This window comes from Zosterops lateralis (assembly GCF_965231275.1).
Source record: "Zosterops lateralis genome assembly, chromosome: 2".
Lineage (NCBI taxonomy): Eukaryota > Metazoa > Chordata > Aves > Passeriformes > Zosteropidae > Zosterops > Zosterops lateralis.
In genome coordinates this window covers 18,725,924-18,797,935 of record NC_139763.1, presented here as the reverse complement: position 1 = coordinate 18,797,935, position 72,012 = coordinate 18,725,924, and the positions used below count along the sequence as shown (strand labels likewise).

The window sequence follows — 72,012 nt, the reverse complement described above, 5'->3', positions numbered from 1 at the left end:
ACATAGCAAAGCCCCCTCTGCATTGCATTCCTCGCATTCGCTTATGCAAAACTTTGGCTCAATGTAACTGTTATCAGCTTTAGTACCTAATAACTTCACTGGCCGGAGAGCAGGCAGTAACAGACAATGTACTGGATTCTGTTACATTCCCTTGACGTGCCATGACAAATATCTCAGAGATTTCAAGGCTTTTGTACCTGTGCCCATGACAGAGCGTGAGCAGATGTTACATAAAGTGTTCTTGTTTTTACACCTTGCAAGTCGTGGGTTCTTGACAGATGTGCTGGAGCAGATCTCTGTGCTTGCACCAAAAGAACTCCAAATACTCCCACTAGACATCTCTGTTTCCTCATAACTTTTTTTTTTTTTTTTTTTAATGCATGCCTAAACAGCTCAAGAAAAGCATTTAATTTCCCACAAGGGAAGTTCCATGTGGCAAACTTATTTTCAGCTGTGTGCTTAACAAATAGAAAAACTCATTTTATGCTTTTGTTTGGGAAAGTGCATGACATTTATGTCAACACAGTTTTGGTAACAAAAGCCTAAGTTTAGACACAAGTAGCAATCTCTTAAAATCATCCAAAAGTTATGCCTTCGAAAAATAAAACAAACAACAAAAAAGAAAACTACAAATATAAGATGCAGAAAACATAGAGAACAAGAAAACTAGAACATCTTTAGTAAAGAATTTACAAAAAGGTATTGAAGATTCAGCCAGTGCTCTGCTCTAGTTCAGAGCTGCATGGTGTGTGCCAAGGACTCCATTCCAGAAAATTCTTAAAGAAATTTGCAGAACTTTGAACTTAAGAAATTTTAAGAAGTCTTAAGTTGATGAAAGCAGTCTTATGCCATGAAACATTTGTGTTTAATCAGAAAGCACAAATAAACCCACAGAATTAAGAGGAAAAAAAAAAAGGTGTGAAATCTCTCTTGAAGGGATAGCTAAGACCCAACAGCAGCCACACACCCAAGTGGGCTCCCAAAGGGTGTCAGCAGGTGACTGCAGGCAAACAACGCTCACCTGCACCCAGCAGCTTCACTGATACACACTCAGCATCAGCACTGAGAAGCCTCGATGGATTTGTTAGCATGCAAGCTGGCAAAAACAGAGACTAAAGGATAAACCCAGACACTGGAGAGTCCCAGTCAGATGTGCCTTGCTGGCAGCAAGAGGGAGTCAGATTCCTCCCCAGTTAGCCATCAGTGGCAGGCTCCACTGCTCCAGCTCAGCAAAACAACCAACAAGCCCAAGTATATGTTTCCAATATTAAGAAAACCAGTGCACTGCTCAAAACATAATCCTCCTCTGGCTGAACTCCCATCATTTACTCTGGGTTTGGACCTCCTGACCAGCTTCATTCTTAACACAAGGTGTCCTTTCTGTCTGTTTATCCACAAACCAGCACCTGGAAGGCAAAACAGCTGCTTCCTTACTCCTTCCTGCACAACTTTTGCCCTGTTTGCCTTCAGTGCAATCCACCTCTGATTTATGTGTGGCTTACACCAGGGCAATTCTTGTATTTCCATTTGCATTGAATGAGTGCATTCAAAGACAAGAGCTTTGGGCTGCAATACGCAGTGATTGCTCTATGCACTTAACAGACATTAAAAAAAAACACAAACAAAATTATGAAGGCTGTATCTTACACTGGATATTTCAAATCAATTCAAGAAGTCCAGTCTTGCTCACGACCCAGGTCACAGCTACCTTTGAACCACAGTCCTTTTCAACATCTCCCCCACAGGCAAAAAAAAACAAAAACAAAAAAAACAAAACCCAAACCAAAACCAAAGAGCCCCCCAAAACAACAAATAAACCAAAAACCCAACCCAACAACCCAAACATTAAAGTACAAACTCATTTCTGAAAGCCCTTTTCTGTACACATAACTTTAGGCTAAAATTTCCAAGTATGACATGCATACAACTATCAAAGCATAAAACAAACACACCCGGAAGTGATGAAGAGAAAGGCAGTGAGGTTTGTATCTATCAATAGCTCTGCAGCTGACACACGTTAATGAAACATAAGCTCCATTCACATTTTGAAATTTGCTGTTAGTCAAAGAGCTCCAAAACCAGGGAGAACAAAAGATGTTGAATTCTCACAGTTCTTCATGTTGCTTGTAAATGTTTCCCAAGCCACAACTCCCCATGCACGCTTTTGAGCCTAAAACCCAAGAGACAGATAATTATGGAGAGGAAGACTGCCAACGCACCAAGACAGAGCAGCAATAGAAAGCAACAAACAGCTAAGAATAAAGTGGTGCATAGGATCATATCTATTTGTTACACTGAATGGTGACATCTCCACTGATGCCCGCTGTGTTTACAGGGGAGGGGTGGCAGGATTTTGACTGGCACAGCCATCCCTGCACCAAGGCTCTCTCAGGTTCATGCCTGCCTGCAGAATGAAGGCTGGGAAGGGATCAGGAGATGTGGATTCCTCTCTGGGTACTGCCAAGCCAAGTTTGCTTCCTTTTGGCCACAGGCTACATTGCACATGACCTGAAGAAGACAACTTATGAGATGAATGTGATGGGCTCTATTTTGCCCTTTGACCGCTGTGGGTATTGACCCAGTAATCCTCCCCACACAGGATTCTGCACCTGTACAGAGAGAGGCTTGCAGGCTCAGCCAGAACTCATCCCTGTAATACAACCATCTCTGATGTCCCACATGGAAACTAAACTATCTTTCCTTACATTTGCTCACACCAATGCAAACTCAGAGGCATTTGTACATAAATGGGTTTTAAGGAACCAGCCAGAAGAACAGAAAGAATCTTGATTTCTCTCAAATCAATGCAGCCACAAGCGTGCTTAGGCGAACCCTGGAAAATGACCTCCCAAATGTCTCACCACACACCTCACCAGACTGGAACTCCAGTGAGATGCCATGTGCTCCATCATCTTCCACAACATTAACACTGGGAGGCCATGAAGAGATTCAGTTTTTTACAGGTGGGCTCGAGGAAGGCAGCTCCCATGTCTCTGTGCAAGCTCTGGGCACCTCAGTGGGAATGGTGTGAGGAGCTGCACAAAGCAGCGGCAGGGCAGGCACTCGTAGAGACCAGGTGTGTGTGTGCATGTCTGAGGAAAGGCAAAGGGCACACACAGCTGGGGGACATCAAACAGAAGAGAAATCCATCAGTGGGAAGAGCAGTCATTGTGAGGAGTGAGGTAATGCAAGGACACACGGCAATTCCCTCAGAAAATGCTCTACTTCAGTGAAATTTCACCAGATATAATGTTCTCCCACTTCTGAAAAGACACAACACTTTTCTATCCAAAAACTATCAGTGGAAATACAGTAAGAGGAGTTATTTTGCATCTGGCTTCAACAACTGTGTATCTCAGAGTAAAGAAAATCCTCACTAATGAAAGCATGCACCACTCAGACAACGTGATACCACTGTATGAGGGGAAAAAAGAGATACCAGAAAGTGCTTCACTGGGTTTGGTTCCAAATTTTTTTTTACTTTACCCTGAAATGTATGCTGGACTTGGTTTTTTAGAGTAAGGACTTTAGATATTACTAAATATTGTTCACAGAAGTTGTAGATGCCCAGTCCCTGGATGCTCCTTCCCTGGAAGTGTTCAAGGTCAGGCTAGGCAGGGCTTTGAGCAAGTGAAAAGATGTCCCTGCACACAGCAGAGGGGTTGTATTAATTCACCTTTAAAGGTCAAACCAAAATATTCTACGATTAGAATATACCTGGAGACTTCAACTGTCTTCAACTTCAATTTTTAAAAATTCTATAAACACTCTGCAATCAGGCACTGACAGTTCAGACCTCCCAGGGATGCAATTTATCATTCAGTATGTTCTTCCGAAATGTAACAATTCAAGATCTATCAAACAGAATTAACACACAGGATGGTAGATAACCTTGTATTACACAACCACATACTTAAAAACAGAGGATGAGGAAGAACCTGTAAACATAGTGAAAACACAAATTGTTTAAGATACTAGGAATATCTGAAATGCGCAACATTTTCTCCTCCACTTCCTTCTCAGACAAGAAGGATTATAGTGAGAAGGCAAATTAAGTACCTTTTGCCAGCATAAACAGGTGTTGTGGAGATAGAGGAAGGGCAACAGTATAAAATTTTGTATTTCACAGGTTTTATGAGAAGATAAATTGAATATTATTTTTTTGTTGTTTTTTTGGGGGTTTTTTTTGGTTTTTTTTTTTTAATAAGAATAAGGTTTAATATGTTAAAGAGGTGTATGATTTAAGAAAATATGGACTACACCACTTGGCAATTGAAATCCAGACACCTTTAACGACCAAGGCTAATCAGATTTTACTATTAATTGTAGACACAAAAGATTCCAGCTCCTACCTAAATGAAGTGTATAGCTGAATAGAAAGAAAGAAGACTGATTCTCTTTCAGGATTTTCCCCCAGCTGTTTATAAAAAAAAGAGCCTGATTTAGGGAATATTTGAACCTACTTCAGACACTTTTCTTCCAAAACAAGCACCATCTCTCTGGGTGGCAATAGCCCCTAAGCTGGAACTCCTGAAGATAATGCCTACAAGAAAGGGATGGTCCACTCTGGGATGCAGGGAGGAACTCCAGGGACACAGGAGGAAGTTCTGTTGACAGAGATGGATGTGCTGGAGGAGGTCTGAAGGACAGAAGGTGGCTCCAAGCGTGATACCTCTGGGAATTCCCAGGCCTTTAGGCTCCACAAGGCAGCAGTTCCTGCACTGGGGCTTCAGAGAAATGGGACAAGAATCCACATAAAGACAGGCATCATTTTATCCTCTGTTTGCAGACAGTGTCCTCTTCCAAAACTCTTTTCAAAAAATCCAACCAACCCAAATATAATATATGTACCCACAGTGCTCCAATCACTTTTCTTAAGTAAAAAGCAAGTTTGGAGAGTACAAAGAAGAAAAAGTGCAAAATTACAAAAACACTTACTTCCCAAGAAATTACATTGTATCATCCTTTGCAAACTTTTGAGAACCAAAATTTTTGCTTTTTTTTTGTTCATTTTGTAAAATAAGAGCCCCCTTCCCCACCTTCTAAGTGAAACACTATGTTTTAGAGAGTGTGTGCCACGCTGTAAGATGCCTACGGGTGAGACTTCTCACAGGAGATGCACAGAGCAATGCACTGGTCATTACTGAGGACCCTCCATCCAGCCAGTGCAAACCCTGTCTGGGGCTGAAAATAGGTGCCCAAGTTTCAAAAGTGCTGAGGGAGCCAAAAGAAAACAACGGCTGCAGAGGGCTCTCAGACTCCAAAAATGAAAACAAAAACTAGTCTGGGTAAGCCAGCCCTACACAAAAGTTTTGTGTGAGCAAGGACAACTCAAACTGTCCTAATGAGAAGCAGCCCAACACATCCCTGCCATCGGATCAGGAAGCTCAATAACAGCACTGGGGCTCCACACAAGGCCTGGTGAGACAATCACATCAGCCTCAGTCTACCTAATGCCAAGGCAACAGTTATGCAATGACAGAAACAAAACGTTGTATTCATGGGGGACTGGATCACCAGCTGACAAAGGCTTCTTTTTGTGACTTCTTTTTGAAGTACTTCTTATGAAATTTCTGCTCCAAGTCCCCTCTCCTGACTGACCAAACTGCCATTAACTCAGGCGCAGCTTGGTCATCCAACAATGCTTCTAAGCAAAGAACTCGGCAGACCTTGGAATTTTGTGTTGTTATTATCATCATTATGAGCAAAACGTTCAAGAAAAGTTTTCTTGTCTTCACTCTCCTTTTCCCAACTGCTACATTCAGGACAACACATTCCACATGGGCATAAATTGTATACTTGACACACTGTTGCAGACCCACAATGTGCAAGACTAACTTCAGTGTTTTTCTAAGATTTTAGGACTGAAATAAGGATGGGTTTCTCCTTAAGGTGAATCACTCATGAAGATTTAAAACAGCATTTTGATTTCAAACTGATAGCAACTTAATTCACTGAACGAAAACCAATTTCATACACTTAGCAGCAAAGACATTTAAGAACGATTTTATACGGAAATCAATACTCTTCTCTTAATAAGACAGTAAAAACGTTCCTTTATTTCTATCCCTCTTCCCTCCCCATTCCAAGATTTACTAGACATCAACCCATGCCAGTGAAAGTGTAAGTTAAGAAGATAGTAAGATATAGACAAAAGGAGAGGCTGCACACTTTGCAGTTTCATTTAATATCAAAAGTTCACACAGGAAAAAAATAGTCTAAAAAATTAATATCAGAATATGGACACAAAAAATAAGCTTTTTGATGCTGCTAATACAGCTGGTTGGTTTGTTTCAACCATCAGAGCTGCTGAGGTTACAGGAATTGGTACTTTACCATGCATTAAATGGGGTGTAGAAAAAAAACTTATAAAAAGCTTAGTAAAAAGACATTAATACTAGAGGAGTCTGATCTTCACTAAGCTAGAGAACAAACCAGTTAATAAGCATTTAGAAATTAGGGAATTAGGTGATGCGAATTAATTTAACAAAGTAGCAACCACAGGAATTCTGTCAGCTTCCTTTAGCTTTGGCTGAGTAATTAATTTTTTTTCTTCTTAATTAAAACCAGAGACAGTGCCAGCATCAGTATGTGCATATTGACACTGGGGCACGCACTGATAGCTCTGCTTTAGCAGTTGCAACCTCTAAGCAATAATATGCCAGTGGCAAACCAGACCAAAGATACAGCCGTATTTTTCTATCTTGTCTTTTTCCAAACCTCCTAACTTTCATTACTGCTTAATTAATGTGGATGTATTGTTGGTAGAAGGCGATCTCGCGGGAAGCAGCCCATACACCGAGAGTCCCACACTGAAAGGATGGGGATGCTGAGGGTGAGCGCTGACTGCCCACAGACCCTGGGCACTGCAAATCTTCTCCTCCCTGGGGCCCCATTTCTGGTCTTGTTAACTCACTCCCGCAAGCACTACCCTCCCCATAAGTTTGGGAACAGAAGTCGCGGCTTCCCACCCACACCCAGCTCCCCCCACGCTGCAGAGGGAGCGGCGCCCCGCGTTATCCCAGCGCCCGCAGGATTCCCCAATGCTCACAGCGAAGTGCCCCACGCCCGGCACACGGAGCACCAGCGCTGCCCATCGCCAGAGGCAGCTCCACTCTCCTCCCCGTGTCCCGGGCTATCCCCCCGCTCCCGAACAAACTTCTCCCCCCGGCAAAACCTGACCCGCACTCTGGGGCTGCGGCTCCGGCCGGAGGGGCCGCGGGGCTCCGCCGCACCCCGAGGGGAACCCGAGAGACCGACCGCCCCAGCGCCGGGACCGGGACCCGCAGAGACCCGGGGCCGCTCGGGCCCCCCGGCTGCCCCTGGCCCCGAGAGCGCCCCTTCCCCGGCTTTTGTGGGATGAACCGCGGGATGGAGGAGCTCCGGGCCGGCTGCGTACAGCCCCTCCGAAACTACAGACCCGCGTTCTGCATTGTGACTATTATCATCCCCATCCACATCCATGGTTTATTTTCAGAGCAGGGGAGCGCTCTGCAGCTCTCCCGATCCCGCTGTCCCGCCGGACAGGCTGTCCCCGCTCCCGCTCCCCGCGCGGAGTTCCCGAGCCGGCGGCGCCGAGCGGGGCGGGCGGAGGGGCGGCCGCTGCCCTGCCCGCGCTGCCGGGGCCATCAACAGGCGGCCGCTGCTGCTGCTGCCCCGCACCTGCCCCTGCCCTGCCCTGCCCTGCCCTGCCGCAGCCGCGCTGCCCCGCGGGCCCGGGGCTCGGGCTCTGCCGCAGCCGCGCTCGCTTACCCATGGCGGGCTGGCTCGGGTGGTCCGGGCGGCGCGGGGGGCGCAGGGCAGGGGCTCTCCGGGCTGTGCTGTGCCGGGCTGTGCTGTGCCGGGCTGTGCCGGGTGAGCGGGAAGCAGGAGGGCAGCAGCCGCAGCTCTCGCAGTGGCGGGCTCAGCTCGGCTGGGCTGTGCTGGGCTGGGCTGGGCCGGCCTGCGGCGGGAGCGGGGGGCGGGAGGGGCGGGGCGGCCCCGCCTGCAGCCCCCGGGCACCGGGACCGGCCCGGCCCCAGGCGGGGCAGCGCGCACAGCGCCCCCCCGCGGCCGCCGCCGCCCCCGGGCACCGCGCTCGGCTCGGCCCGGCCCCTGTCCCCGTGGGATCCCTGGTGGGACACCCATCGCTCGGGGCAGCGCTGCCGGGGACCTGCCCCCGCGCCCCGGCGGGACCCCGACCCTCTCGCCTGGGACGCCTTGGGGACCCGAGCTGCCGGCACCCTTGACCTTCAGAGGCACCTGGCCCGTAATGCTTCTCTGTGGCGATGGCAAGGGCACTGCGCTCTCAATGCTCTCAAACACAACATCGTTTCATTGCTGTCTGTACCTGTCCTCAGCAATGTGCTTCTTACCCTCACAGCCCCTTCGGAAGCGCCTCACGCCGCTTTCCAGCGTCACAGAGCGCTGCGGGAGCTGCCGCCTGAGCCGCGTTCCTGCCACAGCCGTGCGTGACCGTGCTCGCAGGGACTTGGTCATCCTTTAATCCCTGTGAGGGATGTGTCTCGGCTTTGGGAAAATGCGGTGAAAAGGACCCTGGAAATAACAGGCTGGGTAGTTCAGGGGCATACAGGTGGGTTCTCCCTTGGGAGATTGCCAGCAGCCCCTTCCCCATACCTGGACATGTTGGAGGTAAAAGTGACAGTGTGACACAGGAGTGATCCTTCACAGACACTGAGATAGGGATGGAAGAGAGTGGCTAAGTCAGCTTTTTCAGTTTAGTTGCTTTCCTGAATTGGACTTTTACCATTAGAGCAATTTGATTGCTTCAGTTACGAAGGCCAGTGCTTTAGACAGAATAAGTGCATCTCCAGTGACTAATATCAATCAGATTGTGCTGATTTACATGAACTGGGTACTTGGCATGCATTTCCTTTGTCTTTGCCACAATAATAACACATTAATTTTCTGTTATTTATGTGCAATGTAAGGACATATTTCATTTCCTCCTATGATCATTAACACAGTAATCTATTCAATTACGTAACTATATTTTTCACCTCAAATTGAGATCGATTGCTTAAGAACATATTAATAACGTTCAAAGGCAAAAGAGTGACGGAAGTGTGAACACTAATTTTTAGGGAAATAAGTTTGTACTTCGGAAATTCAGGCCCCTGCTCCCAAAATAGAGTGTGCACTCATCATTGGAGTTGCAATGTTAATGTGTGGTTTCTTTCCCATTAACATAAAAATCACAGTCTCCTGGGCCAAAATGATCTTTTGCATTGATTAATGAACATATATGTTTTTCTAGTAAGGTCTGTGGGCTCAACACCATGCAAGCACCCATGGGATCAGGAAGTAAATGCCTCTCTTCTAACAGGCAATAAGTGGATTGATGGAGTAAGCCATTTTATAAAGACAGGAAAAAAAGTCACAGCTAAGCTGATCACTAGCATGCTGCTTCCAGACTCCACTGGGAATTAAAGTAGATGAGCTATGCACCTTTGAAAAATTAGATTAATTATGGAAGTAGCACATGACCCTTAACTAGACTGGCACTAAATAGCACTGAAATATGGCAAGAACAAGAGGAAAATGGTAAGAGCATCCCTCTGTGTGCAGCACTATGTGCTGGTGAAGGTATAAGTTAATTTTCTTTTTTTTTTAATAAAAGTTAGTTGAAATTTATATTCTTTGAAGTTCCTACAGCATATTGCTTGATTTATAATAGAATCAGCTGAAAAATGTCCCTTAATTCTGACTGTACTTGCACTTATGGGTAACTTTGCATCACTGGAATCCATAGGCTGAGTTCCTCAAGGGAAGTTGGTCATTGCTGTCCAGGCTGGGTTCACACACTTACACTGAAGTAGGAGGCAGATGTTCCTAAGGGAGTGCAGAAGAAGTTGTCCATATCATCACATTTGTGGTGAGAGGAAGGATTCACTTTCTACCATTCTCAGAAGTGTTGGTCATTTTTCTTTCCAAAGGGTAAAGCAAAGAACAGCTGTCCAAATACTGGTTATGGCTCAGCAGTCAGTGGGGATTTCCACTCACAGAGGTACTAAGTCTCTAAAAAGTGAAGAGAGAAGTTGACAGAAATTTTGGTTCCTTAAGCAAAACTACATTGTAATATTCAATTGAGGTCGAGGAGACAGGAATACTTGAAATTTCTTCTAGGAATAGAAGAAACTAATGGATTTCATTTCAGAATCAAGCTCTCTGGAGAAACAGGTGTTTCCCTGTTTGGGAAAGGCTTATGACTGGATTCTGGTCCATGCTCTTTCTCTTGTGTCTAGCACACAATGTAGAGGAGAAAGGCTGAAGTGTGCAGCATTTCAGCAAGTCTCCGTATTTGAATGGCTCCTTGGGTGCTAAAGCTGGTGGCTGTAAGGAAGGGCTAAAGGCCTGGTGTAAATGGTGCTGGAAGCCAGACCAACCCAAACAATCTCTTAATTGAGGGATTATAAAATCACTGTTGCAGATTTGATCTGTGAAATAGAAAGCAAAGGTTAGAATTCTGCATTGATTAATGTCATTGTCTACCTTGGGTGCTTAAAACCTTTTCCATAGTTTAGGTGACAACTTGCAAACATTTTTCTATATGCAGTTACCCTAATACTAACATCCTGATACCAGATGTTTCAAGAGACACCTTCACTCCCTGTAGCAATATGCTTGGATTACCTCCTAATCTATTCTAGAGCAGTATGTTCCTCTCTGGAGATGTTTTAAGGAGACCATTTGATATTCAGAAGAAATTTTAATTTCAAGATAAATCGAGAAGAGGCGAGATGGAATGTAGGGGTCTCACTAGTAACCGAGGGCATAGCATCAGTATGAAATATCATATTTTACTGTATTTGACCATTTCCAGCAATTAGTGGTGAAACTGATTTCTAGATTAAGAGAAGGCTCATTGCATATATTTTTTTGTTGTTTTAGTTTACCAGACTCCATCTGTTTCTCTACTTCTCCACTGCAGAACATCCTAGTTCTAAAGCAAATTCCTTTTTTGTGGATGGAATGGTGTGATAGCTGCTGCTACCTGTTTGTCTCTGCTTTCCACTCCCACTCTTTCCTCAGGCCGTCTAACTAGACAGATTGCCCTAGGTAGGAAACCTTCTCAATTAAAAACAGAATCAAAGACAGTGTGTTTCCACTTAATGTTTTAGCTTTGACTAAACATTCTGGTGCATTAAAGACAGTGGTTTAATAAAAATATATGCTAATGGGTTGTGTGTTTCAGTGGGTTCTCAGCTCCCACATCAGTTGTACATGAGGCTCTATCCCATGGCTCCCTCTGCTAACAGTGGAGCTAATGGTTAATCATGATATTCCTTCATCTGACTATGACATAGGCAATGTCTGTGGGTAGCAGTCATGGCCACTTTCCAGAGGATTAAAGTGAGTGTATGGAGTTCTACTCTGCTTTTGCAAAAATCCTGCAAATTTCCAAAACCCTATAAAATCAGGGACCCGTAAAACAGCCTCCTTTTGAATGTTAACATGAGTGTATTTTAGCTTTAAGGAAATCAGAAGCGATAAAAACTGGTTTTAGTTGCAGTGAGTGTTCTCTGAGGCCTTTCTCAAGGGGAGAGTTCAGCCACCCTCTCTGTATTGAGGTGCTGTGATTCCATGTACAGTTGAGGAATACTGTGGTTTTTCTGTGGTCTCCCATGTGATCTTCTGTTCACAAAGGCTGTGGATGTTAAAGAGAAGTAAGGTGACAACTGGATCCCTTTGTACACTTTGTACACTTTGTATCTGTGTGTAAAGAAAAGGTGACCTGTGTGGTCATCTCTCAGCATCTCGAGGTAGATCAAGGGGAATGACTCATGCTCTCCTAAGTCTTTTGTACCTGTTATGTGAAGCTGATCCACTTTAGACTCCAACTGCTACTACCAAAACCACTCTTTAGTGCTCACTGCAGAGAGCTGTTTGCAAAGCTCATCCAGCAAAATGCTGAACAAAATGGTTCAGATCTTTGGCATTGTTTAGTCTGCAGGAAAAGAGAGAAAAGGAAAGATAAAAAATGAGAAGTAATTTGATACAGTTTAGCCAACATGTAGATACTCCTCCAGGAATTTAACATTCAGGTGTGATAGTATAAGAAATAGTCTTGAAAGTGAAAACTGCTTCTTATTACCAAGTAGGTCACATTTCCAACAACTGTTTCCCAATATGTAAATATAAGCAGTGATTGCTTTGAAAAATATATAATTATATATTCAACAAAATATTTTTTCCCAATGCAGCACAGTTAATTTTATCTGAAAATTAGTGATTACCATTTTAGTGTTAATTATGGAGTACTAAATACATCTTCAGTGTTAAAAGACAGACTCATCTCTATTTCATTTACCCCTTGTGGAACTCACTTGTGGAATTAACAGTGTTGCTTTGTGATTTTAGAAGCACAAAAAAAAATTAGGATATATCATTGGAAACACAGGATTAATATATTGATTAGGACCTCTGCTTTTACTTAGGGCTACATGAGGAATCTTACCCTAAGCACAGAATTTTTCATTTACTTGCATGGATATTCTGTGAGTGTCCCTGAGAGATCCAGGTCTGGGGGGAATCAGAGGGAAGGTCACAGTATAAGCTGTTTTTATTCTGGATACACACACTTGCTTCTGTGCCTTTCTCTGTCTGCATGCCACAGATATGACCCACACCTGGTCAGGAACCATGTAGGAAATAATATGTGGTCTGAGAGAGCACAAGTGGTTTCAGTAAAGCATTACATAGAGCAGAAAGCTTGCAAGTGAAAGAGTACCCCAACAATCTGAAAACAGATGAGTGTTATACACAAAAAACCACAAGTGGAAACAACCTTTCCTTTCATGTGCAGCCCATCTCATTTCATCCTCCTGAATGGATCTGTGAAATGTAGAAATGCTGACAACCCTTTATCCAAGTGAGAGAGAGAAAAGTCTTACCTCCTGCTATGTGAATCATGACACAATAATCCTATGAAGGCATTCTTCCACATACCTCATTCTAAAACATTTGGGCTCAGAAATTCACTTGAGATTGATCAGAGATGATGAGTTCAGTCTAGGAGGCTTGGATATAAACACTTACTGAAATGCTTTACTAAGTTCCTATTGTGAGGTATGATCATGTGGGCTGGAGAGGCCAGCCTAGGGTCTTTAGGAGGAGCTGACTCAAATGTATGGATTATCCAACATTTTCATTAGTGCCGCTGGGGAGATTTGAATGTGGAATAATTTGTGAATGAAGAAACCAGAGAGGGACAAAATGTATACCCAAGAAACATTAGTGTTCAACTTCAGAGCAACCTCTGTGTGAGCATATATGCACTCATTGCAATATTCTGAAAATAATTGCATACATATGTATGTTAGCCCCACCCTCCAGTGGCATCAATAGGTTTAACCTCAGTTTTCTGTTGCACTGCAAATTAAGGGAAAAGACTTTATTTTGAGAGTGTTGAACACATGGCTGCCATCCAACAACTTCAGCATGGCAACCTCCCAAGAAAGAGCTCCAAGGCAGCCTAATCAGGACAGAATTCCTGGCAAAGTACGCTTTGAGACAAGGCTCTCTCTTTTTCCAAAGTAGAAAACTCCTTTGATGGCAGGCACAGAGAGCATTTAAGAACATTCTCAGGTGCCTTTTTTTTGCAAACTGAAAAATCAAACTCAAAAACGTGGGGAGGAAAACTGCAGGAGTAATTTTAACACTTTTCCTGCTCTAGTTGGGCAGTGGAGACTGAGAAACAGCCAGCTGATTTCACTTTAGTTCTCATTTTTTCACTTCTGTCAATAGGTACAAGCTCGTAACTGATTACAGAAGGTTTTAATGCTGCTCTCTAAACATGAATGGGGCCTTAAACTGTATCACAAAGCTGAATTAAATTCTCTCCTAAAGGGCCACTCAGCTTTAGTTTTCCACTGACACACATTCCAAAATGCTGGTTTGAGTTTTGTGTTGAGATTTTCCCTCCCCACACAGAGTATGTTTTATTGCTTCTGTACTGCTCTTCCTGCTTTGCACAGTCCAGTTCTGGCAAGTGGCTATACCCAGAGCTGTGGTTTGTAGCAAAAACATGTCGGAGGAAAGACTCCATTAGCCAGCAATAATGTAATGTCCTTGGTGTGCCCACAGTGCCAACAGGCTGCAGAGGATGGGTGTCCTGGGCTCTGGGACTTACAGGAGCTGGCACAGCCCTACAGGTTTTTCACGGGGAGGTAACAGAAAGGGCTCCAAGACACAACATCCCCCAACAGCTCTGTGAGATGTGGTTTTGGGAGGAAGGTGTGGCTTCAGATCTGCTGACATCATGGAAATGCTTCACCTCCTTCTGACTTCACAGAAAGCCAAATACATTAGACCTGCCAGAAACATGACACTCAGGAGTAAAAAAGCTCAAGCCACTCTGGTCAGATGACTGACAGCCCTCCCAGAAAGCCCAACCTGATAAATGCAACTGAGGAACTTGAAAAATAACAAGATGACATTGGATAGTAAATGTTGAGTTTGGAAGATTAATGTAACTTCTCATTCCCTTGGTAAATAAACTTGGTATTTTTTTCCTAAAAAAATCCAAACACTTATTCTAAACAAGAGCATTTTCCTCCTACTTTCAATACAGACAGCTAATTTTCTGCAAATGCACAAGTACATGATTAATACATAAAAGCAGAACACACTAGTCACCCATACGTATCCATTCTTCAATTAGGAGAGATAAAAAAGTAAATGGAAGTGTCAAGTAACTTATATTGGTAATAATTTTATCCTTTATTTATAGCATACATAAGATAGATAGGAGTGCCTGTATTTTTTAAATAAAGAACACTTTTTAAAGACTCTAGTTATTTGATTCTTGTTCTCCTGTATATCATGTTCAGCAAATAGAAAAATAATATTCCAAGTGAGGAACATAATAGAACTTTTCATTAAAACTATATTAAATACATTATACCGTCATAGATGAATCTGGATTCTTACATTTTATACTTTTTTTTTTTTTAAATAAAATTCATGCTGAACATGAGTGTTTTCTAACTGCCAGATAGCCTAGAATATTAATTCTGCCATGCAAAATTCCAAGGAATTAGCTTCTTTGTGTTTAAAAGATGAAAGGGCCACAGACAAAGCAAACATCATAAGAACCTGGCGGAGAAAATGACCCAAGGTTGTTAAAAAAGCTACAGAAAATGCAGCTTGTAAAATTATTCCCAAAAGACAACATTATTTCTAACACCCATTGGGCTGTTAGAAGGGACACTGTTTGAAGTCCACTTGAAAAGGAAGCAGAAATGCATGCCCAGGCCTTGAAATAGTGTGTAAGGGCTCATGCGTATGAAGTATCAACAAGGTGATGCTGTGATGAGCTCAGAGGTGACTGCCCAGAGCCCTGGTGGTAGATGATGTGCAGGAGGGACCAGAGACAACACCTGCCAGGGATTATCAGAGCATTTCCTGCAGTTCTGTAGGAGAACAGAGGCTGAGGCAGAGGTAAAGCCTGGCAGGCTGGCAATTAAGGGAACAAACCAAGCGGGAGCCAGGGAAAGGTACAGAGAGGGAGGCAAAGCTCTGCAGGCAAACCCACTGAGGGAAATAGGGAAAGGAAGTGATGAGCAAAACAGGAGACAATGTATTTCAGAAACGGAAAAAAAGGTCCTACTACAGCAATTTTCTAAGGCACCAGGTGCTGCTCTATCTGCAGTTACATCTAGACACATCTCAGAGGCAACTGGGTAGTTTGGATCATGTCCTTTCTTTCCTGTGACTCCCACAGGTTTTGAACTGTTATAAACTTTCAGGTTTAAAAATTCCAGTGGTTAAGTTAGAAATCTGTAGTCATTAGAATAATGGGAGATCCCTAGAGAGAGCCAACACTGCTATGCAGAAAATTTATTAGCAGCAGGAACAGAGGCCTGTATCAGCACTTTACTGGTGGATAAATCAGTGGGTTTGCTAATGATGTTTCGGTTCTCTTGATTGAATTGGATTTGTAAGAGAAATGCAGCTGCAGACTGAATTGCTTTATATGACAAGAGAATAATGAATAGCCAATCCTGAACACCCAGGGTTTCTGTATATATGGGATAATTTAGCTTCCGTTCTTGTTATTATTTTATATGCAAATGAAATTATCAATGCCTTTATATAATAACTTCCTGGATCACATTTATTCTAGAGCTTTTGCCTGTTTGTGTGCAAGAGAAATTTCTTTCCCTCATTTTAGCCAGGGTTTAATACTAAATCCAGCTCCTGCTGGAGCCTGTGGAAGTTTTATTGTGTTATAGATATGACCCATCCAGAGGACATTGAAAGTGAACAGAAAATATTGAAACTGCCTGTGTTTATGAGGGTGCTATTATTTATTTGGAGATAGGGCCCATTACCTTATGCTATTATCTCCATGCTACATATACTGGGTTTTGCATATTTGATGTTTACTTAACATGCATATCAGGTTCTTTTAACAATAGCGTTTCAGAGATGGTCTGGCTCAGTGCCCTCATCAGCCTCTTGCTAAGTTGTTCTCTGGGGTTCCAGCCAGTCAGTCTTTATGTGTTTTAAGCTCTAAGTGGGCTACTGCTCCCACTCTGAAGGAACACGCCAAACTGAACCAATGCCTGCTGGAAAAGTAAAAAATGAGATTCCAGCTGGCCAAGAGGGCTGAAAAGAGAGAAAAAAGAGATAAAATCATTCTTACATCGAGAAACTGCCTTAGCAACGTCCTCATCTGCTGGTTGGGAATAAATCACAGTTGCCTGGTTGGTCTTCCAAATGGCTGAGCTCCCAAGTTACAGTTACTCCTTGCCCTTGGAGGTGCAGTTGACTGAGATGTACTGTTGAGACACATAAATTTAACAGATGGATTGTAAAGGCCAGGCACTGTATCCAGCAATTGTTTCTTCCACTAGGGGAAAGTCTTACAAAAGCTTTCCCTGGTGTTCAACAGGATTGTGGTTGTTCATTGCTCTGCAACTTTAGAAAGGTTTTGGGTGATTGGCTGCAGTGGGAAGAAACAAATTGGCAGTGACACAATTCCCACCACTTGCACAGCAGTGAGGAGATTTTCTTTTAGGTAGGAAAAGAGGAGAGAATAATCTTCCCTTACCCACTGACAAGTCAGGGGCAATGCTGTGAGAAGGGCTGTGGTACTTTCTGCTTTCAGCATTTATGGTGCCAGAGGCACTGACCAGAAAATATGGTCATCTCCATTAGTCCTTCTCATGTGCTCCACTGGCAACTGAGTGTCCAGGCAACAGTTTTTGCCCTTCCTGTACGAGGCAAACAAGAGCGTAGGAGCTGAGAGAGCATCATCAGGCTGCAGAAAAGCATGTGCTGGGGTAGAGAGACAGAGTCAGGAAAGAGTCCTGGTGAAAAAGAACATGAGGGAACAGGAAGAGAGGTGTGCTGAAAAGAACTGAGGCAAGGAGAAGCCCAGGAAACTGCTCAGCTGGATTCTTGGAGATATAAAGTGTTACAGATGTGGCCAGAAAAATGCATCACACTGCACAGTCATTTCATTCCAGGTAGCTTCATGGGGATGGCAGTGGTGGGAGAGGCAGTGTAGGCGTTTTTCCTACATTTGGTATACATTCAAGATGGTATTTCAGGACTTGAAAGTGCGGCTGCTAAGCCACTCAACATTTTAAAGGTTGCTCAGCTAAGAAATATATTTTAAAAAGCCTCAAATCTTAATCCTGGAAACCAGGAAATTAAAATAATGTTGGAAAATCAAGAAACACAACACAATTTTTGGACACATTTTCTTTACAATTATTATAATAATTTTGGGCACCCTACTAGAATGAAAAAAATCTGCATTGTACTTGAGAATCTGATAAATTTTTTTAGCATTCTAACAGTTTTACATAAATTCAGACTTCAAAAGCCTGTCATGAAGGAAGTTGAACTAGCAAAACAAAATTGTTTAATTACTGGTTTTTAGTAAAAAATTAAAAAAAATTCCAACAATATAAGCAGTTGGTAAGTTTTATTCCAGTAGGATGTTCTGTCTTCTTGGATTCTATCATGCTGATAAGGACTAACACTGCAGGCTGCCCCTGAAATGACAGTTTCTGAAAGTAACACAAATCACTAGTGCTGCTAATTATTATCAATGTATTTACTACAAAAAAGCTTTAGCTCTAACCATGCCAGAGAAACAGATTTCATTTTGTTAGACTTGAAAATACAAGTAGCACAGCTAGACTAAAAGAGCTATTGAAGGGAAGAGACAGTAGGGCAGCTCTTTTTCCACTTTTAAACAAAATTTAACTGCTGCTGACAGAGAAAGTACAGGACATCTTTCTAAAGCAGGTCTGCATAGTAAAACACACTCAGGAAGGGCAAAACTAATCTTGTTAAAAGTTCTCCATAAAGCACCTTTGCACTCTGGAAATCCATGTTTATGCTCTCACACTGGAGCTGTAGGTGACCTGGAGAGGGATCTGCTCAACAGAAAAAGCAAAGGAGGGAAAATTTTGCCTGTCATTTTCTCTGTTTTCTGTGGTGATACAGAAGAGTGGTTCTGGAGTAAGGATTTTCCATAGCACAACACAGCTGTTCTCTCTGATGTGTCCCTGAAAGAATTCACCATCTGGCATTGATGATATCACAGCCTGTTGCCATGGGACCACCACGTCATCACAAAAATCCTACACTCAGCATCCTTTCAGAGCAAGGCAGTACAGTTGGCATGTCTGAGTCCAGTAGCCAGTAGAAAAAGGTGACAAGGACCACAGGGCCAGGATATAAGGACAAAAACAGCTGCCATGAGCATGCTCAGCTACAGGGCTTCTCTGAGGAGGTAACAAGGAAGGACTTCCTGTGTCCTCCCAACACCCAGGGCAGTGACACCAAAACGGGACCACAAAGCAGCTGTGGTACTGCTGACACAACTCTGTTGCAGAGCAGTATCAGTGAAAATGTAATTATTTGCTCAACAAAAACTTTCTTGTCTCTAGTGCAGCGGTCTGGCATTACTGGAAATCCTAAATTCATCAACACATGTAGAGAAAATTGATAAAAAGTAGTGCATATCACCACCTTCCCATTATGCAGTCTATTATTCATTTGACTGCTCTTGGTTTATGGTCCATTTCAGATTTATATTCTGCAGTCATGTAAGAATTATTCTGTTTAGAGAAATAGACAGAATTTGTGTGTTTCAAGTGCATGCAGCATAACTAGCTGAAGTTTTAGCTCAACCTCACCACTTTTCATGAAAGGACAGCGTAAGGGGAGCCTTCAGCTATTACTCAGCCACTTCATGGAATATGCTACAGATCAGAAGCATGGCCTTTGATGTGTTATTGCTTAAGTAAAAACATACTTCAAGCATTTATTTCTGTTACAACAGTAAGCCCCTGCCTTCTGTCCACAGGGAAGATATTACAGGATCTTAATTTGAAAAAAGCCCAAGATACATAATTTGTAACCACATTTACATTTTTTGCAACTCTCTGACAAAGGACAACTTAAATTTGTGACATCCCTGGTATTTTATCACACTTTGCAAGTGAGAAGCGGGCCCTGCAGTCTTAACAAGCAGACATGGAGGTGACAGGACATGGAATTTCCTAATTAGTTTCTGAAATGTATGAGATGGTGTTGATGCTGGAGGTAGCAGAAACCAGGCATGATGACCAAGATCTGTTCCTGTCCAATGCAACGGATGGGAGTAACACAGCTATGTGAGTACCAAAATTGCTGAAATACAATGCAAAAACCTTTTCATGCTGGCTGCTTGAACAAGTCTAGACCAAAAGGGTTTATGGAATCTCAAGCCAAGTAACAAGTAAGTGGGATTACATTAAACAGCTTAGCTACTCAGTGTCTTCCAACTCAACTCCTTTTGACCTCAGTGACAGTAAACTTTGGTGGAGCTGAGTCACCAAACAGGAGGGGTTGGTGTAACTAGAAAAGAAAAATGCATGAGATAGCTGAAAGCTGAACCACAGGACTGGTATTTCAATCTTCATCTTCAGTAGAAGCGTGTGGAAAGATTCTAAACGTTCCTATAAACAGATCAGAAATCTGGTTATTGTGCTATGCCAACACCTGATGGCAGTTGTCTAGGGGACATGAATGAAAGAGTATTTTTTACCCCTTCCCGGCTATCAGTAAGGTCGATATTATGGACATCTGAAGACAGTGGTGTAATTTATTTTTAATAGCTCCTCACAGACTTTTGCCTCACTTCTTATTGAATCAAGAAATTGTTGCTTTTATTTAAAACAAACTCTAAAAGTTAAAGAGGACCACTCTATTTGGAAAAAATCTCCACCAATCCTTTCCACTTTTCTCACTCTTCCCTTCCCACAAATTTTTGTCTTTGAGATGGCTGAAAACAACAGTCATGGGGATAGCAGTTAGGTGTATTTTGGTTTTTCAAAAGGCTCTGCAGGCAAAAGATCTCAATGTACTTTAGGGAACCAGCAGTGGTATTGGCATCATTAGGCTAAAAAGAATTTTCTTTTCAAAAACAATGTATGTTTGCATTTACTCTGCTTGCTTGCCTTCTTAGAAGGATTCATGATTAAAGGGGAAAAAAATATTCTGTGACTGCGTAATGAAATCCACATACAGAGAATTTCAATTACTCCCTGCAAGCTCAAGAGATGCAAGTCTTTCTCCACTTTTGGCCAAGCAAGACCGTGCTGTTCCTGGCCTTTTTCTATTAATAGTTGAGGCTGATGCCTGTATGACCAATTCCAAAGAGTGGACTGAGTCCAAGCAACTCCTCTGCTAGGTCTCCAAGACAACACCCAAATGGCAACATCATGGCCTGTCACCTACCCACCCTGAGCTGCTCTACATGTGTCACTGTGTGCCAGCTCAGCAATTCCAGCTATGTGAGAATATAGGAAGAGGTGTAGCCTTGAAGCCTTGAACACACTCTGGCTGTAACTACCCTTCAGAAGCAGCCGAGACTCCCTTACAGGCTGCTATTCTACCTAGAAGAGCCCATAAGAATTTATATCCTGTGGACTATCCATGCAGGAACACAGGAGACAACAGGCTAGACAGGGTAGACAGCTGATTGATTAGCACACAAACGTGAAAAAAGATTTTTGTCACAGCATGAACGTATTATTTATCAAATAATACATTTTCCAGGAGCTTACACTTTTAAGAAACCAGAAGGAAAACAGAGTTGGGATGTTTCCTTTTGGCAGACTGTATTTCACATTTTGGGCAATAATCTTGGCCCCTCTCTAATTCTTTCAGCAAAAATGTTCAGCCTAGCATGCCAAAAATCACACTTAAAACTCAAAATTCAAGCAGCTGAATCTGTGTCTTGCTTTTCTCAATTTCTACACCAAGAGTTAGACTGCTGTTAGTGCAACAAGAGATGAAGACACCACACTTACAGCATATTTCATGTAATGAATGAGAAGCTTTTACTAAGAGAAAGACACAAGTGACCAAATCCATATGTCTTGTGTATATGATGTTTACCCTTCATAAAGACTGTTACAGAAATTTAGGTTGCTTTTTATGAATGCTTTTTCCAAGTGTGAGATGTTTGCAGCCAGCCATTAATGAGACTTCTGTCAAAAAGGATGAATACTTACCCGTAACATTGATTGAGAAAATAATGCTCATCAAAAGGGTTGAATCTCTTCTCAGGTCACCTGCACACACAGGCACACTGAGCTGTCAGCTGCTGTATGAGGAAATAATTCTAAAAGAACAAGAGCCCTTGACAGCGTCACCAGTGCATAAAAGTAAGCAATTTTTCTATTGGTAGGAAACAGATCATTGCTTTATTTCTGTTACATTTATATCACACCAATTCTGAAATTTTTTTTTCATTTCTTTTAAGAAAGCTTTTAGTAAAGACCTATTACATTTTTCTCCTATCTTCAAAGCATCTTCAACCAATCACAAACTCTTCTGAAAATAAGGCTGATTTGCATGTAACAAATGAGGAAACCAGTTTTTGAAATCAAGACTGATTGGATGACAACTTGTGACTTCAGGGTATAATTCCTTCTACTGGAGCTGGGAAAAGCTCATGAGAAACAGCACCACCAGCAAGTGAAGAATTCCCCTTGGGCAAGACTATACCAACAGCTGGTATAACTGAAAGCGAAGGTGCAACCTTCTGGAGAAGGAAGAATCAAGTCGGCAGCACCACAGCTGCATTCTAGTCAAAGAACATTGTATCTTTGGGAGAAAACAGTGCACATGTTCCCATGACTGAGGACTGCAGCATAATACATGTGTGCAAAAAAGGTGAACGTTACAGATGAAGTGGCATTTTTGAGTTGCTGCTGCATTTCCGCCATGATCACATGCTTTTATGTGAGATATTTATAAGAAATGTAAAATGAAACGGGATATAGAGAACTGCAATACAGAATTTTCAAGTTCTGCTGAATTTCCAGCAAAATGAGACATCTGCAGATGTCCCATTCTGCTGGCCCATCCCCTAAAATGAGATTATTTGGCAGCAACTCTTAGAGTAGGGTATTTCCCCCTTTCAGGAGTTAGTTCATAGTTCCTAGGGAACAATTCATCCAGTTCGCTCTCCTTCTAACCTCACAGCATATTAAGCATATTAAACCCTCTTAAAAATACTTAAAAGAGCCAAAGACAAGGTAATTTCCTTTATATATTTCTTTTTATAAATTTATTTTACATTTTATGTGAAGTAGGAAATGCTTGTCTTATATGAGGTCTCTACAAATACTTTTTGAGACCAGAATTTCTGCTTCTGGTAGCAGAACCAGTTGGATGAAGAATCAACCACAGCAAGAACTGGAACTTGTGCTGAAAAGTAAAAACAGCCCAGTCCTACCCAACCCATTCTTCCTTTTTTTTCTGAACTGAACTGCACAGAGAAAACACTATCACCACACTGGAAACATTTCAAATAGGAACAGAGAAATTTATGCACGTTAATCTGTGACAGGGTTTTCCCTCAGTGGTTACAGCAACCCTCCCATTCATTTTGCACCACACCATACATGTGTGGTATTGCCTGACATTGCTGTGAAAGTCCTGTCAACACTCCTTGTGCTCCTCCATATGTTAAAATCACTCCTGCTCTAAGTTCAATCTTTCTTAAACAATACAGCAGCTAAAAGAAAGCTTAACCATCTAAGAACTGAGGTATTCTAAATATGGAAGTTTGTTTATATAAAAAAATAAAAGTAAATTACAAGGTGTTAAGAAGAAAGTTTATTTGGTCAATGAAAGGAAACCCAAACAGAACACAGAATTTTTGACAAAACCTGCTAAAAACAAGAGTGAAGACAAATGTTAATAATCCTTTTCTCTCTCCTGTCTCACTGAAGTTTTTCAGATTAATCACACTAGAAGTAAGTCTTGAAAACTGAAGGCTTTTTCATTTCAGTGTTCAATTTAACTTCATCTTGTCACATCTAAAGTGAAAAAGGTAGAACTGGCATGGAAATGCTGCTTTGAAAAACAGTAACTACTACTGAAAGCAAAGATATTCTGAACTGCACTGCAGACTTGCTTAGTTGCAGCTGGCTGCTACAGAGGGCACAGCAACCACTGGGTGTATTACAAACTACATAGGCTACAGAGAAACTCTGCACGGTCAGTCAACATGAAGTGAAGCTGAAATTTTAATTGTAACCTTCCTCTGTTGCCAGGAAGGCAGGTGAGTGTGTCACTATTAAACCAGCAGATGGTTCCTTTGCTCTGGCATGGAAATGATGCAACACAAACTGCTGCCCTTCAATACACCATGATATTTATCAGCAGAGCTTCACAGAGAGTCCTTTTAAGTGTTCAGGGTACCATTCTCTCAGGAGCCACTGGTTTTGAGGGGCCAGTTTGGCCTCACACAAACCACCAGTGTGCCTCCCTCCACCTAGTGCTGGGCAAGCACAACTGGCCCAAAGTAAAGAGTGACAGAAGCAGAACCAAACAGCTAGTGCGGATGGATGAGCACACACAGAGGCACATCTCTGAGCAGATGGACGAGTACACGTCTACCTGCTTATGTTTAAATTTTGTCCATGTCCGATGCATTTGACCACTGCACCTAAAGTAAGACATAGCCCACAGGGCTACCTGGCTTCCACAGCTGACATTGGTCAGATATAGTCTACCATTCTAATAAGCGTTCTTTAAAGCTTCAAGCCTTCAAGCCCATTGCTGCTTTTTATTAGAATGGCAAAAATCTCTGTAGGCACTGGCTCCAATAGTGCTCTGTCCTCTTAAGTTTCTTTTCTGCTAAACAGATCTCTAACAGACAAGACCACATCAGGCTTCAGCCTGATCCTCCCACCCCTCATTAAAACATTTTTCTATATAATGTTGCCTTAGAGTCAAACTCTTGCCAGACAAGTATCAGTCTGGAAGAAAAACTTCCTGCTTTATTATAAACCTTTGAAAAAGAATTCCAGTGTCTAGGCTATGGTAATTTGATAAGTTGTATCTTGGCCAGTAGGCTCCTGGTTTTCAAAAAAATCCAAGATTAGCAGACATAACACTTCAAGCTCTGCTGTGTGAAACAAGATCCTAATACTACTACGTTAAGTAAGACTAGAAAATAGGATCACTCAAATTCCTAAACAGGAAGAGCAGACAATTCCTAAAGTCTTTTTCTTCTCTGCATTGGTTTAAGTTTTCCCATTTCACTGGCTATGGACATTGTTATGTTTCTTGAAAGCATGGTCAAGGCAAGTGGGTATCAAATGAGTGAATTTTAGACAGGTTTGATATTTCTGTCCCTTCTATTATTACTTGACAACTGTATGTGGGTTGAATGGATTGTGAGCATCACTGACAGACACTGTAAAAGAAAAAAACACCAAAGAAATATATGTTGTCCTTGCAAGACTCTCCCCGAAAGCCCCAAATCAAAATTTGCAGTTTGTTCCTTCAGCAGCCCAACCTGAGGCACCTGACCCTATAGCACTGCGCCACGTCAGAGCACAGTCCAGGTACTCACAGCTTAAGGGGAATAATGGGCCAGTATTTGGGCTGCTTTTTGTCACAGTTCCTATCAAAGATAAGCTGCATGGCAGCCTCCATGGCCTGGATTTTGGCAGCTTCAGCACCATACAGTTTCTTCATTTCTGCCATGCGCCTCTCCCCAGGTCTTTCTGTGGGCGGCTCCACAGAACGCTCCAGCCTCCTGTGCAGGTCCTGATCAGCCTCCACGTAGGGCTCCTCAGCTTCCAGCTCCTGCTGCCTCCCTAGACAAATAAACCACAAGAGATGGAAATTACTGGGCTATCAACCAACCATGTTCAATTTTAACTTTTAAAAATATTCTGTATTCATATTTTGCTGGGTCTATAAGGAAAAAATCAACATGTTCTAGCGTGCAGCTGCACTCATTTTGCATAAAGAGAAATTCATACTAAATATCACGATAAAGTCAGGCCGGAATAAATGGGGAGAAATTAAGAAGACCCTGGAACTGAATCCTAAAATTGTAGGAAACCTCTGTATTACTACTACAAAGCAAAAATCGACATTGCTCCGTTTTGCCCCAAAACACACATGTCCTGAAAAAACTCAAACAAAACAACAAAACCCCAAAACACAACCCTCATCCCCCTCCTAAGAAAACAGAAACAACCCAACCAAAAAATCCCAACCCACTCTCCATACCAAAAAAAATCCAAACAAAAAGGAGAGTTGTTTCCAAAATAACGACTTAGCAGCTGAGAAAGGAAGCAATGCACAGGACAATGCAACTTTAGCTGAATGATAGCCAAGAGAAAATGTAATCAGTTACTACTCTGTGAAAATGAACAAATGGGTCTGTCATCTCTGCCATTAAGTGCATTCAATGAAACGCAGCTGTAAGCATCATGTTTAGATAAACTGTCCAAACTCAGCCATTTCTCAAGACTTGCAAAGTTCAAAGCTGGCAGCCTTACTCTATTGCTTTGAAAACAAACAAAGCAGCACCAACATAAATGCATGCATCAAGTCTTTTAAAGAGGATTTAAAACAATTCAAGAGGTGAAACATTTGGACTGATCTGTCAACAAAAATGCTCTGTGGTAAGCCTGACTGGAAGCAAGAACTTGATTGTGCATGTCCAAATTTACCTTCGCTTCCTGGGTACTGCTCTGATGAAACAGTGTTGTGTGCAGTCAAAACATCCAAGTACTACACAGAAGTCCCCTCTTATACTCTTATAGTCCCCTCTTATACTTCCACAAGAGGGAGAAAATCACCAGGCAGCTGAACTTAGCAATAAGAAACGACCATCCTCAAAACACGCACAACTGTAACAGGCACAATTCACTACCAATGGCAGCAGCTAGGTTTTTCTAAACATCAAAAAGAACAGAGTGTCCACAGGTCAGGATGCATTGGTCACACATAGGACATGCTTGGTGCCATGTACCTCTTCCCTCTTTCACCCTAAGGCAGAGATTTAGCTTCCACAACACACATGACATCTGTAAACCCTAACCCAATGTTAAATATCCTGACATTTCTATGTCCAACATCTGCAGTTTATTTTTATACTGGAAAGTACTGTACTGAGCAGCCAACTGACTGTCAGCTTTCCTAAAGGAATTATCCCCTGTACACCATTCACAGAAAACAGATATTTTAAACCATTTGATCAGAAACTTCAATTTTGGGATCTGTTTGTCTGACAGACACAGAAAGCTTTTGTCCTGTCATTTGAAACACCATTCACAGTTTTGTGTTGGTTGTCGACAGGCTTGAGGAGTTATTAGGGATCTATTCCAGAAAGCTATTTCTGTGATTCTGCTTTAAGGGCACACCCCTGAATTAGGCTGCTCTGCCAGAATTCGCAAGGAAATATACATTAGAGTCCATATGTGTTTTTGGAAGAGTCAGATTCATTTGGTGTTGGGCCATTTTAGCCAGAAGGTCTGAATTAAAGAAACTAGCATTGCCTACAGAGGGCTCAGCACTTTGAGGACAAGGTAAGGTACCCAGGCTATACCTTGCATTCCACTGAAACAACTTCTGGGACACCACACTGCCCACAACTACATAACATGCTTTTAAGCACAAACTTGATGTAAATTGCACTGAACAGTTTTAGACAGAAAAAAACAAACAAGACTATGCTGGCAAACCAATGCTGGTCTCCCACTGCAGATTACACAGCAAAACTGGCAAGGCAATGAATTGGACCCATATTTGTTAACTCTCTTGGGACACTAGATAATTCCTTGTACTTCTGTATTGCCCATGGAATTTTTTAATTATTTAGTTCCATAGCTGCACGCTAGAGACAGCTGCTTTCTCACTTGTTTGCTGCAGAATGCTGTCTGATAGCTCACTGCACATGCTGATCCTTAAGAAAAAATAATTTTTCTGGAGATAATGAATTCTTCTGTTTGGAAATTCAATGGATCTCCAGCAGAAGCTTCATGATGGATGAGCGGATTACAGTTTAGTATGCATCAATCTCCATTTCTCAACACAGAGTACTTCATAAATCTGTAGATCCTAATTGTAACAATCAAAATAACAATACCAATTTAAATTCCATTCTCAGAATTACTTGATGTATGTCTGGAGTGTTTTACTTCACACTAATCAGATATACTGTCCTTAACTTTCTAACTTGACTTCTGCTATTCCATAGCTACTGGCTAAAAAAATCCCAGAGTGATTGTATTACAGCGTTTTAGACACATAAATCAGGTCTAGAATCCAGGCAGAGGCTCAGGACAGAAATGTGCTATAGAGACACACAGGTTTTTGCACTAAAGGCTGAATTTGAGCACTGAACATGACAGCTGTTGCTGGTAATACCACTGCAGCTGTGTGGAATACCTTGCAGTTTCAAATCAGTTATCTGTGCAGAGATACAACTGTAACAAACTCCACAGTCATGGACAGAATCATAGAATGGCTTGGGCTAGAAGGGGCCTTAAAGATCATTTTATTCCAACCCCCCTGCCCCACTGAAGGGGGGTTGGAATAAAGGGACAGTGTCCACTAGACCAAGTTGCTCAGAGCCCCATCCAGCCTGGCCTTGAGCACTGCCAGGGATGGGACATCCACAGCTTCTCTGGGCAACTTGTTCCAGTGTTTCACCACCCTCACACTAGGCAGCATTATTTGCTTTTACAGACTATCAAGGAAAGAAGTCCTGAAACTAAGTGGGCATGTAAACTACTGCTTTTCCAAAACCAGTATTTCCAGCCAAAAATAGACATAAGGAATAGATAACAGAGAAACTATTGTCCTGTGGAGATGCACACTAAGCTTTCTTTGGTGGGGCAAAGGCTGGGAAGTAGAAGTGCTGTAACTTCCAGCAGTCTCAGTTCTATCCATTACCTCAGAGCTTACTTTAAAAACAATACAAAGCAGTACAACTCGGGGGAATCGTGCAACTAACTCTTCATCAAAAAGCTGAAAACTAGAATCTGACAATGGAAATACAAACAAAATTATAAACTGTCTATAACCCCAAGCCTATGGAGACAACCAGATTTTCTCTGAAGCAAGCAACACATCCTCATCCACGAAGCAGATAGCACAGTTTGTCAAAACACTAATTCTCAGCCTCTAACAGTGAAGTCCCCAGCTCACGCTCAGATCAGTTTCACATTCCAAATTCACAAGTCATTGGGCTGCCAAGTAAAACAAGGCACTTTTACACAATTCTAAGTAGTTTCTCCTTCCACTTCACACAAACTAAAAAGAAACATGCTTTCTTTTACAGCATTCAGCTTCAACTACTGGCAAGCTTTCCCCAATCAAGGAACAGTATTTTGCAAACGTTCACAAGGCAGGCAGAAAGGCAGGCAGCTGAAGTGGTGGTTGGTTCCTGCAAAAACAAAAGCATTGCTGATGTTTTCCCAGTTGGTCAGTTCCATTTCTTTTCGAAGATGCTCTTTCTCTCTCGAAGCTCTTTTTAAAATTATCTTATTCCTACCAAGTCCAACTCTGCTGGGAAGTCATTGTTACCTGGCCAAAACCAGTTGGGGCATATTTTTCCAAACACAGTAAACAGAATTCTTTAACCATGAAGAAAACAAGTCCAGATCTGTCACACACCCAGTGTCCTGGGTAACTCAGAAGGTTATTGTATTCTGTGTCTATCTGTGCCCAAAATAGAAGTGCCTCTTTAAGACGCTGGATCCGGAAATGGAACCATGGGGCCAGCAGGTGCTGGTCTTTTTAAAGTGGGGGTTGCACAGGCAGAGCTCTCTCTTGCCCACTGCTCTTGCTCTTTGCCTTTCATTCTTGCAGGCAGAGAGCTGAGGCAGCACTGGTGGAGGCTCCCCTCTGGTTTTCTATTGGGTTTTTTTTAATGAGGTAGGCAGGTGTTCAGCCATGTCCAGGAGAGCAGGGCTCCATCACACATAAAACTGACTTGGGAAGACAAATGTTATCACTCTAAATGTCCCTGCCTTCCTCCTTCTTCCCCTCCTTTATAAACTGAGCATGATGTCAGACCGTCTGGAATACCCTTTGTTAAATTTAGGTCACTTGCCCTAGCTGTGTCCCCACCCAATCTCCCATGCACCACCAAGGCCCTCACCAGCACAGCAGCAGGAAAAGCAGAAGAGGCCTTGGCTCAGTGTAAGCCCTGCTCAGCAATAACAAAAACATTTTTATATTATCAACCCTGTGTTGAGTGCAGATTTGAAACACTGCCCCGTACCAGTCACTGTGAAGGAAATAAACTACGCCAGCCAAAACCAGCACATCTACCTAACCCACGCCACATTCCTGGGGCTTATGAAAGAAAGGTTTGGATTACTGTTTCTCCATTCACCACTTTCCCCACTTGTTATGGATGACTTTTAATCTGGTGTATACTAGCTGAAAAGAAAGGTGAACAAATACAGACAGCTACCTCCATGCTCCTGCCAAAAGCAGGAGACAGTATCTAGTGTATTAGCCATTCACTGCATTGGCCTTCACAGGCACACAAATTGCCTCCTACTGACTTTCTGCAAGACTATGACCTAAGATATAAGGTATTTTCCCCATAGGTCCTTAGAAACTCAGATACCTTGTTTCCCTTCTTTTATAAACAGGAACAAGTCACACGCTTTTTGTAAATTTGATCCACTTTACATTTCTTTATTTGCATATCCTTTGAGAAGCTTAAGTAGTAATAATAATAAAAAAAAATCGTGTCCAGAATTTATCCTCCTCTTATTAAAAGAAAAAAAACAAAACAAAACCAAACCAAACCAAAAAAACAAGCCAACAAAACAAACCAAGGAAAAGAAACAACTTCAAAACCAAAACCCGAATAAATTCCTTTATTTAGAAAGAAGTCTCCATAGAGAGACTTTGCAACATTAAAAGGAGATAGAAGTAGGGAGGGTAATTATCTATGTCAGATTTTTAATGAAAGATTCATACCCAGCATTGTGTGGTTTCTTGTACCATTTTTAGCTCTCAGTATTTATACATCCAGCCCTCAGCTCACTGCAGCCAGTGATCATATGCCATCTGACAACATTTCTTACACAGACATTCTTCCCCACAGGTCTGTATGTGCCCACACTCAGCAGCCTGCCGTGTGCTGCCCCACACAGTGGCAGGTATGGTAAGGGACCAAGGGCTTGCTCCTCCCAAGTGTTAAATGCCATTGCTGACTTTCAGTTGCTTGCTTAGTTAGCACATTATTTTTTCAAGGAAATACTGCACTTTCTCCAGTCTTGATGTGTTTTTAATTTTCCATGATTTCAGACTGACCTCTGTGCTCACATATTTGTGTGCTTATTTCAAATGATGAATTATTTTCTGTTACTGCTGCGTGTGCACTTTGTGAGCTTTTTCATCTTAAATGCTACCTGAGCTGATCATGAGCCCACACTAACAGTTAAAACCACTACTCATTTCCACTGATTAAAAACTCCTAGTTCTCTCTTTGAATGCCACTTCCCACGAGCCTATCTGCTGTGTTAAGTGTTCTGCCCACACAGGTTTCTCCATGCAAAATGCCAGCTTCTTCATCTCCCTAGAAAAGCTAAATACCTTCACCAGAAACCTGCATAAGAGGTTTTTTTTTATTTTGAGATGATAGAATCAGACCATTTTATTGTGCCCATACTTGCATGAACTGGGCATAACATGGGGAGAATCAAAATCTTTGCCTCAAGGAATTCCACCAGAACAAGGATTTAAATCAGGATTTGTACACAGGATATTCAAGGATTTTAATTTCTGCAGAGCTCTGGATTTCCACAGGGCTGAAATCTCAAGTACTACTCTTTATCAAGTGCAAAGCTCTGCAGAACAAATTTCCATCAGTGGGAGTCTACAAGATACAAACAATTGTGCCTTACCCCCACATCTGTAAAGATAAAATATTCTTGGTTGCTAAAAACAGTGTGGTCTTGCTTGCTGGAAGGTTACTATGGAACACTAAGTAACTTACTGAAATTGTGGAAACATACTGAAAGAGAATGATGATTTTATAGCAGAATGAACACCCTCATTCCAGCTGTAAGCTGGCTTGGGGAAAACAGACTTCTTTTAAAACTTATTCTTAAATTTAAAACTTTGTGCTTCAAAAGATGTGACAAAGAGATTCCCCATGGCACCATGTAACTTTCCCCTTCCCATTTTTAACAGAAGTCTGATCTCCAAGGACAGTTAGGCCCTATCTTACTATGCAAGCAGTCTCATCTATACAGAAAAATCAAATGCTGTAGCTGACAGGAAAACACTAATTTGGAATAAAAATTACGTTTGGTGGGAGTAAAGTAATTGCCTGCAATGTGAAGCTTTCAGTCACTAGCCATGACAATCATGAAACAGGAGTACCAAAAATCCTGAGGATATTAAAACAAGTATCTACACTGACAAAGTTTCCATCTGCCAGTTGAGGGGAGAATGAGTTAAAAGAAATGGACTATTTCACCACATAGATCTACAAGCAATGCAAAATTCTCAAGAAAAAAGGAAAATGTTCCCTTACAGGCTTTGAAGTAAGAGCAGATGTGATTTCCTGGCAAGCTTGTGGCAGTCTGAAACCATGCTTCCATGGACATTTTTCTTTCCTCAGCTTATGCAATTTTTTTTATTGCTTATGCAATTTCTGCTCTCCTTCTCCCTGAGTGCTCCAGCCACTTCCCACGAGCCTGTCTGCTCCTCATGGATGATGCTACAATTGTCTAAGGGGCAACACAAAGAATCCTACAAAAAACAAACAACCTCCCCAAACAAACAAAACTTCAACACATTATATTTAGTTCTAGTACAGTTCAGTGCCCTGGAAACAGCAGAGCAGGAGCGAATGTCTAGGAAGAATTGCTTAGCCTGGTTTGGAACCAAGATGTGTTTACTGAAGCACAGCCCACCCGCAATATATTGCTAAGAGCAGGAAATAATCTCAGGTAAGAGAGTGCACTTCCTCAGACACAGTTGCAACAGGCTGCCTAAACAGACAGCAAACAGATTTTGCACATCTGATGTACTTCAATACCTTCTCTTTCACTGTAATCCAATTTTTCTACACAGTTTGAAGATGACAGCTCTGTAGAAACAGGATAAAACTACTTACCAAGACAGCAAGTGGAGAAAAATTACCTTTGAAATAAAAATGAATAGAAACCAAGGAAGTAAGATTAGAACTAAGGTGTTCCACTTTCAGGTTTGGTACTTAATGGCATGTGTCACTCTCAAGTTAATTAACCACATACCTCACTGTAAATAATCTGTAAAATTAATCTAACACTCAAGAAAATGAATTATCTCACATTATTTAGTTATTTGGGTTAAGCAACAGGCAGAAAGTTATTCAGCTAACTGGAGAATAAAGAAGCTGATTTTCTCTTTTAGAAATAGGATTAAAATCTAAGGATTGTGTGGTCTCCAAAACAAACTGCCAAGGATCCTGCACAGAAACAATATAAGCCTTCATGTCCATGTTTACATTAGCACCAGGCTACACAGTTTACTGCCCAGCTAAACATCAAATCACCTTTCTTTTCTTTTCTTCTATTACCTTCCACAATGAAACCCCTGAAAAGCAGTATTTTTAGCCCAACCAGAAAACGCACTGAAACAATTAAACCTCACGAACATGAAACAACCAGCTAGTCAGTGGAACTTCAAGTGAAAGCCTTCTCTAGAAATTTGATTGCTCTAAATGAAATTCATAATCAGATATTTGTTGATGAAGGCTAGAAAACACAGAAGTGAGCCCTGTGCAATCAGGGGTCTGCAGCACTCCAGAGGCACCAAGGTGTCTGGACACTGGTGCCATCTGACAGAATTAAACTGATAGGAAGTTGCTGACCGACCACTGCTAAGAAATTAGAACAGGATCAGGCACTGGCAGCTGCCTTTCTAGTAAGGATCAAGTCTACTTCAACAAGATTAAATACAGACCAGCTGACTCTGCACTCCCATCCCCCAAACCAACTCCAATCTGTCACTGATGGCAACAATGCTGACACCAGACAAAGACAACACTGCTAGAGTAAACAGAAGGATTACTTAAATCTATATATAACTATGCCTTCACATACATTTATGGCACAGTCTGAGGAGACTGAACAAGGAAATGTTAACATTTAAAAGTGCAACTTTAATAGCAAACCAGAACACTGAAGAAACATGAGTTTCACAATAATTTTTTATGTGTGCCCTGAATAGAAATTAAACACATGCACTTGGAAGAACATGTTTCACGATGCACTGAGCTGCTAGACAGCTAAATAATACTGAGTTTGATGTTTTCAGGAAAAAAAAAAGGAAGTAATCTGCATCAGTCTTCTAGATCAAACTCACACATTTGAACTTCACACTGAAACTTCTCCCTTGACTCCAGACAGACGACAGTGCTGAATTACCGTTTGGTTTATTGTTTGATATGAGTATGCTACTTTATGAAAAACACTTGAAAAACATTTTTTTGAAGAGGAACCTGCAGTCATGTTGCTGATTTTCTGGAAAGAAGTATACTCAGGCTATGAACTGACCTTTCAATTAAGTGGAAGGTCCAAAATTCAGTATTACCACAGACATGCAGAATTAAATAACAAGGTCTAATCCAGAGAAAATTAATTTCAGCAAGTAAATACATGTTTTATCCATGCTTCTAGTAAATGACATATGCAGCCTGACCAAGCATTTGGAAAGAGACATCTGGAAAAAGGGTCAAACTAAAGGAATCAGTGAAACATATCACAATTTTTGGAAGGAAGGGCTGATGGGTAACCTTGGAAATGTAAGTTTACCTCTGACTTCTGAATTTCTCATTGCTTATTTCAGCACTCTAGTAAATTAAATCAAATTTACTTAAACACATGAGGGTATCTGCTATGCCCAGCATTAAAAACACAACAAAAACCACTGGGGAAATATGCCACAAGAAACCAACAGATGTGCATCTATTGCACCTTCCACAAAATGGGAATGTTTGACTTCAGAACTAGTTCCAGGGTTTGGTGCTGGAGCAAAAGTCTGAGCACTCTCTTTTAAGAGAGACAGCTGGCATCCCACTTGTCAGAAAGTTAAGTTGTACTTCTTAGCACTTGGGAGCTCCCTGTCTGCTCTCTGCCACTTCAACGGGATAATTCACACATGAAGAATTTCAGTGACTTGATGAAGACTTTACATGAGGAGAGTCACCAGACCAAAAGCCCATCTAGTCTGACAGCCTGCTCATGACAGAGGTCAGTACCTAATGCCAAGGGAAGGTTGCAGAAGCAGGGAATACAAATCCCTACACATCACCAGCATCCCCTAGTGAGAAATGGAAAGATCAGAAAAATGCAGATGCTTCTTCCTGCTCTCCTCCAAAGCCAGCCAGCTGCTCTGCGATCTACCACCTCAACACCTCCTCCATCAGCATGCTGCACATGATGTAATCTTCACAGTCTGGACACTTCTACATTCACCAGTAGCCAAAAATCCCAAGGCAATGACAACTGATGAATTTTATAGTGATTCTGCCAACATTTTGCTGAGCAACTGTGTCAGAAATTGCAGACCTTCCAGAAATCAAGGTATTCTGCAAGGCGTGTACAAAGTGAGAACGGCAGCATTAGTTTCAGCATTTGAACAACCACAGAAAAGTTGAGGCCCAGCACACTCTTTGTAGACCTACATTCCTTGGCAAAGTTTCTACAATTTCTGTGAATACAGAGCTGACTTTTAGAGCAACAATCACTTCAGCAACTACAAATGAAATTAAACCCAGGAGATTCTTATCCAGCTAAATGTGAACAATAATGCTTAATGGTGTAACACCTATGTAATTTATTTCAGTAAAAATATCCATTTAATATTTAGCTTTCATTTCTTTACTTTACCTCCATGATTTCAGTGTACCAGAGCAGTGATCTGACAAATTCAGACATGCGTCCTTGAAAATACTGTGGGAAATTCTGATAGTGACAAAAAGGGTTTTGAGTACTTCGGAGGCCAGCAACAATTGTAATAATTGTAACACTGATGAACAGCTGGATTGCTCTGTGCTGGCTACTTCATAGGGTTACAGCACAAGTGTTTCTCTGCATGTTGCCATATCAACCTTCTCTACTTCTCTGAGCCACAGGGAAAGTGCTATCACCCTAAAGGTCTAAATAAACAGAAAATGGGCACAAATTCCTAGAGCAGGAGGTATTCTAGATTCCTTGGAATGAGCATCATAGCTGATGACATCACACGCTGGCACAGGTGCTAAACCCTGTCACTGGAAAAGACAAGAAGGACAGTGTTCCCTTGTATCCTTAGGGTTTAAGGTGCATCATCCTTTGGGTATAAATGACTAGTTTTTTCTTCCTGGAAGGTATATGTGGAAGACAAAGACTATTATTTGGAACATTTGTTTCTGAATTCCACCTGTGTTGAAAGCTTTTGTGGATCTAGTCCCAAGTGGCACACCCAAGGCTGTGACTGAAGTCTGTACAGGCCACCCAAGTCTGAGATGGGTGGCCTAACAACCTCTGCCTGCCTCTCTCACTTGATTTTTAGCATTCAAGGAAATGAGTTTTGAAAAGACCCAAGCAGATGGAAGTCTCTGAACTGTCAGTTTCTGCCATGCCAGCACCCACATTTCCCTAATGACAAAGGATTCCATCTGGATGCTTCTGATAAAACCGAGGCACAGTGAGAGATGCTGAAAAGCAAACGGTGCCTCTGGAACTCTTGGCACTAACAACACCCAATTAATATTAGCTGGGGTAAATTACGTGTCTCCAAGCAAATTCATCTGTAGAGAGGATTTGCTTTATAACAGAGAGACCTAAAAACGTGTACACTCGAGGTATTTTGCTGCCATGCTCTGTTGCAGCTTCTGAGCAGATTTTGTATGTCATGAATGTAGAAAAAAGACATCATCATTACCTCCATTTCTACCTTGGTCTCTGGGATTTCCTTTTCGCTATTACTCCAGTTGCTGAATGCCTTGGAACTTTAAACATTCTTTCTGCAACAAAAGCCACCCCCCCCCAGTAGATACAAAAAAAGGTGTGTTAGAAAACACTTAATACAGAGCCCACAATGTCACTGTCCACTTTCAAGGCTGAAAGTATCACACTAAAGGCAGATGAATTTAGATTTATCAGCAGAGAACTGAGACACAGCTCTCCTTAAAGTAAGATCATCTAGACATCCAGAAATGCTGCATGTGGCACCCAGATGGAACCAGTAATTGAGGAATTTTAGGGAAAAGTGCATAAACTGTGAAGACAGACTGCCCAAGCTGAGTGATTAGCACAGAGATCCTTTCATGCCACTTATCCCTAGAGCTGTGTCTGTCAGCATGGTCTCACCTGCTCTTTTCCACAGCAGCTGCAGCTGCTTTCACAGCCCTCCCTGCAAGGACAAAGAACGAAGAGGAGACCAGAGGAGCCACTCAGAGCAGCTGCAGATGCTAATGGAATAACCAAGCAGGCAAACCTGCCTTCAAAAAATTACCAGCACCAGTTCTGAGTGTAAGTAGTGTCTGCATCTTCCCACACCAAACTGTTCCCATATGAAGCAATCTTCCATAACAGCATTCTGAGAGGAATTTTTGCTCTTACAAGATGGGGAAGAATTCCTTGTTCCACATGTGGCCTCAGCCCTGGGGCCCACCTGTTGCTTCTTTGCCAAAACTTTGCAGAGCCCAAGTATGTCACGGCAATACCTTCAATCCTTGGAAACTGCAAGGACATAAAAGACACTGACACTCTGTGTGATCTAAAACTGAATTACCACACATATTTTCTTTGTAAAGAGATGGTTCCAGTGCCTGATCCATCAGAGCAAGCAACTGACTGGTTTGCATGGGATGCTTCTGCAACCTGCAACTACAAAGAAACAGCTATCAAATGGATCTCAGATGGTGAGGGACAGAGCAGCTGAGAGGACCAATGACCTGTCTCTCCTGTTTTTATCCCCATACCCTCAAGACAAGTCCATACAGAAGGAATTTTACCATAGCACTGATTTACCAGGGCAGCTGTTGTCAACAAGATGCATTTTGGTCACAGGAATGACATCTAAATTAACTGTTAAGCAGAAGGTCTATAAAGAACACTGAGATCATATTGTTCATTATTCTAGCACTTGAGGCTTTTGCTTTCTTCCTGCTGAGGTCCTTAAAATCCCTTATAAAAAACTGAACCTCTCAACAAGCCCCCTAGTGTATGTACTGTCTCACTACGATAAGAGGAACACATCAGGCAGACAAATAAAGGATGACAACTTCAAACACAGGTTTCTGAAGTTTAATACATATGTTCATATTAAGACAGCATTCTTCATTTCCAAATGCAAGAGGAAGTAGAGGTGTTCAACATCTTGGCATTCCTCTTAAAGCAGTATCTAGACTACAGTCTCAATGAACCACATGAGCTTCTTTTCTCACACTCCCAGCTATAAACCTCTGTAATTCAAACATCAGTACTCCACAGCATGCTTAGAAAAACTAAGACTGTACAGCCACGGGCAAATAGGGAACTGGCATTCCTGGTCCCAGCTCCACTCAACCGTCCAGGCTGCACCCATGGGAGCCTGGTCCACAGAATCCCTAGATGCCACCTAGGAGCTGAGCCTGCGGCATCCCTTAGCAGAAAACAAGAGGCCTGGCCTTCTTCTTGTGTACTTTCAGGGGTTGCCAACACTGTCAAACAGGCTCAGCCTGAGGCACACACAAATAAGAAACACTTTATATATAATTTCCAGGTACATTTATTAACTCCTCTGCAACTCTCCAGAGCACACAGCTCAGTTTCCTCAGCAGTACCTTGAGCTTTGCAATGTCTCTCTTCCATTACTTCCACCAGCAGCAAGCCACAGGTTCACAGAGCAAAGATACACATTCTCCTAAGCTCAAATTCTGTCTCTAGCACAGGATCCAAGGACATTTTCTTGACAATATTTTACAAATTGATACACTTTGTATAAAGATAACCTTGTCTGTCATGAAACAGGTGTAAAACAGTGCCCAGCTCTTGCTCTCCTGACTCTCTAATTTTGCAAGTAGAGATTCGTTTTCAATATTAAAGCAGTGAAAATTGTGGCACTTTTCCTTGGTGTAAGGAGGCATTTTCTCAATTGTTGGCTTCCTGTACCAAATAACACAGCCTCTATGCTGGACACAGTGTGTGCACTTGAGAAGATTCTGCTGCTACACTATAAAACTTTCAATCATCAGGATAAGAGATGTGGTACAAAAGGAGTAACTTCCACATTTCTTCTTCAGTTCACAAAAGAACGTGTTTCAAAAGCATCTCTCAAGCACCCACACATATTGCAGAGAGCGCTTTTATTTCACAGGCATTTCTCAGAAGCTTCAGCAGCTCAGCTTCTACAGACTGTGGCTAAAGCTCATGCCAAACAAGGCTTTTTGGTTTGTCAAAAAGTTTGTCAAGCAAGGCTGTTAAAGGCAGGAAAGTTGAGCAGATATTTATAAGTTCACCATCCACACTGCTTGGACAGTCTAGAGTAGAGAAGAAGAAAGAAAAAGAAACAGTGGGGACCAGGAGTCCATAGTTCCAAGAATTTGACCTTCAGTCTTATGAAGAAATAGGCAGATAAAAAACAGGGAAAAGCATTTACCAAAAATGAAGGAAAGAAGGAAAACCTGGTGGCAAAAGCCCCAAACCAAAGTCTGTTTTCCAAGAGGCATGCAAGCCTTAAACAAAACCAAAAGCTTAATGGATCTGGTACGATTCAAATAAATTACAAAACATGGAAAATTCCATTACTTCCTCTTCACAGAAGAGGCAGTGGCAACTATAATCTTTCAGAGAAAAAGAAACCTGAGGGGAAAAGCCTACAGATTGCAGTTTTGAAACAAACATGTTCGTTCACCATTTCCGTTCATTTCTAAAAAAATATTTTCCATCTAGCATAAAAAAATTTAAGTTGAGACATTATTTTTGGGAAAAGCTGGAGGCTATGTGTGGGCAATATAAACAGAGGCTTTGATGGAAAAAACTAGTTGGAGCATTAACAAATGACAGACTATTATCCTTTGGTAATGAACTGACATGATGGTACTTTCCCTTGCTTTTCTTTGTTTTTAAATAAAGGATTCTGTCTGTATCCTGTTAACTGCTATGGAAGGGTTCTCAGTGTACTTGCAATGCTGTACTCAATTATAGCAGTGGTTTTCTCTTATATGCAAAAGGAAACAAACAAAAATTGTGTAAGGACAAACTACATGTTTCAAAGGCTAAATTTAAAATGTAATAAATATGTGCAATTAGACAATTTACAGAACTGTTAGGGTTGTGAATCTTCCTTTCTTGGTTTTTGTCCTTTTAATTCTTGCAAATGTAAAAAGGCAACTTACTGCATTCTGTCCTTTACATCTAGGATGCCAGGAGAATCTGCTGCCATACCTAGGTCTGACAGGTATGGTAACCCAGGCAAACAACTTCATGCTTTTCAAGTGCCAGAGGGAAAACTTAAATGCAATCACAAACATTCCCAAGATGTATTGTATACTTGGATCACCAGCTACATGAAGAACCAGAGTGATAGACTAGCCTGACAAGAAAACCCTCTAAATAAGAGAATCCCTAGATAGTTATGATTACACATGAAGAAACAAATGAAGAGGAATTAAAACTGTCTGTAAGAGTTTTAACCAAATGCACCATTAATCTAAAATATGAGATAACTTTATACTGTATTAGTATGCCTGGGTTCATACAGCCTCAGCAAAACTTTGCTCATAATTATTTCTGGGCATTCCAGGAACATGCAATTGACTACAACACACCATACAAATATAAAAACTAGTAAGAAATTAATGTGACTTCCAATACAAAAGAAAGATTGTTTTAAAACAGGCTGGTTGTGAACTGTGTCATTGGAGAAGTGTTAAACCATGCAGCAAGTTTGCCAGTTTCAAGGCCCTTACTTTGCAAGTCAGCCAATCACTGCAAATGCCCACTGAGAAAACAAAACAAAAAATCCTACAGAAATTAGAAATCTGCTTGTTCTTAAAGTTTGTGGCTGCTACCAGGACTGAAATAAATCTTACCTTTTCTTCTTCGGCTAGTCTGACACAACATCTTTCTTATCTGTGGAACTTTTCTCTTTGCAATTAGCATTAAAGTTTGTATGTCACCATCTAGGCTCAAATGCCTCTCACAGAGCCACACAATCACAGAATCACTAAGGTTGGAAAAGACCCCCAAGATTGAATCATCTCATTCCCACCTACATCTCAGGCCTATTTAAGTCTTTCACAGTTAAAGTTTGCAAGATCTTATCCTCTGATGTCTGTGATCATTTCCAGCAAGCTCTAGATGAGGCATTATAAGTGAAGAGTCTGTCATCAGGTAGGATTCCTTTTAATCCATTTGATTATCCCTCTACATGCCTATCCGTGGATCAGGTGTGGGAACCAGCTATCTCTCATATGAAAAATCAAGACTCACTACACGTGTCTAAAATACAGGCATTAATGCTCTGTAGAATTTCCTAACTTTGGATGGGTAGAAAATCACCAAACTAATGGAGGTCATACTTCACAAAGATTGGTATCCCCTTCCTTATGTGCCAAATTCCCATGCCTATTTGCTCCATTGATGCTCTGTTCCCTTGTGACTCACACTTCATTAGCGCGTATCTAACTCTTGCAAACTCTGCGTTTAAAAGAAGAGCAAGCTGTGTGTCTTCTCCCAAGTGAATATCAAGGTGCAGGGGTCAGAGCCTGTGAATTCCACCCGGAGCCCTTACTGATGCCAGAGGAAGAAAACATGCGATACAGTCCTCCCCCTAATGTTCCCTAACGATTGGCTTTTACTTTAACTGATCGTCAAGGTCCCTATTGGTATTCCACTGTGGCACACCCAGCCCATCTCATTCCCTTTAAAGGCTGCGTAAAACTCTCGCCTCACCCTTACAAATGTCTCTTTCAGGCGTGGAGGTGTAAATTTCAGGCGTTACTGAAGTTTATGCTATCCAAGTTTCTCTGTAAAACTCCTCCTAAGGTAGGCATGCTCAGAACACGAAGTTTGGGATTAAAAGGAAACGGCATTTAAGAGAAAATATGCAAGTAACTGAGAGTTTCTTCTGCGGATGCATTATCTAAATCTTCTCAAGCATCAATACAGAATGACAACTGCTAAACACAGTATGAAAGATACCATGATATAGCATCATTATGGATCACAGCTAACGAACCTCTAAATTTAATTTTGTTCATAAACAGCAATCAGGAAAATTAATAAAACTACCTCTTAAAGTAGAGTAGTCCTGCCTTCAACACGGTCTCCATACCAGCTCATTTCCACACCATCAGGGAAACAATGATTTTCCCCTCCTCCTGCTGCTTATGTTTCTTCTTTTGAGAAACTTTAACGGAATGAAAAATTTATTCTATCTTCCTTTTCCCTCACCATGCAAGAAAAAAATATTTCCAAATAAGATCACAATGTGTTTTTAATTACTCACAAAATTAGCATTTAGAAAGCACCATTCACCCTATAACTATGTCACTTTTAAATTTCATTTAAGTCAAGTACTTGTTTACTTTTTCATGCTTTGAGGAATTATAGATGCTTACTTAGTAGTATCCTCACTTTATCAGGGAAGCTACTAAAGAAACTGAGGCATGCAGTAGTGAAAAACTAGAGCCTGCTTGAATTTGCATGAAGATTGCAATAGTGTCATTGAAGCACATGGAGAACTAGGTTACTACACAACACACAGCAGAGACCAGATCATTCCAAAGGGCTCCAAGTACTGCTGTGGTGGAAGGAACGAAAGTAAAATCTGTATTCTGAGTCACAAACCTCTTCCCAATTCACCTGCTCATCATAAAGAATCAAATAATATTTTTAGCAAGAGCACCCAGTGAGGGGTCGGGAAGAAACTAAATAGCTGTACCAAGGTCAAACAGGATATTTGCAACAGAGAATTTCTCACTTTCCAGGATACCACCTTTAATCACTCACATACCTTTAAACACAACTATTCAGAATAGCCAAATAAATCCAAAGAAAATGTTCTGCATTCCAAGAAACAGCCCAGTGTCTTAAAGCACCATGTACCTCATCAAAGGAACATTTCAACAGAGAACACCAAGCTGATTCTGTAAAAGCAGGATGAGAAAGGGATTCATGTCAAGCACTACCAGAGTTCCTTAACTCACCTTCCTCTGCTAACTAGATCAAGTGTGCATCACACTGATAAGAAGTGTGAATTTAAGCTGAGTTGTTTCAGCTCACCCTCTGATACCTGATGATCAAAGAACTTAAACCAGTTTTTCTTTCCTTTCCAATCATTGCTGTTATTATATGCTTTTAGAACATCTTCTCTAACAGAGAAGCAGAGAACGCTCTATTAAACATTCATTATGGGTATTTTCTACTGGATTCTTATGAGAAAATTATTCTTATTATGCTGCTTTCTTTAAACCGATAAATTTATCTGCAACATCTGTATATGAGTAAAGTGTCAATACAGTACAGCATAATCCTACAGTACAGAAGTAACCCTTACTTCTTTTAAGAATTTCACAGAAACAAAGATGACCAATACCTCTGAGGATCAAGACCTGAGAAAAACCTCAGGACTTGTGTTTACATTCCCTACCAAAGGATTTGGGTCCAGATCAAGATGCACAACAAAGAGAAATTTGTGGTATAGTACAGAATGAAGAGGATGCAGGGGGAGAAGAAAAGGGTCATGAAATCTTACTGTCAGATTAGCTAAAGAATAACAAACAAAATGGCTGCTCCATGTTTTAAGATAAATTGAGGCTTACTCTAGGGTTCAGTGATGTATTCAAGCATTTCCTGTGAGTTTCCCCCTCAGACATATAGTGCATTAAGTAGATTTAACCATAAAAATTCTAGAGCTTTTTTCCTCAGCACTGAAGATTAATATTGTCTTCTGGACAAAAGAGTTATTCTCCTATTTGCTGTCATAATTTTCTCTCTCAGCAAAAATTTTCAAACATTTTCTGCAACTTATTTCTAATGAGTGGTTCTTAAGTGCACCCATCAGTTCTGCCTGTTTCAGTCAGTTGGCTTGCTCACTTGCAGTGCCTATATTTGTGAATTCTTACAAAACCTGTAAATGTTGAAGCCATCCAGCTCAATGTTATGGGCACCAAACACCACAAAACACAGAACAAGCATGGACTTACGCAGCTCTTCTCGGTGCCTCTCTGTCTCTGCAAAAAACTGCCGAAGCTCCTCTGTGATCTCCATGTTACTCAAATCATATTCTATCTCCCCTTCAGACTCAGAGTCTTCCTCCATTTCAGAGTCCCTTTCAGCATCCTCTTCCATTTCGGAGTCCTCATCAGCATCCTCCCTGCCCTGGTAGGCACCGGCGTACTGCTGAGCTCCCCCATAATATGGAACTCTGACATCTGGTCTACAGCTGGAAGAATAGTTTTGGGTATGTGGGAGATCACTCCCATCCTGATCTGAGTAGTGGCTGCTTGGAGAGGCTGCAGCAGGATGCCATGGATGCCATGGGAGGTGATAGAAGGACTCCATGGCTTTCCTGTAGGCTTTCTGGTGCCTGCGCATCCAGCGCATGGCCAGGTCATAGTGCCTCCAGTACCTGGCATACACTCTCTGAGAGTACCACGGCTCCGTGTCTGCCTGTGGACAAAACACACGGGGAGAGGGAAAGAACACAAAAAATCAACCACACACCACAGCACTAATGCTCCTCCACCCAAAAAAGGAGGTATAAAGAGAGAGAGAAACAAAGAGTAATGGATGGGAGCAACTAAATGCAAGTACAATGCTGCCTTTTAATCTTTAGTCATCCTTTTGCAATGATAGAACAGGGAGATTTGAAAAACAAGGTGTATGAGCACAGTGCATTTGCACCACACCTCATTACTCCAAGAGACTGTTTTGGCAACTACCACTGAAGAACTAGAAATAGAGAAGTTGTAGTGTCCAGAAGGTATTTTCCACGTGTTCATGCTACTACAGTGGGAATCAGTTCTTTTTAGGAAATATGCCGTGTGGATATAATCCACAATTCCTTAGACACTCACATGAGTTCTAAGAACTGAATCATTCCAAGGTGTAGGCATTACAACCTACACCTGATTTCCAAATCCACTGACAGAAAACACAAGAGATTAAAATTCCTCGGCATTAAACAAATGAATTCATTTTATCCAGTAACATATTTCCTCCAGTAATATATTTCCTCCATCTGCCTGCCAAAGTTTCTCAGAAAAGGTCAAGCAACAATTCAGACAAGTTCATATATCCACCATGGCCACAATCAAAAACAAGACTGTATTTAGTCAAATGCAAGCTGCCAGTAAATCTCCCTTTTGTATCCATCACCAACCAAAACATGAAAAGAGGCAGTTAAGTGCCACTGATAAAGTACAAAGAAAACCAGTTCTATAGAAAGAAACATAGTGTAACACACCTTCTCCTGTCTTCCAGCTAATCTTAGTTTTCCTTAAAGAAGTTTCAAGCTGTTCAGATTTCACTAGCAACTACAAAGCCCCACAGTCTCTCTAGCCTTAAGCTCCCTTCATACAAGCCATTTCATCTCCCCCCTCATCCTCCTCTCAGAAAGCAGGATAACAGAGGATCTTAAAAAAGAGCCATGAAGTAGACTAGAGCCTAGAACAAGTAAAATAAATAGCAAATATTTTCTCCCTTTCCCTCATGTCTTAATTTCCATAGAAAACCTTTTATCTGGAGTAAAACAGAAAGCCTCTACTTTAAATAGGAAAATTTTAACTAAGCCATGTTCTGGCAAAAACTCAAAACTATGGCAAAACTAGCTGACGTTTTCAGAGATGAGCGTGACATTTACAGTCCTTTATTAGGGCTGTTTCTTTTACTTTTTTTTTTTTTTAAGGACATACAAGACAAAAATCTTTAAAAATCTGTTTCCTTGATCTGCATTGGCACCATTTGATACCCTTAAAAGAATGATTCTCTGGGGAAAAGAAATCCCAAGGCAAAACAGAAAACTCAAACCTAAAAAATCTTTTCCATTTAACACTATCCTGTGAGATTCATTTAGTTACATTTGTTTTCACTTTCTGGTTCTCCGACAATAAAGTAAATGCTAGTGAGTTTGGAATAATAATTGCAACTCTCATGCTGCCTTTCTTTTTGGAAAATTGAGCCCATTATTCCATAAGAGATCAATGCTGTATCTTTTTAAGGTCATTGCTAAATGCTCTGACGAACAAAATATCTTCAGGTAATAGAGACATCAAGAAAACCCTCCACAACAAACTTGCTTTCCTTAAGGTATTCCTGATCAAAAAGTGCAGCTGATTTGCAAAGGGCTGTGTAGCTCAGCTGTGTGATTTAGAAGTGCAGACAACTTATCTTTCCTGAAAAGAAAGAATTCATGGAGATGAAACTTCACTGCTATTCTCTTCTTGGTCTAACACTGCACTGCTGCAACACCATGCATTTGGAGTTCCCAAAATGCATCATTCCCAAGATGAGTGGGTAGAAGGAAAGCATCTGCCTTCCATATGGAATTCTTCATCCTTAATCATCCAAATACCTAACAGCTAGGATGAACAATGTTTTATTTACTGTTTCCCTTTGCTTCAGAATGTCACACTGACTCCTCATTCTTCAGCCGACATATGAGAATGTCCTATTATCGAATCTGATACATTAACAAGTTAACTTTTAAAACATTTTGCCTATTTTTTTCCTTAAATATTAAAATACTTTAAAATCCAGTTTTGAAAGACCATGAAGCGTGACAAAAGCAGGCATCTCCTACATTCTATATATCTGCAAAAAAGACAATATATTCTTTCAAAGCTCAAAAGTTATCTCCAGTTCTTATGAAATGTTTCTAAAAAGGAACTTGATGACTTTACTGAAAGCTCTGGAATCAAGTTGGTTGATTTGTCTGGCTGACTAGCTCCAGTTGTTAATTTAGGGGAAAGGAAGACAAAAAGCCAGTTCATGCAGACAGAACTGTGATGCTGGTGCTTGTCCAACTTTTTGTGAGGGTTTTTTTGTTGAAAGCGACCCTTGAAAACCACTCTTACATTTGAATTTTAAAAATACATCTGTTAAAAAAGAAATTACAGAAATGTTTTACATTTGGGTGGAAAAGGGAAAGGAACACTTTTAGCCTTACTTAGTTCTGGGCCTGTGCTTTTTCAGCTGTGGAATAAATGGAAATAAGAGATTTCCTCAAGGAAACAAAAGCTATAAATCTAAGGCAAATGATCAGAGTCCTCTGTTATTCTCCGGTTATTTCTCTGGAGTCTTCCCAGGAGTAGACAAATCACTCATTGTTGTAATCTGAATTCTATTTTCAAAGCAATTTAGCGACTTTTACATCTAATTTTTACATGTCTGCGCTCACAGTTCAATAAAACTGTTTATATGCATTTTATATATAAAATGTGACTAAGCTATCACATAGAAACCTGTGAAGACCTCTTACCATCTCTTGTGGAGTTTGTTCTGGTGATGATCAGGGTGAACTAGAAAAGAAAAGAGTAGCTTTTTAATTCATAAAAATATATCTATTAAGGTGGTCACAGGCACTGAATATAATTTTTGTTGTATTTGAGTACTGTGACCTACAGCTGCTAAGCTTCCCTTCTCTGCTGGGGCAAGTCAAAGTCTCTTACTGATACATTTTGATTAGCACCAAAAATCCCATTCCTTAAAATTCCTCACTACTGTAACAAAGTTAAAAGTAGCCTTCTACAAAATGCAGCCTGAAATGCTGGAACTGAACATTTCTCCCATTGCTCTTCTCTTTCTTCGTGCTTCCACAACCTTTGTTCTCCAAATTAATGCAAAACAAACCCCATAAACTTAAAGGAAAGAAATTGTTCTCACTTTTTAGCTGTGTCTGCCCAGGAGCTTGTATAAAATAAGCAATTGCCATAAAATGATTAAACCCATCCTGATTCCACCCATGTGGTAAGGCTTCTGTTTAACCTGTGGTGCACTTTTGACCACATACAGTCCCTTCTCTTTACTTCTCTTCATTTTTTTCCTCTCCAGCATCTGATTCTGCCTCCCAAGAAGAAAACACAGATCAGTTCAAGCTGCAACCACATTTTTTAAATGTGAGGAAAAGGCATAAGGAAGAGGGGCAACTGGACAGGAAAAAAAAAAAAAAAGAAAAGAAAAAATGGTTTTGGGGTTGAAGGAGAGAACAACACCTCTATAAGCATCAGGCAGGATTTATAATTACCAACCTTTCCAGGGTGGTTTACCAGTACATATCACTGAAAAATATTCTTAATCTCCTTTTATATGACAATTATTTTATTACACTAATAGGTTAGTTGCTTCATTCACATATTTCTCCTGACATTCTCACCCTCAGTCTGAACTTTATTTCAGGTGCCAGTGAAAGGTAACAGAAATAGAGTACACTAAACTACCTAGTGCTACTCTTAAGATATAGTCAAATGCTATTCCAGAAACACTGGAATATAGCCAAGACAGCACTTTAAACTGTTGTAGATTTATACCAGGAAAAAGCCAGGGTTTTTCAAAATGCATATGAATACAGTACATAGACCGGTTGTGTTCTGCCTGATATTTAACAATACCGATTAAAGAGCAACTTTTTGTCACTTAAGACAAGCCATACTGCATGAAAGGAGATGGTAAAATAAATGCAAATCATGCAGCAACCACAAAATCAAATGATTGTCCTTTCCAAAGCCCACACTAAGCTCAAAGCCATAAACCCCATGTAACACCAATCTGTCTGCAAGAAGCTCTACATCCAGGAGCAGTCCCACTGCAGTTGATGGAACAACTCATGACAGCAAAGGCTGCAGATTTAGGTATTAGGCAGCTAAAGCATGCGAGTCACCGGATTCTCTCCTGCCTGCTTGGAGGAAGAAGGAAACCCAGCACTGAGATCACTGCAAAACACTGCAGTGACTTGTAACACTCAAAACCCACACATACATAAAAGATTGCTGCGCTATCCCTCTTCCTGCATTTCAAACATCTCATTTCCAACCTTCTTCAAAACTTTCATCTCCACTCCCATTATGTGCACATATAATTTTTGTCTCTTTCCCGATACATCTGGATACGATCAAAGTTGCCATAACATCTTTCTCTCATACTTAAAAAACCAAGCCCATGATAGCCAATTCTTTCATTTTCCACTTAGGAAAAGTAGGTGTGCGTAATTTTCATATTCACTCTAATTCCTACCATGACAAAAATTTCTTTGAAAAAGCTTTAGAATAAACAGAAATCAGGACTGATCTCAATGGAAATAATTTTTAAAGCAGTAATTGGTAAAGTCTGATACTTTATTATTAACACACAACATGTACATATGCTTTCTGAAAGGGAAGGAGGGGAAAAACCCTGGCAAACCATCCAACTACATTAGTTTACCAAATATGAAAAACCTGTTTTGCCAAACACAGAAACTAATTATTTTCATAAATTATTTATGAAACATTAGACTACAGATCTAAAACAGACCATAGAAATGCTGCAAGCGAGGACACTAAATTAAAAAATGAGTTTGTTTTATTTTCGGTTGAATTACTCTTCCAAAACAAACTACATAAAATATGAAACATGACGAGCAGCAGAAAAATAAATATAACAGTTCTACTTCTATAATTTATACTTTAAAAAAATGAAATATGGAATGAACTGAACATATGAAACTCACCAGCAAATGTACAATTTAAAATGGGAAAGAGATTTTTTTGCTTATACTGGTCATTAATGATGGAATTTTTTTACCTCCTTTTCCCAGTTTTAAAATATTTCTCCCCTGATAATGAACCAGAGATGTACTCCCTCTCATCAAAACATGCCTTTCCCCCTTACCAGCTTGAGGCAGGTGAGCATTAGTAAAAATAAATAAATCTTATCAAAGCAATGACAGCATTTAATTCCCCTGGAGTCCAGAGAAGTTGAGACAATGTCTGTCATACCATAGACAAAACCTCAGTGCACTGGAGTTCTTAACTTGGGGAGTACATCCCACTCTGGGACCACTCTGGGACTAGTGGTGTGTTTGATACAGCACGGCCACACAGAGGGAACAGGGACAACTCCAAGCCCAGTGTAGGATCAGTGAGGGTTCCACTACCTCACAATATCCATCAATAACTAACCTGTTGCATGATATTATGGTAAAAACATCATATGTTATTAAAGGAAGGTGGAATTTCAATACGTTCAGCAGGTTTCAACAAAACACATTTATACAAAGCTTTCATGAAAAAGCCAACTACATTTGAATTGGAAATGTCCCTAACAATGGACAACTGACTGCCCCCTCTGCCCACTGCTGCTTTTGTCCCTGCTGTGAAAAGTGTCTTTACTCAGGCCAGGGCTGCCCCAACTCAGTACCCTGTTTCTGGCAATGATTACTAGGAGATACTCAGTAAAATGTGACACTAACATATTAATAAAGGAATTACTTTTTCAGGTACATTTCTCCTGATTTCAGCAAGTTCAGACACTTTATTTTTTCATCTCCAAACTGGTTTTGGCATTTAATGAGTAATAGGTGCTTCCAATAAATCCCCTGGCAGTAAGTTTCACAGTTTAAGGGATTAAACATAATTTTGTGCTGTATGTTTTGAACTCACCTTAGTACATACTAGCTAAAATACGTGACCACTACAACATCAATAGTGTGCATCCTCCCATGAACACTATTTCCTTTTATACTCCTGATGCTTACTCTGATGCAAAATTACCAACAGAAGAGGGAAATGTCTGAAAAGTGGTCCGACATTCCGTGCTTCAGATTAACACTGTACATTGCTGTGACGTTTAACTTTAATACCGAAGTGCCCTAGTTATAGTCACGCAGAAACACAAGCCTGTGATTGCCGGGACAGTTGGCAGAAAAGCTATTTCTCTTCAAAACAAGGGGTAAAAATTCCTCATACTATACACTGCATTCTCGTTTGCGAATGGCTGTAAATTCAAGACTCGTCCAGCACTTAGGATACATTTACAGCTGCTTCTCACCCCAACAGGAGTGCTATGAAGACCCACCTATCACTATGATGTTCACATCAGTGTCCTTAAAACAACAGCAACTCCTGTGAATGGAAGGGAAACAAATTAGCATAACACAAAAATAATGTTCTCAAACTTTAGCACATGTATTAGAGATCTTTTGGCCCTATCAGAAGCAGTGTAATCCACTGTGTCTCCCCAGAAGAGGGTCTTTATTCTCTGAGCTCCAGGACATAAACCCAAAAGCTATTTCAGCCAAAAATGAGAGGAAAGAAATAAAGTGCTAAAAGCTGTACAATTATCAGTAGCCCAGTTAGCTAATGTTTCATCTATATATAGTCAATTTAGTTATAAACAAGGAACAGGATGGAACTTCACCAGTACAGCTTTTGAAGGCATAAATAATTTCCTGGTTTCACAGATGTCGTGCTCAGACTCCGGCAAAGGACTGAAAGCCTCGCCGAAGCGATGGGCAGCTCCCGGCTCTGCAAACAGGGCCCACAGCTGCGGCACCCGAGGGCGGGCAGGAGGCCTCGTGCCCCGGCGGACAGAGCGCCGCTCTCGCCTCCCGAGCTCGCCCATCGCCGCCTCAGGCCCCGGGCCGATACACTGCAGAGACATGGCAAAGCTCAGCGCCCGTACCGGTACCACAACCACCGCCCGGTGCCACAATCACCGCCCTCGGCCCCGCCGGGCTCCCACATCTCCCTCCGGAGCCCTTCGCTTTCCCTCTCCCGCCGCGGTTTCGCCCCGGCTGCCATGGCCCTCAGCCCGGTCCCCTCCCCGGGCGGGAGGCCCGGCCCGCAGCCTGCGCGGGGGCACGGCCGTCCCCGCACCCACCCGGGCAGCGTGGGGCTCCGGCGGGCGAGGAGAGCCCTGCAAAGCCGCGACCAGCGCTCCCCGGCTCCGTTCCGGCGGGGCCGAGCGCGGCTTCCCCCGGCGCTTCCGCCCGGCGCTGCCCGGGCCTGCGGCGCCATCTCGTGGTGCTGTGGGGAGGCGCCGCCGCCCCAGGGAGCTGCCGGCCCCTCACGAGGACGGCCCTGCGAGCTCAGACAATCACAGGATCGCTTAGTTTGGGAAAGACCTGAGATATCATCGAGTTCAACGTTATGACAGAACACCACCTTGTCAACTAAACCATGGCACTGAGCGCCACGTCCAGTCTTTCCTTAACCACCTCCTTGTTCATTACAATCTCTGATCACCCTTTCTGTGAAAAACTTCTTCCTAATGTCCAACCTAAACCTCCCTTCACACAGCTTAACATTATGTCTTCTCGTCCTGTCACTTGTTATCCGGGAAAAGAGACCAAGAAGACACCTCCGTACAGCCTCCTCTCAGGGAGCTGTTAGATGAGGTCTCCACCGGGCCTCCTTTTCTCCACTAAACGCCCCCAGCTCCCTCACGGGCCTTGTGCTCCAGACCCTTCCCAGCTTCACTGCCCTTCTCTGGCACATTCTGAGTTCCTGCTGTCCCACCTGACCGCTGTTTGCCATCTCCAGTCCCAGAACACACACTGTGCTCACCAAACCGAAGCACTACTCAAAATGTGCATGTGCTGCGGTGGTGGTGGTGTGGCACTGCCATACTTTACCCTCTGGTTATTATTTTTTCTGTAGTTAATATCTTAATTTTCTGTTCAGGTTCTGTACTGAGCCAGTATTTTCACGGGACTGAAATGAGCAGCCCCTTGAGGATCTGTCACAGCTGGCAGAGCAGGGATTGGGTTTTCCCCTGTGTAGCATTTTACACTCTCTATATTAAATTTGCCAGCTATTGCCGGGTGCCATAATGTTGTTGTGTGTTTCTTCATGGTCAATAAACCCCTCAGCTGTACCATATGGATAGCCCAGTGTCCTCAAGAGACCATGCCACCCTACTGTCTCTGTCTTTCTCTGGACACCTCACGGCTGGGCTGTAACACACAAGTGTGGCTTGTGCTACTGGTCCTGGCAAGAAGGGCTCCCCCAGGGCTTCTCTCCACTAGGGCTATTTCTCTTCTCTACTTTCTGTGCTTCTAATTAATACTTCCGGTAGAAGAAATCCACCTACAATTCCTGTTTTTCAGCTCTCCTGGTGTGCTTACAGCTCTAGCTCCTTGCCTGCTGAAAAATTCAGCAGATCATATTGAGACAACTTCCCTTTGTTATCTGCTTTAATTAAAAAAGCCCTTTGTGAAACAAAATTTCATATTAAATCTCATTCATATAGCAGATTTCTACATTTATTTCCTACATATCTACTAAAGTTATTTTAAAAAATAATTTCTAGTAATTTGCCTGGTATGGGCATCACATTTAATAGTTCACAAGACCTTCTTTAAAAGTGGTAAAAAGAGTATTCAGCGTATTAAGAGTACTAAGTCACCACTTCTAAAATGCTGGTGGCTTCTCCATCATCTATGTATTCTTTTTTTCCAGCTGCTGTGTCACTGTATAGTTTCCTATGGGAGTCAGGCATCTGTGCAGAACTGAGAAGTCTAGATACTGCAATGGATTTTAATTGTGGTCCCATTCAGCCCCTGAATCCCAAGTTTTGTGATTTCACTATGTATGGGGAAAAAAAAAAAAAAAAAAAAAAAAAAAAAAAAAAAAAAAAAAACAAACAACCAAAAAAAAAAAAACCACCACCCAAAAAAACCCCAACTCATAGAGAAAGAAGTGTTTTGTACAGTTACCAGGAAACTTTGTTTATCTGATGGGCACCCAATGCACTCACAGACTCTTCCACCTTTTCTTTCTCTGGTCTGTGTATTCCTAGAGGCAGATTTGGGTTGCTTTATGCTCACACATTAGTATTTGGTTTTACACATGGCACACTGATGGCTTAAGGCTGTGGGCAGCAGCACATTGAAGTTATCTTGGAGAGTCAGTAGGTTAAAAAAGGAATCAGGCAAATCATAAGTGGAGTATGTATAAGTCATCAGGACACAGTTCTGGCTTAAGAAGTCCTGGTGCACTAAGAAAGAGCTATTCTACGCTTGCCCTGTTCATGCCTGAGGACATTGACATGGGCCACTTTCAGAAAAAGTGGTGATGGACTGTGCAGATCTTTAGCTGAAGTAAATTATGTTGATAGGTGATTATGATATATATATATATATATATTAAATCAAGACATGCTTTAGTGTGGAACTGCTGCACTTTGTATGGGAGAAAGGCATCAGGGCAACCTGCATAAAGGTGTGGCACATGTGCTGGTGCTTGTTAAACTTATCAGTCTGAGGCAAAGATTTAAAGTAAATGTCTTACTGTTGGTGCTATGGAGATTTCAAAAATGCAACCAATATTGTAATGTTTTGTAGTTTTGTAATATTTCAGTTTGAAATACTACCTTTTTGGGTAGTCTTACTTATAAAATGTACATTCTCCTGGTTCACTGCTTCTTGCTTATTTCCTTATATCTTCCTTACTTATGCATATTTGCACTTGCACAGTTATTGTCTGGAAGTACAGAAAAAGTTATGTTATGGGATCTACCAAAATATCACATTAAATAAATAATAAATAAATTAAGCTTCTGATTATATACATTTTTTAAACTGTGAAATCAGTACTTCTTGTCTGCTGAAAACCAATTTCTTCCTCTATGTTTCACCTGATCACTTTTCCTGGATCACTTCTGAATCTTTCACTTCGCAAGATACCTGCTGCTGTATGAGCTGTGTTTTCCTTGGAAGACCACATAGATATTTAATAAGTTTAAAATCTATCTTATCAGAGGAAAGGAGCACCCTGGCAATGTTTGCTTTTAAAGGAAAGCCCCTTACATGGTCCCTCCCACAACCCAACAGTAGAAAAGGTCTCACATTAATTTTTGATTGGTAAATATATTTTTTCTACACCCATTAAACATAAAAAAATATAAACTGATCTAGAATGAAGTGAACACCCCCACAATTTCTTTCTCAAAACTAATGATTTGGTGATGAAAACATAGCTCCTATTGATTCCAGCATGACATCTCTCACAGGCTGAGGGCCAGAAGCATCACAGGGGAGCCTTGATTTTATTGATCAGTTTTGTCAATGGTGTCCCATAATGCAGCACGTCCCTCTTGAACTACTTTCTTCCATGACTGTGTTCCTTGCAGCTTTCAGTGTTGCTCCAATAGGCTAAAAATAAGGACACTGGGAAATGTTTCCTGGCAAGAAAACAAAATGTTGGACGAGACTACCTATTAGAGCACAGAAATTTCTTCATAAGAAACAGCATTTGCACTTGTCAAGTCTTAGAGAACATTTGTCAACTACTCAGATTCATTAATTAGCCAATTAGTTTCATTAACTTATTCTTTAAGAAGCTATGAGTTTAATGACTGGAGATTTGTAAAAAAAAAAAAAAAAGTTGTAGAAAGTTTAAATCTGCAGCACACTTACATAAGCAGAAAAAGCATTCTGGGCATCAGATCTGAAGGGGAGGTAGTTTCCAGCACACAGTGGCAATGACTGGAAGTTGGAAAGTAAGCAGTAACCTATTTTTCTTGTTCTGCTGTTCAAGAATCACGCATCTGTCACACTCAAGTGTGTGATTCTGCACAGCTTGTGCCAATTTGTATGCAGACCATTATTTTGCAAAGATTGAGTTATTGAAGTGAGTTAAATATAATTCAAAATCAGTTACATTTAGAACTTCAGATTGTCCAAGATATTGCAATTATTGACTCCACTTGTTCTTTACTAAGACAAAACGATATTTTACATTATTTGTAGTAGATTTTCAATCATTGTATAAATTCTTTGCTTGATTAAAAACAAGTCCTTCTTGGGTTTAGCTCCTGTATAATGTGAATCTTCAATTCATAAATTTACAGGAAAAGATACCTGTTTTGTGGGGGGATGGAGGAGGAGGAAGGTGTGTGGCTGTGTTTGTGTGCAGGAAACTACATGTGGGACTTCTCTTACCTTTGGCTTTCTGAGGGACAGGCTACCAGGCAGAGTTGGGGAGAGGTAAAATATCTTTAAGACAATTTTACTGTCAAAGAAAATATGAAGTGGAGCTAGACTTCTAGACCAAATGCCAATACTTTTATCCAAAGTTAGATGTATCTCATATCTCTCTTCTGTAGCTGCTGTGGCCTCAGTGTACATGGATACATGCTAATGAATTAAATATCAGGACACTGATATTAAACACTTCCTCCACTGGGACAGGGGTTCCTTTGCTGTCTTTCTGTGCTCACTTACAGTCTGACAGTGTAGAGATCTACACTGAGCTAGTCACGCTTCAGATACTCTTATAGCCATGGGCAAAGCACAGTAATGCATTTTGGGTGCTGTTCATCTGGTAGATGTTGGTTTTCTAATTTGGGTAGAAGTGAATCTCACCCCAGAAGTGCTTTTGTCTTCCAGTGATTTTCGAGGAAGCCTGAGGCAATTCTCACATATTGCTGTTATTGAAGGTGTGTATGTTTAGTCGCATAAATCCCATCGAGAAAAATACAAGTGCAAAGACAAGTGCAAAAAGTTGCTAAAGGAGAATACTATCACGGATCATGAGATAAAAGCCCACCGAGGTCAATAGATGGCAGCATTGTAAATGGTAAAGCAGAGCCTTCTGCCTGAAACAGCGGCACAAGGGAGGCTGAACTGATTGCTCTGGAGGAGTCTGGAGTCTGCCAAATAGCCCTGCCTCGTGTACCTCTGGCTTGATAAAATATGCTATCCCCTCTCACCTTTCAGATGGCACAAAGTCTACCTTTTTCTTGAAAGCTAACAAAAGAGTCTTGAACCGTGCAGATTTCCAGAGTCTGAAAAGCAAAAGAAAACTGAATATTCAGCTAATTCTTAAATTTCTGTTCCTGCACATTTAACACTGGAATGTGTGGCATCGCAGCTTACAATGATTTAGATCAGAATTTTATGTGGTAATTGTATTCAGTATGTACATACAACAAAACGTTATAATCTTACATTTTCATCTTTCTTTGAATTTTATTCTTTTGGTCTGCAGTAATTGGAATTCTTTAATGTGTCATTGTTATTTTTGCATTATTATACAACAAGAGCATTTAGCAATTTTTATTAGGAAATACAGATGGCACAGTACTGTTTCTTTTATATGAAAAAAATGTAATTGTTTCATGTTTTTAATTATTATTTTTAGCTGAGAAAACATTGATGCTTTAAATTCAGGCAGTCAGCAGATAACATGTGGAAAGGTCATGGTAAGACTGAAGACAGTAAAGACATCAGAAGATGTGGCCAGGTTTTGATTCCTTTTTCCCCAGAGAGACTCTGCCTTGGATCAGGTAAGAGTTGTGTAACCAAATGGCTTTGACCACAGCAGTGAGGGATGGGACTGGATCTCCTGGTAAATCCTGTTCTCTCTAACTTCCTCCCCTTCGGCAATTCTCCTGGCTTAAGTGCTACTGCATACAAAGTGAATGATATCAGCTTCTCCTGCCTGAATGTAGCCTCAAGAAAGAGTGCTGAATCAAACTGCACTGTACCTATCTTCATTATTCACCTTGTCCTTCAGTTTTTGTAACATTACAAACTCTAAAAAGGTTCCTAAATGCATATAGGATACACACACCCTGAAATACCACCTCCTCTGATTACTAGAATCTAGTCCACAAAACTCATACAGGTTAATTCCCTGGACTAATATTTAGTCCACCCAGTTTTCAGAATTTTAATACAGGTTGGTTTTTTTTTTCCCTTTGTTTGTTTGTTCCCCCCCCCCCCCCCCCCGCTTTGATAAACATGGCATATTAGGGATACAACTGGCTTCTTAAAATAATTTATACATTTTTAATTGCTTTATTTGTGCACTGAATGTCTTTATTGGTTTTTGAAATATCATGAACTGCCTGAGAGGTATATGTAAGCAGATTCAAACAAAATTAATAGGCATCTATGTATGGAAAGTGCTTGTACGAGTCCTGTGGCTTGGGATCAGTTTTCTCCATTATTGTGCCCGTGTTCTGCATAACCTTAAAAAATCAGCCTTTGATTGACCAGAGGTTAGTTGCAGAAGAGCTAAATAACACCTTGAATCCAATTAAAATCACTCTGTTACGTACTTTGTTAGGTCTTGTAGCTACTTGTTTTCTTAGCATTGCCCTCCATCTTTCCTCTTTTCTTCTTCCTTTCTTCTGTTATTTCTTGTACCTACCTGTTGTGTTGACAGCTATTAATGATGGCTGCTTGTTTGTGAGCTGTAGCTCGCTCTCACCATGAGTTGTTATTGCAGACTGCCTCACTGATGGTGTTTCCATGACCCTTTAAATTTCCACAATTGTAAATAGCTGTGCTCAGTACAGTGGGTGATAGTAATTCTACACAAAGCTTCACCGAGATCCTGAGGCAGACCACGGCATGCTGATCAATCCCCCTGCTACAGGAGCTCTTTCACGAGGTGTCTGTATCCTGGGCTATTAATGGCTTTAGTCACAGAGGCTTTGAACTGACACTAGAAGTGCCCTGAGAAGGAGTGCAGAGTATAGACTGGGTGCATACTCACCTGCCCCAAATAAGGGGAGGCTGCCTGACCGTGCAAATGCATTGCTCTCAGACTGAAAACAACAAGATGCCTGTTACACTGCTCCAAAAGCTACAGAATGTTCTGGACACAAGGACAGGAGATGGCAATGGCAATGGCTCTTGAGTTAGGTGCAAAGGTGGATTATAACACAGCAAAGTCAGTCTCAGCAGCTTCTTCTAGCAGCCAAGGATTTAGATAACCCATTGACTCTGGGGCTAGCACAGCTCTGGGAGGCTTTGATGTAAGAGTGACTTCTGAACTGCTCATAAGTATCCTGTAGCTGAGGTTACTTGTTAGTATCAGGGATCCTGAGGTTTACAGGGTAATTCTTTAGGTATTAACATTAGATTTGTGGAACTTGAAGCTGGCTGAGGAGCTGACTAACAGGGAGGAGAGGAGAAAAAAAGACAGATGTAGTAGAAGATAGGTGCATGACTTTTAAGTCCTTCATTCACAAGGTGGGATCTAAAGCTGAAAGCCATATCTGTGGTTTTCTGTTCAAACTAATAAGGTAGTTGGGCGTCCCAGGGAATTTCCTGAAAAACTTTTGTACTGCTACCTGTGTTTATTCTACCAACTGTAACCTTCCAGCTGTAGTGCCTGTACTTCCTTTACAGTCACTGAAGTCCTGCATCTCCAGGAGATAGAGATCATATCTAGCCTCTGAGCTAAGCTCTCTGGCTTGCCTCCAATGACCTTCAACCAAACATAGATATGAGCTTAGGTACTTCTGCTGTGTATTTAAAAGTAGGTGAGAACAAAGTGAAGAAATTGCTGCATGGAGGGATCTTTATCTGCAGCTGTTCTCTCAAAACACATCTCTCTTTCTCTTAGGTGGCAATGAAATGAATGTGCCTCCTCTGATTATTGAATAGCTTGCTGAGTACATCACTTCCTTAGAAAATGAAACACCTGGGCTTAATTCCCTTCTAAGCCTCAGAGGCCTAATACTTACCCCATGAGAACAAACAAACCACTTACCCCTCGCTGACCTTGAAAACCTCACTGCTGTTTATAGGCAAGCATCAACATTTTGTTTTTCATTCCAGCTTTTGTATGTGTCCACCGACATTATTTGGCAAGCCATTCTACTGGCTTAGCCAGGGATACTGCAGTGCTCCAGACACAAATATTTTGGCCAACACAGAGAAAAAAATAAAAATTTAGGGGAACAGATAGCATGTTTGTTGCAGTAAGAATGACTAATGGAAAAAAGTTAAGTATTTTAAGCATCATCAGTTTGTTTTACTTCATTTTTCTAGTCATGAATTGGACCCAGCTCCTCTGTATAATTACCTCCATTGTGTTATTTCAGTGAGAATGCTCTCTTGGGTTGTTGTTTGCATGGGAACAGTGGCTATTGCTCTTTCACTGTAGTTTGTTCTTGTGCAGAAGTACTTGAGGACCCACCGCAGTGAAGGTCTCCCTAGGAATGAGGGCATAAGAAGGGAAACAACTTTTCTCAAAAAAAACTTATGTGAGGACTGAGGAAGGTGAGTCACATCGACATTGCCTTCAGAATATTCTTAGCTCTTAGCCATGGTGATCTATGGGAAGCTGATTTCTGCTTCTGGGCAAGAGAGGCGCAATCTCAGTCTTGGAGGTGTCAGAAGTATTTGTTTATGCATCACACGGGCAATGTGCAGGAAGATATCTGTTATTGAGGTCTACTCAGGTTGTATCTACATTTATGGAGAGACTGCTGATTTACTTGTGTATAGGAGCACCAAGGCAGCTTGGGCATACAGGATTTGCTCTAGAGCAGATCTCCAGCAGCCTATCTAATTCTAGAGTTGGCTAAGCCAGTGCTCTGTAGTTGGATTATGCATAGACAACAAAACCTCAGGAACCTTTGCACTTACAGCAATACAGAAACTCCAGACAAATGGATCTATCCCTCAAATTTCCTCCACCAAAAATTCCCAAATGAGAAAAAAGAGCTTTTCCAGGATATCCTGGCTGCATGCAAACCCAAAGGAATGGCCTACATGTAACATGTAGATCCTGTTGATTTGTGAGGCATAAAATCCCACAAAATCCCACAAAGCCTGAAGGCTTCACTTAATCTTTCTCTTTTAGATCCAAGATTGAAAACCTCAGGTATGGCAAATACTGGTATAGAGTAGTGTTGGAAACTCTCAAAATATTTTGGCATATCTAAATTAAATGTCTTTGTACAGAAGCTGGTTTTATAACACTAGAAGCAAATGTGCTTTCCTTTGAGAATTTATTAATTGCTGCTTCTGGGTCTCATTATCTGGATTGCATTTGACTGAGACATTCTGAGGATCCTTGAAGGGTGGAAAAACGTGAACTTTTAAAGAATCTGGATGTATGCCACACTGCTGGGATGGCTCCTGTTGATCCTCTGTCTTTTTAAGTTTTCTGCCACTTGAGTAATTCTGGTATTGTTTCCTTGGTCTCTGATAAACGTTGTTTATGAAACCTTGGTGTCTTTCTCAGAAACCAGTCTTAAATGTCTAGAAGCCTGAACTAGCCAGGAACCATGATGATCCCTTGGTGCCCCTCACACACTGTTGCTCACTCTCACAAAGCTCTGTCTGTGTGGGGATGCAAGTGGCAAGTGGTCAAGAAAATGGTAATGCTTTGCTACCTTGCACAAGAAATCAGAGCCAGAATGTCTCCATATATACACATACTCCAGTTTTATCCTTTGGAACTGTCCTTGGGCTTGGAGTGCCCAGAATCCTCTTTCTGCAGCAATGATATCTCTTTTCCTTCAGGGTCTCTACTCTGACATGTAGTCTTTCTGCCTCCCAGACTCATCTCAGTTTCTGTACTTGGACCAAAATCTTCTGTGTCAATTAAAACTTTTATTGGCTTTCTCAGATTGCTCAGATGCTCACTCAATAATTCCCTTCTTGGCTACTTCTCTCTTTAAGTTCAGGTTTACGAAAGCAGCTGAATGGTGTGTTAATGAACATTCTGACCCATGAAATGCTCATGTGAACAGAGGATGAAAAAATTATAATGACTTAAAGACTTTAGCCATTCTGTGGTTTTTATGCTGAGTCCTTCTTTCATGCTGTTAGCCTGGAGATGGGGAGAACGTGAACTGGACTGGATGAATTGCTCTGGGAGTTCATAGCCTCTTCCCTAAATTCTCCTTTCTGAAAATTCAGTGGGCTCTTCCATCTTGAGACTGTGTATGAAATGTATATATTGCAGCTGACACGCTCAGGATCTCCTTGCTGTGGTCTGAGATGTGTGTGACAAGTTGCTTAGGAGACCTGATGCTCGTGCAGTCCCACCACATGGGAAGGTGGGACAGAAGTGATGTCTGATGGTCCATATAGTGACCCTGGTAGAGGAAGGACCTCAGTAATGCTCCTAAAATGCTGCATGTATGTTTTATGAGTGACAAAGTTAGCAGTGAATAGCTGTCCAATGTCTCCATAACAGGTTATGTGACACATGCTGGCAGAAAGATGGCATCCCTGCTCAGCTATTAGCCCTAAATCACCATCCTTGAGAATTTCAGAACAAAATAAAAATGAAGAGATAAAACAACCAATGACAAGGAAAGGGAAGGAAATCTCTGTATGTGAAGTGAAATTGCAGTTTTCATGAATTAAACACAGGGAATTCATGACATCAAACTATTTTCAAATTTTACCTACAGAGATTCCACAAATCATTGCATAACAATTTACACCCAGTCACACTGAAATAATAAATAGGTACAAAGTTTTAATTTCCTGGTCCTTTTATCTGCAAAGAACTGAGCATTTAAATGATTACTGAGATCATCCTTCATACAATTTCTGCAGAGCAATCAACAAAGAACTAATGACCTGACTACATCTGTCATACTGTATTGGATTGGGCCAGCATTCAGTAGTGACCCTAAAGACTGTAAAGACTGTAAAAGGCATACAAGGCATGTATTGCCTTTGCAAATGTTTGATGATAAATTGAGGTGGCATTAATTCCCAAATAATTAATTATGAATTGTTCATCTATTCCCTTAATTAAAAAGTTCTTCATGAGTTTTATCTTCCCTGTTTGGTATCCTATGATTTACTGCTGAAGCATCTCCCTCTTGAAAGAGAGCTTGCTATTTCCAGAGAGAGTTGTATAGAATGAATAATGAGGTACTTTTTATTAAATGACTGTGAAACTCAAAATCTCACTACTAGTATTTCATGGAGGGTTTATCTTAGAAGAAAGGAGATGCACATGGGATTGAACCAATGTGACGAGAACTCTTCAGTGGTAGAGATCATAATCTGCCTCTACAAAATGAGAGACATGCTGGTGTGATAAATAATACTTGCTTTGAAAAGCAAATGCAATACTTGCCTGTTCAATTTCTCAGGCTTGAATGTACACATAGTCTTACCAAAGAAATCACTTGCTTTATTTCTGATATTTCTTATTATACTTTTTGTAGGTTGTACCCAGAAACAGCATCAAGCTGCCATACACATTGTACATACACCAGATACACAAACCAACCATGAATATGAGCACTGCCCTATTGTGGAAAAGGAGACAGAGATTATTATTTGTACTGTAAGTAGTTGGAAGATGTTCAAATGCTGCTGTAATGGATGCAATATGACATAAGTGGATAGATCCAGAGGTAGTTCCAGAGATTTATTCCTGAGAACATAATTCCAGTCTACGCATTAGCATTCTGTGATACACTTAAAAAAAAAGAAAAAAAAATCTTCTGCACTTGAATTGTTATTTTACAGGTTTATGGGGACATTATAAAACTCCTTCTTCAAGACTTTTTTTTTTTTTTTTTTTGCTGTATTTTGAATACTATTCCTAGGAAGTAACAATTTATGAGAGTACAAACAGTGAAAATCCTCTCAGAATCTTTCTGGCTGGCTTAGCTTTTACAGAATTACCAAGGCTTATTTTATTACTATTGATTTAATGGTGTTAGGTTTTCAGAAGATATTTTCATGAATGAATGGAACCATATTTCTAGGTTTTATCCTTTTTCAGAACAGCTAGGGCCTGTTCTTACTTTGAACAATATGGTGGCCAAATCTGTAATTTGATATTTTTCATTTTGAAATAGAATGCTCTATCTTTTCTTGGTGTCTAAATACTATTCAAAATTCATCGTGTTACGTTGTCTGGGCATTGCTTATAAGACATTACATTTTTCAAACTCTCAAGACACATAGCTTTCAAATTTTTTAGTTTAGATGAATTTTGGCTCATTATATCTTACTGAAATAGATTTAACTGAGATCACAATGTCTTCATTATCTTGTAATGGTTATGGAAGTCTTTCCTTAGCACATTAATACAAGTAACAGTCTTTGACACATTTATAAGAGTTATCAACTAATGAGATACAGTTTTCACATGTATACAACTGAGCCACATTTCATCAACCTTCATTAAACAAGAAAAATAGAAGGAGCACAAATCTAGTTGGGTTGCGCTGATGCACAGCCAGAATTTCTTCTCTTAATATTTCCTCCCTCTGCTACTTCAGGAATTTTGATGACAGAACTTAGAAGATAATAATAGAAAATATATTAAATGATAAGCCTTTAAAAAAGAATTGTGAATACCAGTTCTATTTAAAATGTCCACGGTGTGAGTGGGGCCATGAGAGGCAGCACTGGTGTAGGGTGGTGGTGGCAAGGGCACATTTCTGCTGGGGGATGTTGGTGCAGCTGGTTGGGCACACCAGGAATGGAAGCAGAAAGGGAAAAGCCTCAATGATATGTGGAAAAGAGTAGGTTTTTTGGGTGATCTGAATAGAGGTAGAGGGAGCTGGCTAAAAGGTGAGAAGATGTTAAAACCTGGATGAGGCAAAGTGCCAGGAACTCCTGCAGGAAGCTGCAGCCCTGACAGAGATGCAGAGTTGGGATAGATAGGGTTGGCATGGCTTGAACTGTAATACTTTGTTTGGAAACAAAAAGATAAGAGTTGCTACATTTGAGAGAGCAGGGAGAGACTAGAAGTTTGAAGGGGCATAAGCATAAGTCTGAATGAAAGTAACTGTATTTATAAAGGAGGTGGAGGCAGGACAGTAGACAAGCTAACACAAGGAAAGAGGAAGGGGACCCTGATGTAAATACTGCATAACTTTGAAATTCAGTTGACACCTTTTTAAAGTAGTTGCTATAGCTGCAAAAATAATAGCATGCCAGCTTCATCCCATCTTTTTTTGAGACACAAATTGACAACAACTGAATTTCAGAGGTTTTATTTCTTTAAAGTGGGAATCTCACTACTATCTTTTTGTACTTTTTAAAATGTGCAGTCCTTATGTAGGCTACTATAGGTCAAAGTGTCTTTCAACTCACATTGACAAGAGAAAATTCTCAGCTCTGATGGTCATTCAAACAAATTATTATATGACCCTGCAACAAGAATGGGCATAAAATATTCCAGCTGTTCACAGCTGTTTCCTTGACCATGAACAACAGAGCTTTTATGATCATGCTCCAAAACATAACAAATAAACTGCACAGGAAGCTACAAAAAGCAATGACATCAAAGAAGGAAAGCTGTAAAAAAAATAAATCTTTATTTTTCAAAGCCTTATTATATTTAACCTGGTGTTCAAGTGCTTTAAAACACTGTGATTTATAGCTAATGTTTAAATACCCTCAAACTAAGCCATCTCTGAGAAGTGCATCAATGTGTGTTCCTACATCAAATTCAAGGACTCTCACAAACAGACAAAAAACTCAAGATGATTCTGTACCTAACTAGCTGGGGGGAAAAGTTTTACAACATATCTGTGGGAACAGCTTCCAGTCTGGGTAAAGAGGAAGAAGACATTGATGCACTTATTGTTTGATTTTCTCTGTCTTCTGCCTTCTGGTTTCTAAGGAGTTTTTTTGCAACTGAGTTATTACTGGGGCAGAATTGATAAAGTCTGACTGTTTCAAAGCAAACAAACATGGGGAATTTCTGTCACAAAAGTTTTTGTGGGTGTTTTTGTTTCTTATGTTTTTTCTAGTAAAGGCATTTCAGACTAAAATGGCATGATTCCTTTTTGTGGATTAAAAACCCCATAGCAATTTGATTAAATTATTACAGTTCCTGGAAAGAACGTGCTGGTGGATGTTTTGTGTTTCAATCAGGCATTGCAGCAAACTTGCAAACTCGCAAGATGATCTGTTGCAGAGCAGTAAAACAAAGCAGAAATCATCCCCATCAGAATATTGTGCAACGCAACCTGTTTTATTGGTATTACCAAAGCAGTGGTTGCAGCATATATAGAAGTGCAAATGGGAAGCTGAGATATGTTAGATATCAAAGTTGGAATACCTGGGTTATTTCCAAATGTTGCAGTGCAGAGGAATTGCTCTGAGTATGCTCTGTCAAGGTCTGGGTTTTACTTTTGTTTATAGTGTGGGATTATTTAAAAAAAAAAAAAAAAAAAAAAAAAAAAATCTTCATTTGCTCCAGGTAAACACATCATTGGTTCTGAAGAGCTCCAATTTTCCACCCAAGCAGGAGATTTTCTTAATAAATATTTGATATACTTTGGCAAACAACAACATTTAAATGGCAATCCCTCTACATGTATAAAAAGTGCAGCAACCCAGGGCTTGTTTTTCTCCAATGTCCCCTCCTGGACCTATCCTACTTTTTTCCTCAGTTCTTGCCTTGCTTCTCTTAGCAATAACTTCTATAACTTCTAGCTCCCCAGGAAATCACGCTTATTCCACAGATGTTTCTCTCTGCTCTATAAAGAAGGAGTAGTAGAGGCCATGGTCAGCACAATATACAGCATCCTCTTGAGCAAACTGCCTTGACTGCAAACTGTCCCCTGGAGCATGGAGGCATTTGAGAGCAGAGATGGTGCTGAAAACAGCACAGCTGAGTGCTTCCTTGGAAGTGGGAACTTTGAAAACTGGCTGGATCAGTCTGATAGGAAATAAGGTTAACATCCCCAAGGGCATCATTCCCACTCTTTTGTGGTGTCATTTACACAGGGTGTAGAAGAGTGTAGAATACTGAGGAACTGACTTTCTTCTTACTAATACTGATGAATATCAGAAAATCAGAATCAGACCTTTATTACTTTATCACATTAGATAAAGCATTGTGCTCTGAGCCATTTTTTTCTATGCTTTCTGGTGATAATTACAGTAAGAAGAGGGTGATGGAAAACCTTGCCTGAAGCATTTTTCTCCCTTTCTTTTTTCTTTTTTCTCTTTATTTAGCACTTTCTACAAACACTGACTATTGCATGATGAATTTTAAACAGCCAAAGAAAGGCTTATTTAGCTAGGAAATGTCAATAGAGCAGTATTTGTGTGGCAGCATAAAATATATCTGTTCATAAACACTCAACCAAGGGTCCTGTCTGCATGTGGAAGAGCAGTAGGTAAAGACACCCAGAGTTCAAAAATCAAAAAAGATCCTCTGAAGGCTGCAGAACACAACTTCTTGAAAGCCAAGGAGTGTTTTCTCCAGCTCTGCACAACAACTGTAAGAGTGGTGGTAACCCTAATAAAATATATCTAAAACACAATTTGAGAGAGAATGCGAGGAGCTGTGTTTACCCACAGTGCATTTTTTTAATAGCATTTCACTTCTCCCATGGGTACAGAAGTATGTAATTCTCTTTCTTTCTTGGTGTTGGATTTCATTTTGTGTACTCCCTAAAGAGGGAGTTCAATTTTATCTTAATAAAATTTTGACTTGAGGACTCCATATGGAGTCCAAAGTACTTAGTGTTCTCAAGAGTGGATCTGAAATAAACCAGTTGAAATACAGATGACCACGCAAATAGTCTCATGACACGTTCAGCTGACATTTTTTCTGGTTTTGATTTAATTTCTTGTAAAAACTTTGACCATACACCCAGAACTCAGCAGTGCAATAAATGCCAGTATCTTGCACTCTCAAAAAATGTCTTGGGGCAGAAATTCATCATGTCTTGCTGTCTTTCTTCAGGAGCAGAAATGAGGCCAGGTACAACTCTTAGGACTGGAGCAATAGAGATGGAGCTTCCAGCTATATCTACATCAGTTGATGGGAACTGCCTGTGAGTGCTGCCTGGTGTTGTTGCTCCATGATGTGGGGCACTGCATCCACCCTCCTCTCTAATTCAAGCTGCTGTATGCCAGCTGATTATCCCTGCTGACTTTTAAACCATAACTGGAAACTTTTGGATAGCATTAGCTGAAATGCTTCCAGAGATCAACAACAATTTAATGGGGCAAAGAATGAAGCCTAGCAGTGTTAAACCTGAAATGTGCCTTGGTGCTGTTTGATTTACAAGAATAGACATGGCCTTTCTGATTTTCTGCTTTCCACCATTAAACGCCTCTTCAGTTAAATGTTGGATATATTTGGCCATGCTTTCCTTCTAAACTCAGGAACTTCTTGCTCTGTTTCTTTTCCCATAGATATGACTCTTTTTCTTATACACCTTAACCCCAGTTCACCTGTTCTCTTTCTACTTTGACAACTTATTTAGCAATTGTCGAAGTAAGAAAATAATTTTCCCCACATGCCTTAAAGTATTGCCATGACCCATGGATAGAGGTGAACTCTGCTCTTCATTCATCAACAGTTGCCTGGTTCTCAGTATAAGAGAATGCTGAAAACTCATATTTTTCCTTTCTTCTCTGTTGCTAGTAAAGTGGAAGCGGAAAAAGGCAGAGACATATTTTTTATTTAGGCTAACATTTTGTAACACTGATTAGAACTCATCCAGAGTGAAAGATAAGCTCCCTTTTAGGACATTAAATAAATAATGGCATACAGTGGCCCAGCCCATCATCATTAGACACACTTTCATAGAGGGTCATGAACTCCATACTGGCCTCATTAAAGCTGTGAAAACTCCATCAGTGCTTATGTTTCTGTGTAATGATTTAATTGAATTTTCTTATTGCTGGAGCTTGTCATTATGCCAGTGATTTTCATGCTGACTTCCTAAACTCACAGAGTTTTTGCTCAAGTCTAAATAGTCCAAAATTGGTTTTATCAGTGTGTAGTCTGCTGGCAACATATGAGGCCTGAATAAGCAAGCAATTATTTGGAGGGCTGGGGGAATTTGCTTAGTTTTGTCTTTTTACTTAAGGATTTAATTTTCCACTCTGTTTCTTTTATTCTTTCTTTTGAACAGAATACACAGCAGACTTTCCAACCTGTAACAGTAGCCTTAGGAAACTCCTGACATGTAAACAGAAGAAGCTTGGACTCATTAGTATGTGCTAGATAAAGCTGGACTTAATTTTGCAAAAAAGAAGCATGTGTGACAAGAAGCTGAGCGACACTGAAGTGTTGAGCTCTAATCTAACATTGTTCTGGGAAGGCACAAACCTATTCAAGACACAATAACTTCTACATTAGCGTGGGATTGTGGCTGAGAATTTAAATACCACAAAGCCAGAGGAATTTCCACAACAATCAAATTTTAGACCTCTGTGGCACTGAAGATTAATATTAGTCTGGGCAATGTTTTTCTGTGATGAACCCATTAAAAGCTTGAATGAGGAAAGACAGCTGTGAGGCGGAATAATTGAGAGACTTGGTGGTTTCTTGTGAGCAAGCAGAGATCATAGACACAGGATATTGACACTGAAGTGTACATGTCTTGGAACAAAGTATGCAACAAAGAGAGTGTGATCCCCAGCAATAGGGTGATTTGTGACTCAACTGGGCATGGCTGAAGAGGCAAATCAGTGAGTCTGCAGGCAGAATAGGATTCACAATATTTTATGTCTTGGAGTATGAGCCACACATTTCAATTTCATTACACGACTCTGTAATGACCAGATCTTCACCTAACCTCACTTCAGCTGCTGCATGCAGCTTTGAGCACCAGTGGTGCCTTATAGATGATGGAGAAATATACAGCAATTGCCAGTCATCTTACATTTGTGACTTAATGTTCAAATGTAATTTTCTCTATTTACCACCTCTCTTATTTGAATGGCATGATTTTACAAGTTATAGCCTTCTCTCTGCAGTAGACGTGCTATTTTTTGAGGGCAAAGCAACTTGTGCCACTAACCAGGTGTACAGCTAAATTTTGTATCATCTTGATTTTTCTTCCTGACTTCTGGTTCTTGTCCTTGATACAGTGAATTTTATTTATGGTGCCTATAAGACATTGAGTCCACAAAAGATTATGGCCAGATCTGTGGGATGTCTGTACTTGACAAGCAGACATTTATGATATCTGGGACATTTGGGAATTTTTGTATTTGCAGATGAGGCTGGAGCCAAGAAAGTAGCTTCCTAGGAGAAAACATAACCTGTGGCCAAAACCCATAAAATCCTATGAAACAACTTTGATACTGACACAGATATTCTGATTTTTTTTTCTGAAAAAAACCCCACAACTTTGCAATGGAAGGAAATTATATTCCATGGGAAATATGAAGAAATATGAACGTCTAGAAAAGATGCAGTGAGTGACTATAAGAGGACTAACTCAGGACAGAGAATATAAGGTCATATTTTGCATACTTCACTCTTGAAGAAAAAGACTGTAAATTCTATAGTCTTCTCTTTTTGTCATGCTGACAGCAACCTGAGAAATGTTTGTGACTTCATCAAATGAGCAGAATGCTGCTAAAGCTTAATAACATTAGGTGTTGATCCACATTCTGTACTGCTAATGATGATATAAGCTTGGAGTATCCACTAATTCCAGTAAAATTTTTCAATATTTGCCTATACTAACAGAGTGGAATTCACTTTGATATTTACAGGCTATTGTTTGGCAGAGCAGCTTAGAGTTAGCGTGACTTGTTGTAACTATGAATGAAATTTATTTGTACATTTTACAAATTTTTAATTTACAATGCCAGAACATTGCATTGAATAAGATTAGCCATACTGGGAAAACCAAATAAAAGTTGCAAAATGAAACAAATTAAATCAAAAAGTAGAAAGATGAGATTGCAGATGCCATAAGACTTATGGTTGTTCTACATTTATGTTACATTTATTCTTGCTTAAAAATGCAGGCAGAGGAAGCAGAAGTTCAGTTTAACAGATTGTTTTATGTCATTCCAACTCTTGATGAAATTTTCACTGCAATGCTGTATTTTATTGAAGCTCATTATTAAATTTATTGATCCCATTCTGGGGGGTGGGATCAAGGTTTTCTTGAAGTCTCTGGTGCTTTAAAGAATGTGGTCCAGAAAGTCTGAAAGTAACTTCAAAATATTATTTTTTGGAATGAGTAAGAATTCAGTTTATATATATTACTAATACAGAATACATAAATATTTATAATGAATGCAATAGTTTGTAACATATACGACATAATGTTTAATCTACATTTTATATATTGTAGAAATATATAGCACATATATTTGTATTTTATGGTGTGTATATATAGCTGTAGACACATATATGTTATAGGATGTATCAAAACAAGGTTTCATTGTGCTGCCAGTGGTGCGTCAGCTCCTGGTTCGCAGCAGGAGCACTAATATTGTCTACTTCACTTACCTACCTAATTGCTTAAGGAAATGTATCTGCTCTGCTGCTGTGGGATGTGGGATGGTGTGAAAACAGGCTCTGCTACATGAGTCTAATGAGGTAACAAATAGCACACCCCTGGGAAAAGAGAGTAATGGGCTCAGGTCCCCAGAGACTCCGTGTTTGGGGCTCCAAGGCATCAGGTCTGGCTCACCCCGAGCCGGGCTCCGCTCTGCCAGGGCACACAGGAGGCAGAAACATTGGTGATGTGGCACCCACAGGAGAGGGCTCCTCTTCCTGAGCACATGCAGACAACAAACAATGCAAAACTTCCAGAGAAACACCTCCTGGGAGTGCACCTTCTCCTCTCTTTCAGACAGTTGTCTATTCAGCTACACAGTAGTAGTCCCAAGGAAACTTTCAGGACTGTTCCTTCATTTCTTAGGGCCTTTGTCACCCCAGGGGGAGGTTGGCATCCTCTTAGTGCTTTGAATCATTCTTAGGAGCCTTCTTTCAGGCCTGGCTCTTTCCACTGGCTAAGTAGCCCTAATCTGGGTACTCTGAGTTATCTTTTTAATGATGCCTGCTGTGGACAAACATCCAGTTTTGAGATGTTCAGCACTCGTGTTAGGCAAGTAAAGTAGGCAGTCTGAATAGATGCCATTGTGCCAGAGGACTGCAGGGACAGCAAGTGCCAAGTTTAAGATTATATTCTACAAACAGGAAGCTTATTGCTGCTCTCTAACTCAGCAAGCCAATTGAAAGCCAATCCCTTGAGCCAAAAGTGAACCAGTTCTACTTATTTCTAATTTTCTGAGTCCAAGCACAGAAGGGAAGTAATTTGTCTTGGACTTGGATTTGGAGACGGGAAAACTGACATGCTGCATGTGGATGTTTACTTTACATATTTGTCATTTTATTTATGAAAAGTCATGGAATCTGAAAAACCAGTTAGTGAATGCTGGCAAAACTTGCTTTCAAATTTGTATGTATTTTATCTAAGTATTGAAGTATGGGTTTCAGCATATTCCTTTTTCCATTTTCATTGCTTTGATTTATTCTGTAAAAACTCCTCTTCCTGTCCTCTAAAATCGTACACTTGGAAATGGTTTATATGTATGCTTTCAATGTTAACCTTTTGTTTTCTGTTTTGTATACTTATGACTGTCAATGCACATTGTGAAAATAAATGGTGTTCTTCAAAAGGGTCTCCCCTATTTCCATCCACAGTGTATGCTTGACACTTCTGGTAAAGAGGAAAGGACAACGAGGGAAATTAAACAGGACTACACAATAAAAAGTTACTTTAACTCCTTTTGCCTTCTTCAGCAGGCTGAATCAATTTTAGCTGTACAATAGAGAATCATTAAGAGGGGTCACATGCTTTTGAATAAAACTGGTGTTACCTGACTTTCCTCAGCTCTTCCTCTCAGTGCTGCAAGGCATCTGCTATGGCATGTGGGGACTGTTGCCATCTGGGCTCAGCACTGAATCCAGTTCGGAACAGTAGCATCCGCTGTGGAGGTGACAGCTCCAGACATTTTTACCCTTTTCCCCCTGCCTTTGAGTACAAAATCTGCAGTCTTTTCTCTCCTATTCAGAATTGTCCCAAAAGCTTTGTTTTGCTTTCCATGGACAACCATGTCTTTATTTTTGTGCAAATGGTGTAGCTGGGATTATCTGCCCTCTCTCTTTGCAGGTGACATACACACATGCTTGCAAAGGTGGGTTGACAGGAAAGTTGTTCAAAAACACATTAAAGAAGAAGGTGAGAAGACATCCACTGTGGCTTCTGGACAGCTATGTTTTTACTAAAAAGAATAAAAACCCTGAAAGACTAATGG

General features: G+C 40.8%; 1 protein-coding gene across 2 annotated transcripts; it reads right to left on the bottom strand.

The window, feature by feature from the left end:
• Positions 1–22,619: 22,619 nt before the first annotated feature.
• GEMIN8 (gem nuclear organelle associated protein 8) lies at positions 22,620–51,212 on the bottom strand. 2 transcript variants are annotated; one of them, XM_083884735.1, is made up of 5 exons: positions 51,117–51,212; positions 50,313–50,359; positions 46,741–46,780; positions 43,466–43,931; positions 22,620–25,130 (listed from the first exon to the last, which is right to left on the bottom strand). In XM_083884735.1, the coding sequence occupies exons 3-5, from the start codon at positions 46,741–46,743 to the stop codon at positions 24,880–24,882; spliced, it is 720 nt and encodes a 239-aa protein (XP_083740861.1). In that variant the 5' UTR covers positions 46,744–46,780; positions 50,313–50,359; positions 51,117–51,212; the 3' UTR covers positions 22,620–24,879. The 2 variants fall into 2 exon arrangements, with proteins under 2 accessions (XP_083740861.1, XP_083740862.1); XM_083884736.1 differs by lacking the exon at positions 51,117–51,212 and adding an exon at positions 50,919–51,003.
• Positions 51,213–72,012: the final 20,800 nt, after the last annotated feature.

Coding starts and splice junctions, on each gene's coding strand:
- GEMIN8 (XM_083884735.1), bottom strand. Junction 25,131..43,465: donor GAGGCACCGAGAAGAGCTGC/GTAAGTCCATGC, acceptor TTATTTGTCTAG/GGAGGCAGCAGGAGCTGGAA.